Genomic DNA, 72,089 nt, shown 5'->3' with positions numbered 1-72,089 from the left:
TAATGTCTCATAAACTCCATGTTAAATACCTGAATGAGTCAGCAATTTTTTCATCACAAACACAATTCTTAACTCGCTCTTATTATTTGTATTGTACCAATACCACGATTGCACACGGCGTACCTCAATGCCTCGGGTCACTCACGGCGAAAACAAAAATCGCATTCGACTTTTACTTTTTGCGATGCATACGTTCTGTCATTGACAGTCAGTGGGCATTTAACTTTCAATACTGTTTGCGTTTGCATAGACTAGCCCAGGTGAAAATGATACTTTGTTAATGATTCAAGGTCACCTGACCAACTCTCACACACGCGCGCACACACGCACATGCACGCACATGCACACATGTGCACGCACACACACACATTGAAAGTCAATAGAGAAATTCGGGGAAAAACGTAACTCTGTCATTTCTCAACCGTTTCGGACGTGGGGCGGCTCGACAGAACCGGGCCGCCCCCCCTGAGCGAAACCAAATTGACTCCTTAGCATGTTAGCATTAGCATGTTAGCATTAGCATGTTAGCATTAGCATATTAGCATGTTAGCATGTTAGCGTTAGCATGTTAGCATTAGCATGTTAGCATTAGCATGTTAGCATGTTAGCATTATCATATTAGCATGTTAGCATGTTAGCATTAGCATGTTAGCATGTTAGCATTAGCATTTTAGCATGTTAGCATGTTAGCATTAGCATGTTAGCATTAGCATTAGCATGTTAGCATTAGCATGTTAGCATGTTAGCATTAGCATGTTAGCATGTTAGCATTAGCATGAGCATGTTAGCATTGGCATGTTAGCATTAGCATGTTAGCATGTTAGCATTAGCATGTTAGAATTAGCATGTTAGCATTAGCATGTTAGCATATTAACATTAGCATTAGCATGTTAGCATTAGCATGTTAGCATGTTAGCATTAGCATGTTAGCATTAGCATTAGCATGTTAGCATTAGCATGTTAGCATGTTAGCATTAGCATGTTAGCATGTTAGCATTAGCATGAGCATGTTAGCATTAGCATGTTAGCATTAGCATGTTAGCATGTTAGCATTAGCATGTTAGAATTAGCATGTTAGCATTAGCATGTTAGCATATTAACATTAGCATTAGCATGTTAGCATTAGCATGTTAGCATGTTAGCATGTTAGCATTAGCATGTTAGCATGTTAGCATTAGCATGTTAGCATGTTAGCATTAGCATGTTAGCATTAGCATGTTTGCATGTTAGCATTAGCATGTTAGCATGTTAGCATTAGCATGTTAGCATGTTAGCATTAGCATGTTAGCATGTTAGCATTAGCATGTTAGCATTAGCATGTTAGCATTAGCATTAGCATGTTAGCATGAGCATGTTAGCATTAGCATGTTAGCATTAGCATGTTAGCATGTTAGCATTAGCATGTTAGCATGTTAGCATGTTAGCATTAGCATGTTAGCATTAGCATGTTAGCATGTTAGCATTAGCATGTTAGCATGTTAGCATTAGCATGTTAGCATTAGCATGTTAGCATTAACATGTTAGCATTAGCATGTTAGCATGTTAGCATTAGCATGTTAGCATTGGCATGTTAGCATGTTAGCATTAGCATGTTAGCATTAGCATGTTAGCATTAGCATGTTAGCATGTTAGCATTAGCATGTTAGCATGTTCGCATTAGCATGTTAGCATGTTAGCATTAACATGTTAGCATTAGCATATTAGCATGTTAGCATTAGCATATTAGTATTAGCATGATAGCATTAGCATTTTAGCATGTTAGCATTAGCATGTTAGTATTAGCATGTTAGCATGTTAGCATTAGAATGTTGGTGGCAACGTAATGTGCAATAAACTTAGACAAAATACCCCATTGAAAGTCAACCAAATGGACCCTTACAGGGTCTGAGAGGCTAAATGTCATCAAATGGTGGTCAGTGGCTCAAATGCTGCACAGACTTGGCGAGCTGCAGGCACCCAGTCAAATTTCCTGAAATTTGTTTCTAGTTAAGTATGCGTTTTAGATTTCAACCTGTGTTTCTGCCATTGCATGGCAGGCACCCAGAATTAGAGACTTTCCCACCGGGAAGACAATAGGTGATTCCCCCGGGAATTATAGCAGCCCTAATCAAAGAATCACCAAAAATAATGATTTCTATTGGTCTGTCCTTGCATCCTCGCTTATCAATAGCAAGTTTGGACCAGAGGGGATTGTTCTTAATATCAGTGGATGCTGTTGCATTAGAAGGAGTGGAGACAGTTGTAACTGGGGTTTCAGATGGAATATCTTTGTTAGTGGTGACTTCCATAGAGTTAGTGACGTCACGATGCGCCACCGCTGTGACCAACGGATCGTTGGGGGATCCCCCATTGATGTTGTCGGCAGCAGCAACAAGCACGTGAGAATTGTGTGGGATTTCCTTGCCGATGGTGACGTCACGATTGGTCGCAGCTGTGCCCAGCGGCGATCCATTGGGCAGTGGGGGTGGGGGAGAGAGCGGAGGGGAGGTGGACTGCTCGGACAGTTGAGCAGGTGGAGGTGAGGGGGTTCGCCGTCGAGAGCGTTTACTATGGCTGTTTACGGGGGTCGAGGGGCAGGAGCGCTTGTTGGACTTGGATCTATACCGTTGCTGATCGTCGGCTGGTAGGAGAGAGACCATCGACTCCTCGCTAAACGCACGCCCCCACTGCAGACCTAACAACATCACTGTTGTACATTCCGTTTCCTAAACAGGCTTCTCTACCCATTCAGCTATGGCTGTCCCTCTCTAAGGAAGGACAATATAAATCACTAGAACCAGGGATGGGTGTTTTCTGTGTATCTACGATGGTTAAAATGGAGTTTGAAGTTACAATGGGCTTTGCTAAAAAAATTATAAAAAATATCTAAATACTGAATGGAGCAAATTAAAAACTGTCCAAAGTGTTCACAAAAAGCCCGAGTAGACGATAACATTACCCACAATTATTTAGAAAGTGAAATATCCCTTTATGTAAGTAAGTAAACAAAACAGCACATACCTATACGGTACAACTTTACTACAGGTTGCATCTTTGCATCAAACAGTCCACGTCTCTGGTCCACCTCTGGCTGTTCCTCTGACACCGTTGAATGTCTTTTGGAGGCCATCTCTCTAGACACTGTAGACCTCTCCCTGTGGTGCTCTGTGGAAATCACCAGTAAAAACAACTTGTACTTATCATTCAATAAAGGTTTACTGAACAACCAGGAATAGTCTGGTGACCACCGGAGAGACGGGTGACAGCCAGAATGTAGATGGCACTCAGGATCAGTATGGGTTTGGCGCCCCAGCCTGTGTCTTCCGTGAGAAGGAAGCCCAACAACCCCACGGTGAGGCCTTTAGAATGGACATTCAAGCTGCATACGGACGTTTCTACTCTGCCACAATGTTATGCTTCCCACACACGGGCAGATGCAAAAGATATAGATGCTCACAGACAGTGTATTTGTGTAGGCTAGTCGTTAAGCAGAAGGAGGACTTTTGTTAGCAGCTCAACCAAACCAAAACAAACATCCAACATAGATAAAAGTAATTACTCACCTCCATAAGTAATCCCAGTGTTGTTCAAGATGCATGGTTTTCATATTGTAAATAATTATGGTCGCGTGGTTTAGTGACTACCACTATGACTATGAGAGGAGCACGTAACTTTGGGAAAGTGTCATAGTAGCTTGTTTACAACTGACCCGTAGCACTTCTCCTGGCCCGTAGCACTTGCCCTAGCCTAGCCCCTTAGATAGCACTTTATGTAGACTTAGATAGTATTTTAAACAATATTTATAGCTCGTTACGTAGACAGCACTAGAATTGCATTTTATGTAGTCATAGCACTTTATAGTACACATGTATAATATATAATATAGTATAGTATGTATAGTTTACATAGATACTCCACTGTTACGTTCTTAGTTTACGCATGATTCATGATAACTACTTTTTATATATGTGATGTATGCCATGCTTTTGTTATTGCTTAATGTAAGTCTCTCTGGATTAAGAGCGTCTGCTAAATGCCTAAATTGTAAATTGTAATTGTAAATTGAAACGGACTTCCTGTGCACTGACTTCCTCTTCAAAATAAGAGCCACGTGTAATGATTAGTCAACACTAGTTTTACTTCTAAGTCTACTTACAGGACATTAACATCACATTTGAGTTCCTTTTGAATGTCAGATTTCTCTACATAACTGTCTCAGCTGTTGTCTCGCCTTGCATGCCTTTGATCTACCGCGCAGAAAACATTTTGACGACATATGCACACTGGCGCACCGGTTGTGTGCCCCCCTGATTATTAATAGTCTGGGTTCACATAGTCTGATTGACCTTTTAGTCTTGTTAGACTAATACTAATACAAATAAAAAAATGTTTTACCTGAGAGAGTATTGCACCACATCTTCCTACGTAGTAATGTCAAAGTTGACTCACCAGTCTCCTCTTCCTGTTCATCTTTAATCTGTGGAGGTTGTGGTTCCTCCTGGACCAGACTGGATCTCCTCTCCTGTTGTTCCTCTTTAATCTGTGGAGGGTGTGGTTCCTCCAGGACCAGACTGGATCTCCTCTCCTGATGTTGTGGAGGTTGTGGTTCCTCCTGGATCAGACTGGATCTCCTCTCCTCATATTCAGATGAAACCTCTTTACACACAGACAGAAGAAGGAGAGAGAAGGTAGCATCAGCAGAGCAAGTCAAAGTGCTTTTCTCAACTCAAATATGACATTTATTCTCCTATTCATTTTGTCAGATAGCCATCGTTTAAAAAATAAGTTTTATCATCATTAATGTAACCTACACTTGTCTTTTAGAATGAAATACGCCCTTATGAAATGCGCTCTTTCGGTTTGATATTAATTCATTTCTTACAGCTGCAGAGCCCTGCGAGTGACTGTCATAAATGGAAGTCCAGCTGTCATTCCGGACCCCTCGCCATGAGAAAATGTCGTCCGTGTGCACCCCCATGAAAAGATATGAGAGATGTTTGAAAAGATGAGAGATATTTGAATAAATAAGCGTTTTCTGCCAGAACTTTTACATGGATGTGAAACTAGAGGACAATATCTTCTAAAATCTAAAATTATTTATTGGGTGAGTACAAACGGAGCGCAGAGCACATTAATGCAACCCATGTCTCCTTGCTCACTGGGAGCGGAGGCATCCGATCTTTGGCTGTTTATACAGGAATATATGTAATTTATGTATGTTCACAGACATTCTAGGGCTAGTATAACTACTGGTAAATGTAGTTCAGTTCGGCTAGCGTAATGCTACTTGTAGCTAAGTTGGTGTTGTTCAGAGTCTACTAACCTGCAGTGTGTAGATCGATGTCCATATCAAAATCAATGTCCAGCCGTTTGTTTTGTGTCTCCAGCAGAGTTTCTAGTGTCTCCATCTCTCTCTGGAAGAGGTTGACCATGAACTCTCCCACCGCGCTGAGGCGCTCCAACACAAACACTCTGACGCTAAGCTCCACACTACAAACATCAGCAGCGCCACGCTGCTGTTTGTCCACAACAAACAATATCTCCTCTCCCACCGACGCTAGCTGTTCATTTATCTTCAGCCGTACAGACTCCATTTGACGCTTTTCACCTCCTTTGGGAGACATTTCCACCAAGCTTTCTGTTCCTACTGTAATATAGAATGTGTAATAAAGGCAGAAATATCAACAATTCCCGAGAGGCACGACAACATGTTTGTTCAACAACATTACCGTGGAAAACAACTGGCGTGGCCACGTCATGCAAACAAGTACTTCCGACCGGGTCAAAGTTTTCACGCATGCGCAATAAAGAATCCAGGCACTGTTGCCTTAATGCCTTTCGCCCCCTGGTGGTGGACGTGTGTAACTGTCAGATAGATAGATAGATAGATAGATAGATAGATAGATAGATAGATAGATAGATAGATAGATAGATAGATAGTGTTATGACCTGGCTCTTCATGGACCATAACAAAGGAGGAAGACACACAGCTGTTTAAAAGTGCACAAACCAATATAGAGCACCGAGGTCTGACGTCACTTTCAGTAGAGGGCACCAACACACAGGTTCGTGTATTTTTGTATTTGTATTGATATCTCCATAGGGCGATTTTATGTCGCTTCATATAAGAAAAATAAACCAACCACCCCGGCCTTTCTGTCAGGGGAGTGGCTGTGCGTCGTTAATGTCCATTCATATTTGATACAGCCAGTTTCTAGAGAAAATGGAATTAATGTGACCGCAAAAGCCTTGAAACTACATATGAATGCAATGTCGCTGAGCATATACGTCACGCCCAGCTGTCAACATATTGCATTCCTGAGATTCCTCGTTGACATAAGCTCAGCTGGTGGTGACTCGACTCGTACTAACCACGATACATTATATAGCAATAAAATAAAAATAAAAATAAACGTAATTAACGTTCAGTTTCTGTTGTGCGACGGGCTGCGGGCAGAAGCAGCCTACCCGGAAATGTAGTCTCTGGGTTGTTTGGCTCGTTTCTAACGCTTATTTTGTTACTCTTTGGGTATATTTGTACATTTCCACCTTCAGTCGATGCTTCATATCTATATGAGTGAAAAGGCTGGGGTGATCGGTTTCTTTTTCAAACACAGTTCTTATATGAGGCGATCTAAAATCCCCCTATGGAGATTACAATGCTTATAAAAAATACACGAACCTAGGGACTGGTGCCCTCTACTGATAGTAGAGGGCAGTGACGTCAGGACTTCGGTGCTCTATTGATTTACAATATAATAAACGTATGCATCAAACAATACTAAAGTATTAAGTGGCTTGTGTTAATCAGTAGATCAGTAGTGTAAGTGAGTGGATGTGTGGTAAATGTAATGTAGGGTGTTGAACAAATGCTGCTGCTCTCATGGAAGGAGAGAGAGAGAGACCTGGCTCCCAAGAGAAGACAGACTATGCACACACTGCACACAAGTGGGCAGCGGTGGCCGAACGGTTTGCGGAGCGTTCTTGTTATCGGAAGGTCGCCAGTTCGTATCCCCGGACCGGCACGATAAAATTACCACCGCTGAAGTGCCCTTGAGCAAGGCATTGAACCCCTACCATGAAATGTTCTATGAGCAGGGTCTGGCTGTAAACAAGTTCGTCGAGCTTAGTCCATTCACCCTGGGTAAACAAAGAATGGTAAATGGTAAATGGTGCATTTATATAGCGCCTTTATCCAAGGAGCTTTACATAGATTGTGCATTACATTCACCCATTCACACACATTCATACACTGATGGCGGCGGAAACCATGCAAGGTACCAACCAGCACATCAGGAGCAATTAGGGGTTCAGTGTCTTGCTCAAGGACACTTCGACACTAACTCTGGGGGAGCCCGGGTTCGAACTGGCGACCTTGCGGTTACCATCCGGAAACTCTACCCCTGAGCCACTGCCGCCCAGAACTTTGCTTTGCTTTTTACAAAACGAGGTAGAGACTGAGCTACACTTCCTAACCGTCTGTCCACTGTACCAAGATATCAGAGACATGTACTTCCCTGCACGGATTACAATCACCCAAGGAGAGTTTGAAAACCACCAAATGTTTAGGCCTAAACAACATACAAAAAACATTGACATACTGCTGTTAACTTTCAAAAGTATAAAACGTCTCGGATGTATAGGCTAACTATCTCTGACAGAAAATGCACAATATTTTATAGTCTCACAAGATAGTATTACTCAAAGTGTTAATATAACACAGCTCTGTTTACATGTTTATTGTATTGTTTTATCTTGATTGTTTTGTTCCACTTTTGCTTTGGCAATGTAAACGTTTGTGTTTATGTTTTCTCATGCCAATAAAGCTCCTATGAATTGAATTGAATTGAGTTAGGCCGGCCAACTCCCAGCCCTTTATTTATTTATTTATTTGACAGGGACAATGCTCATTAATCAACATTTCAGTTTTCACTTCCATGTAAATGTGCCAGAGTTAGCCATAAGCTAATTTACATCTGTAGTCCCTGAGCAGGCTCTTAAAATGGTAGTAAAACTAAACATACAATGACACATACATTACAATACAATGCAATACAATACAATACAGATAAAATAAAGACATTGGTCCTCATTCACAACGGCGTTTACGCTCATAAAGTGACGTTACGTGAGCGGAACGTGAGCGGACAGGCATTTACGTGGATTCCCACATTACGTGGGAATTCATGAACTTGAACGTGAACTTGACGGTGACGTGGGTTGGTCGGAAATTCCGCTGAAAGCTGCGCCACCTCTCATGGTCGTGTACGGCTTGCGTAGATTTATTAAGAAGGCTTTAGTCTTCATGCTGAATCAATTAAAAGTCCCCAAATCTCAGATAAAATATGTAGGCATGTGTCCCCAACATTGGTCGCACATAAAAAAAATATAGCCTATATAAAAGCCAAGTATCACTTGTATGCCTAAATGCATGCATTCTAGAGGCAGGTTAGCCTAGAGTGCCATACAGAAACTGCCCCTGCAAGCCCGACACCTTTTTTATTTATTTATTAGGATATTTCTAGCATGCGCGATTGCGCTGCTCACTTGACAGCTTTCTACTCGCAGTGCAACGCGCTGTGAGCTTGTAGATCGGCTCTCGCAGTCTCGCGGACTCGCGCTGCATGTTAAAAAACAAACTCACATCTATAATAAGAACATACACTTATCTGCATTCTGCACTGTACGAATCCAACGTTGTTTAGTGTAGTAATGTCTGCAGTATAGGCCTATTTAAATTGTTTCGTTATGGAGCTCCTTTGAGTCAGTCTGACTGTCGTTGCGTGTGTGTGTGTGTGTGTGTGGGGGGGGATTAGCCCTATATAAAAAATAGAAGACCACATTAGCCTATTTGAATGAATGGCATCAGCGTGTTTGAAAGTCGGCCAGTCATATCATAGTTTTAAGCCAGCTCACCTCCACTCGCGCTTGTTCACAAACATGACGGACAGACAGACAAGAAAGGCTGTTGATGATGATTATTATTACCACTGTAACTCGCTGATCAGCATGTTGACAGAGACTCAGCCAATTAAAGTTTCACGTAGGCCTAAATGCATTTGCTTCAAGCACCTATCTGCCTCCATTTGCGTCGTGGTATTAATTTATAATATGTATATTGATCACATGCGGACGCCACACAGAATAGCCAACTCTTACCTGCAGCTGAGGAAACATACAACGTAGTTGGGTCGGATGAAATATAGCCTTAAGTCCAAATCCCACAAGAAAAAAAAGAAAGAAAATATGTCCTGTGTCCATGCATGTCCGGATATATTTGCTTTCCAAATCCGACAGTGCAGGGCAGGGAATCAATCACCGCAGTAGACTAATCAATAGGGCCTTTTATCATTGCCGAGTTTTAATATAGCATTTGGTTGTGTGGTGAACAATACAAATTAACTTCTTTCTCATTATGTGAAAGTAACTGTAACATCAGTTAACTTATTAACGTTCTGACATTTAACAAGGAGTGAAGCAATGCGTGCCAAGTTGGCAAGTTTCGTTTATAATTATATACAAAACTTGCGCTGTTTGCTTGAAGATCTGTCCATGCAGAGACCCGCCTGTCAAAATTAACTGCTCTACAAGCTCATCGCGGCTGTTGTATATAATTTAAAGCCCGGTGCAGGCTATGATGACGTATTTCGATATTTCCTGTTGCCTTATATGGTGTGGGATGGGCGTTCTAACCAGGCGACACCAGGCGAATCGCTTGGGAAAATGCGGAAAGGCTACACTCTGCGATCCGCACAAATGAAGTGATTACACCAGCTTCCCTGGATACGACGGGAGCAAATCGCAGCGTGATCGGACAGAGAAATACGATGATATTTAGTATCTGTTTACGCATACGTTACACTGCGGTGTATTTCTCCTTTGTGAATGAGGACCAGAGTGTATAGTGTGCCAGAACACAGCACCATGCGTTGATGCCATGTGTGCATATGTGCCAGCACCCAACACTATGTCCATATAAAAACACAATACAACAGATATAGAACACACTGGGACCACTGGCCAGGCAATTGATTGGCAATTGCTCAGGACCTGTGGGAAGCAAAGACCTAGGCCTATAGGAATACACACAGGCTCTAGTAGGCCAACTACAGGGGCTGTGACGACAGACAGACAGACAGACAGACAGACAAGCTATTTGCACACTTTTGACAATTTGAATCCATGATGCATTGATATTAAATGGAAAAAGTACTTTGTAATTTCACTAATTTGTCATTAAAAGGAATACTTGAGCATACGTAGGCTAATTGTCCACCACCGATAACTGGACACCAACATCAGGTCTAAAATATAATCTATGTATTAGTACTAATTACCTAGTAATTATTACTGGTGGTTCATCAGCTGGTGGTTCATGAGCTATGCCTGATTTTCAATTGAGTGCTACAGTGCCACCCTTTGTCCAATGGTTGTATACACATTGGGTAACAGGCATATCCGGTATTTCCGGTGTGGCACTTCAGAATAAGGGTTTATCGTTTACATATATACAGACAATAAAGATCACATCTTAACAGACTGTCATCATGGGAATGTGTCGCTGCACTAAGAGGTGTTGGTAGAAAGAGTGAGACCACAGCATATCATGATGGATCAATCCACATCTTTAATGTCAATCCTCCGGCCGGCCGGCCTGCCAGCCAGGAGAAGACCCCCAAAACACTGTATTCTAGGTCCACTGGTGACCGTTAAGAAAAGGCAGGCACGTGCATAGGCTTCAGCCACTGCCCCTTTACCCGTCTATAAAAAACTGCCCTCTTCAGTCCATGAAAGTAGCATTTACTATGGTGAAATAAATGCAAAATGTGGCCGTTTTAAAGATGTTTTGGCCAATCTGCCTAATCTGCTCAGTTCAAAGCTTGTTGAATGTGTGACTTATATAAATACCACGACAAAATGGTTGTGCATCTGTTCCCAACGAGGCAGCCTGCTCATATCTCACCTTTGGAGGAGAGCTGGCTTGCAGAGCATGGCTTAATACTTAGGCTGATCGGCTGTGGTCCTTGGCTCAATAGCCTACAATGAATATTGGATGAATGAATGCCCAGTTTAATGAAAACATTCTCCAGTGATTATGGCATAATCGAATTCGAATATATTTACAAAATGAAAGTAGAAAATCCATGCCTTTCGTTTTATTTCATATGTTTAGATATTTTGCTGTGACAGACAGTTTGAACACCACGCAGCTTTGATTTTATCCTATTATTGAGTGACTATAAGAAAAAGTTTGAACTACTGTATGTGATTTTACTGGTATGACATTGTAACGGTTTGTGTTGGAATGTATTAAGATGATCATTAATTGCCTGTATATATATATATCATTGTATGTATATTTATATATATACCTTTATTGAGAGCACGTGACCTGATACCGGTCACGTGATCATGTGATCTGCATATAAGGAAGTGAAAATAAACACACTGCTCTCTCGGCCATGGACTAAAGAGCAAAGGCATATCTGTTCTCTGTGTCAATTTGTTCATCCTCTGTAGAATGTATTCCGGCTAGCTCAGAACTACTGTTGATTTGACGCTATATGCGCTAGCTTGATTTAACAGGTCATGGAGCCCAGTATTAGAAACAACAGTAGCCAATGGAGCCGAATTCGTTTTGACGGAGATGAAAGGAACTTTGAATTATGGTTGGTAAAATTTCTCGGTTACCTCCGGCTGAAAGGGCTGAAAGACACTATACTGTACGAGCCCGATATCGACAACGAAGAAATACTCGATGCAGATGAGGCCGCAGTAAGAGACGCTGCAGCCGAGGTGAAAGCCGCTGAGGACGCAGAGAAAAATGAAAACGCATAGTGCTCGATGATACAAGTTTGTCGTTGGTTATGCGTGAGGCAGCGGATGACGGAAGAAAGGCGTTACAGATTCTGAAAGATCACTATGCGGGCAAGGGGAAACCGAGGGTGATCAGTTTGTACACAGAGCTGACGTCGCTCCGGAAGACTGCAGATGAAACAATGACAGACTATATTATACGAGCAGAAATAGCTATCACGGCACTGAGGAATGCGGAAGAGACTTTGAGTGATGGCTTGCTAACAGCTATGGTTCTGAAGGGGCTGCCAGAATCGTATAAGCCATTTTCCATCCACATCACACAAAGTGACGACAGGATCACCTTCGCCGACTTTAAGGCCAAACTGAGGAGTTACGAGATCACTGAAAGGTTCAGTAGCAGTTCCGGGGATGACAGCGTGATGAGACTAAGAAGCAAGGACAACGACATGAGACTGTCCTGTTATAATTGCGGCCAGAGGGGGCACAAATCGTTTGAGTGCGGAGATGCTGCTGGTCAGAGAGAACAGAGACAGTGGTGCAGTCTTTGCAGAAGTCCAACACATAACGACACCAACTGTAGACGGAGAAGACGAAAAGACAACGTCAATGTGACGCAGGACGAAGAGGAGCACACGTTCGCCTTCAAGGTGGGCCAGGTGAACCGTGACTCGGACGGCGCCGGGAGACCGAAGCAGAGACTTTGTCGGAGTAATACTCTGAGCAGAGGGCTGATGGTCGACACCGGGGCTACGTCATATATTGTGACCGACGTGAAGAAGTTCCGAAACTTCGATGAGAATTTCGAGCCACGGAGGAATGTTCTGGAGATGGCTGATGGAGTGAGGGCCTCTGGCGTAGCGCTGAAGAGAGGTACTGCAGTGTTTAACCTGAGAGATACCAAGGGTCGAGAAGTGGAAACGATGCTGAAGGGGGCGCTGTATGTTCCATCCTTTCCACAATACATTTTCTCAGTCAACGCAGCAACATCAAATGGAGCCACATTCATCTTCAAAGAGGGACAGAACAAGTTCATCCAGAGAGACGGCACGACATTCGACATTAAGGTACATGACAGGTTGTTTTATGTAAACACCGTTGATGAGAGTATTGATGTTGATGAATGTCATGGGTGCTATGACATCAAGACGTGGCATGAGATTCTGGGACATTGCAACTACGAAGATGTGTTAAAATTGCAGAATGTAACTGATGGTATGGAAATTAAAGGCAAGGTTGATATTTCCAAGTTGTCATGTGATGTGTGTATAGAAGGTAAATTTGCTCAGAGCCGAAATAGAGAACCAGACCAACGAGCTAAAGCAGCACTAGAACTTGTAGGCTACACACTGATTTATCTGGACCAATAAGCCTATCTCACAGAATTTCCCCGCCCCCCTAAATACGCCCCCTTTCGGGGTTAGTGGTGATAGCGTGACGTCACTCCATAGACACTACATGTTAACCGAGGTAATTTAGGAAGTCTACAACTTTTGTTTTCTCAAGGTAAGGTTTGTTCTATCTGTTCGACCTGATTTACCATCTTGTTTGCTTCATAATAATATTGGTCTGTCACATTTTTACATTAGAAAATGTACTTAGATTCTCCAGAGAAAAAAACGTGTAAATGCTCATGTTAAAGACACCACTATTTACCGGAAGTGGGCGTGGAAAGCGGGCTGTGAGATAGGCCTATTGATCCAACGGCTAAAGATGGATTCAAATATGCTTTAGCATTTACTGACGACTATTCAGGAGCTACTTTTGTTTATTTCTTGAAATCTAAGAGTGACACAGTCCAAGCTACAGAGAAGTACATTGCCGATGTTTCACCTTATGGGAAAATTAAGTGTATTCGTTCGGATAATGGTACTGAGTATACTTCTGGTCACTTTCAGGCATTGTTAAGCGGAAAGTCCATTAGATATGAGACCTCAGCTCCATACTCACCCCATCAGAATGGGACAGCTGAAAGAAATTGGCGAACGCTGTTTGAGATGGCCAGATGTATGCTGATTGAGTGCAAATTACCAAGGGAATTGTGGACATATGCGGTAATGACGGCTGCTGTTATTCGAAATAGATGTTTCAATAAGCGTGTAGGACAGACCCCATATTACATGCTGACAGGAAAGAGGCCAAACCTTTCAAGAATGAGAACTTTTGGGTCCCCATGCTATGCATATAAACAAAATAAGAAAAAGTTGGATTCACGATGTGAAAAATGGATATTTGTAGGATATGATAAAAATAGCCCAGCCTATTTAGTGTTTTATCCCGACACTGGGAAGGTAACTAAGCACAGATTGGTAAAGTTCATTCAATGGAATGTCATTGAGATTCAGACCCAAACAGATTGGGATGATGATTGCAGTGGGGGAAGGACTGTAAACCACCTCCCTGAAGATAGGGAAACTAACGAGACACAAGAACAAGAGGTTGTGGTTGAAATGATTGATTTGGCAAATGTTCAGGCAGGTGAAGATGGCCAAACCAGTGAGATACAGGAACAAGAAGCAGGGGAGATGGATGATTTGGTCAGTGCTCAGGCAGGTGACAGTGGCCAGAGTGCAACATATCCCAGAAGAAAAGTGAAACCACCTCAGTATTTAAAGGATTATGAGTGTCAAGTAAAATCTGATGACCTAGATGACATAACCTTTGATTATTGTTATAGAGTCATTTGTGATGTGCCACACACAGTAAAGCAGGCAATGGCATCACCTGACTCTAAGTTATGGGCAAGAGCTATGGATGAGGAAATTGAATCACTAAAGGAAAATGACACGTTTACCCTGACTAAACTGCCAGAAGGCAAATAAGTAGTGGGGGGTAGATGGGTGTATGCTTTAAAAACAAATGCAGATGAATCTAAACAATTCAAGGCACGTTATGTAGCCAAAGGTTTCAATAAAAAACCAGGTGTGGATTATGAAGAGACTTTTTCACCAACGGCAAACCAGACTAGTGTGAGGGTATTGATGCAAAAGGCAGCACAAGAGAATATGATCTTACACCAAATGGACGTCAAAACGGCCTATTTGCATGCACCAATAGATTTTGAGATTTACATGAGACAACCAGAGGGATATGAAGTTACATCTGAGAATGGGGACATGCTGGTGTGTAAACTAAATAAATCTTTGTATGGTTTAAAACAATCAGGGAGAAATTGGAACACGATGTTGCATGATTTTTTAACTAAAAATCAATTTATTCAGAACCCAGTTGATTATTGTGTTTACACAAGGGAAATGAAGGATCAAAAGGTATTAATTTTATTTTGGGTCGATGATATAATAATTGCAGCAAGTGATGACAATGTGATGATTGATGTCAAAGAAATGCTTACAGCAAAATTCAGAATGAAAGACTTAGGCAAATTGAAACATTTCATTGGTATTGATTTTGAACAAGGTAAACATTATGTGACTATGTCACAAAGGAAATATGTTGACAAAATTTTGAGGGTTTCATGTTTGGAGAATAACATACAGTCCAAGGTTTTTTTTTGTGTCTCTTTCAAGGGTTCTTTTTTTTTGTTGTTTCTATGTGTACCAATTCACGATCAAGTGGGGGTGTTGGAATGTATGATCGTTAATTGCCTGTATATATATCACTGTATGTATATTTATATATATACCTTTATTGAGAGCACGTGACCTGATACCGGTCACGTGATCATGTGATTTGTATATAAGGTAGTGAAAATAAACACACTGCTCTCTCAGCCATGGTCTAAGAAGCAAAGGCACATCTGCTCTCTGAGTCTCTTTATTGTCCTCCGTCATGTTTCCGGCTAGCTCTGGGTTGTTGTTTGTTTGACGCTATACGCTAGCTTTGTTTAACCCCCTGGTCACCCCTGTGTTTATAATTACTTTATTGACATAAAAAAGCTTATATTATGATGAGATTTGGTGAAAATGTGTAGAAATACTATACTATAGCAATTATCCATAATTGCAAAAGCTTATCTCAAGCTAAAATGTATGTCAATATATATGACATTTTCTGACAGCAAATGCACGAGTACTCAGACGAAAAACAGTTTAAGTCCAAATTCTATGTTGAGCCCTCCACGAAAATGACCCCTTACCCATTTATATATTATGGATAATTGTTTAATTGTTTTTCCGTCTTTAGTAGGCTACTTTTATTCTTTTGGTTTTGTAAGTTGGATTTCCCAGCTCAGTTGCTAGTGCAACAGATCTGTATAGGGGAGAACGGGGTAAGATGACCCAGCGGGTAAGTTGAAACACCCCCTTTATCTAGAAAACTAGGAAACTGTGTTGCCATGTGACCTTAAATCTATAAGCATCCATAATTTACACCTGGCTGTGAAGTTGGGAAGCACAGGCATGGGGAAAGTAGAAAACATTATTTTACACAAAAACTGTTTTTTTTGTCGGTCAAAATGCTTTTCCACACACATCAGAATGATTAGGGTTTCTCTCCAGTGTGAATTCTCTGGTGGCGTTTAAGGTTTGACATATGAGAGAAGTGTTGTCCACACTGATCACATCCATATGGTTTCTCTCCTGTGTGAATTCTCTGGTGGCTTTTAAGGCTTGCCATTTGAGAGAAGTGTTGTCCACACTGATCACATCCATAGGGTTTCTCTCCAGTGTGAACCTTCTGATGGCTTTTAAGTTTGTCCTTTCGAGCAAATTGTTTTCCACACTGATCACATCCATAGGGTTTCTTCCCAGTGTGAATTCGCTGGTGTATTTTAAGGCTTGCCATTTGAGAGAAGTGGTGTCCACACTGATCGTTTCTCTCCAGTCTGAACTTTCTGGTGTGTTTTAAGGTGTGCCATTTGAGAGAAGTGTTGTCCACACTGATCACATCCATAGGGTTTCTCTCCAGTGTGAATTCTCTGGTGGCTTTTAAGGCTTGCCATTTGAGAGAAGTGGTGTCCACACTGATCACATCCATAGGGTTTCTCTCCAGTGTGAATTCGCTGGTAGCCGATAGCCGATAGGCTTCTTTTGTTTAAAGCGGGAAATTTGGTATAGTCTTTTTTATTGGCCTAAAATATTGTCTATATAGGCTACATACTGTACATACATGAATCCACTTGCTGACCGGCTGTTAGTATTGGGCAATCTTTTTTATAGGGGTTTCTTGTGACCCTACCATCAACATCCTATGGCAGGCAAAAATGTCAAATTTTCCCTTTGCTTTAAGTAGCATGTGACATGTCAAACTAGGGGTTTTCACCAATCAGGCACAAAACCTCACAATTGCTGTATATACATCCAAAGCTGACCACCCAGAGGATTTTGACCTTGGGAAAGCTTAGAGTGTACACGTTCCTCAATAATAGACCAACCCTCTGAAAGCTGCTAGCTCTCTAGGTCCTTGCCCTCCATGCAAGTGCCTTCCTCACTTTAAGATCTTGCTGTTGAATTGACCCATGCTTGCAGGTACTTGAAGTCCTTGACTTCCTTCAAAGCAGTGCCTTCTGTTGTTGTCAGAAGTGGATGTTCCAAAGGGATGTTATAGTTGATAACTTTTCTTGGCATTCAGCCGAAGGCCAACTATGGCACACTCTGCCTCCACTCTGGTCAGGAGCTCCTGAGCTTGTTCCACGTGGTCAGAGAGCAGGTTGATGTCGTCTGCGTAGTCAGGTCTGTCTGACAGTGGGGTGTCTCTCTCATGCTCTCGTCCACTGATAGCCTTCCTTAGTGCGTAGTCCAGGACTATGACTAAGAGGAAGTACCCCAGCCAAGATGTCAAACTCCTCGCTGTTGCCATATGGGGTCAAAACCTTGGCCCTTGTTGCTGTGTACATGGTCTCTATTGCCCAGAGTAAGGTGGGAGGGACACAACAGAGAATGCCTTTGACCTGCACCTGAGAAAAGCTGCTCTAGCACCCATAATGGATAAACGTGCACACATCGCCATGCCAGATAATCCTTCTTTCACAGAGTATGGATGGTCTCTCAGTGATGGCAATGCAGTCCCCCTTGCATACCGAGCCAACCTGACCTATGTCAATGAACAAGGCAATATCCTGCAGCTGTATCAAAGGCTGCCAGAAAAACTGTTCCTGTGCAAAGAAGGTAATTTCATGCTACTTAGGATGCCGTTGCCAAGAACTAGAGACACGATGCAGCGGGATCAGTGACAACAGTGACCGTGAATAGCATCATACCATAGTATCATTGGCTTTAGAATCAGGCAAGACAGCACCATAGAGGTAAACATGGACCTTTTGTAGGCAACCCCAACACTGCTTCACTCAGTTTGTCACTAAGTAGTCTATATTTTGTTCTGTTACAAGCATAACACTGTGTGTGTGTGTGTGTGTGTGTGTGTGTGTGTGTGTGTGTGTGTGTGTGTGTGTGTGTGTGTGTGTGTGTGTGTGTGTGTGTGGGGTGTGTGCCATCTTAAAGTTACATTGTGGGCATTTTCTGATTTTTCTTTTCAATCATCCCCACAACTCTAGATAGAATCAGAGGGAAGATGACAATACCATACATTATGACTGCAGACATATTGTCAATATAGAAATGAAAGCTCAAACTGACCAAATGTGCTCAAATTGCTTAAAAAGCAGACTTTTTGCCATAACGGTCAACTCATTTTTGTGTGGCGTCCATCTTGGAAATATGCAAATTAGGGGTCCAGACACACCCAATCATAAAGGTAAGTATTCCATTGAGTTTCTCATGCTCATAAATTATGAAATTTCTATTCCATCTGGTTCAAAAGTTATTGCCAAAGCTACTGTACTTTCTGATAGGGGCCAATATTGAGGCGGCCATATTGGATTTCCAGCAGCAAGTAGACTGGTTTGTCAATATAGGTTGTGTTCCTACTGGTTCATAGATATTATTTCTGGTGGCCAACCTTTTATAGCAGGGCAAATGAAGAAATCTAAAAAAGGGGGTTACCCAAGGTGGGTATTTTGCATTTTTACATGATATATCATGTACAAATGTGGAATACGAGGCACGGTGGCACAGTTGGTAGTGCTGTCGCCTCACCGCTAGAAGGTCCTGGGTTCGATTCCCGCTCGGGACGCTGTGGGTGCTGGCGGCGTTTCCTCCTCCGCGTCATCAGTGCCCATACCCGAGGCTGGGTTGGCGAAAGGGCCTTTCTGTGTGGAGTTTGCATGTTCTCCCCGTGTCCCCTAGGGTAGGTATAGGCTACCCTCACAAAAAACATGCAGTGATCCTGGTCTCTAAACTGCCTCCCCCTGGCCAGCCGGGGCGCCTGAAGCGAGGGGAAAGGAACTGGTTGGAATAACGTGTTCCTTCCACGCGCTACGTCCAACCACGGAAACTCCCCCCTGTCAGGTGTAAAGGAGCAACTTGGACACTCAGGCATGAAGGAAGCATGAGTTCAAGTCCGTTGCTCTCCCCATGCCCCCCCCATGTATGGGGACTAGGTTGGCGGAGGGTGTGTAGAGCCCAGGATCACATTAGATAATTGACAAAGGGGTGAAAAATGGGTTACAAAATCGTGGGATAAAAAATATTTAAAAAAAAAAAGAAATACCCACCCATATATGCCTCATATGGAATGTAATCAGCTCCATTTGATTCCTTGCCCCCAAAAATGTAGCTTTAACCACTGCAATCTTGATTTTAGGTCATCTAGGAGGCGAGATATTGAGAAATTCGGGTCGGGTCCTCAGGATTAATCAAGGAAACCACTTCTGTCCAGTTGCTCTTGCTGTTCTCAGTTCAGGTTGTTTATTTTATAATCACAGGGGCCAGGCTTTGATACAGAGTGTAGTGTCACAGTGTGCATTCTTGTTGGCTGTTGTAGGTCCTAATAATACTTACACAAGGCTGTAAAGTCAAGAATTCGAAGTATCTGTTGTGTCGCGCTGGAAGGCAATGTTGCCATGTCTGGCTATTACAAGCGACTTGGGCTTGTTTTCATATAAGTAACTTGCAGGGGAGATGTGGTTGACTTGACCAATGGTTCATGTGAAGGGCCCTCAGATTAATATGTTGTTAAAAGGATTGGTGTTGTTGAAACGTTTTCATAAATATTCAAGGCAATTTATGTGACTTATTTTCGTGGACCTGGCCGCTTGTTTCTTTAAACCTGGCAGAAAAATTGTTTCTGCTGTTAAACTATGATTTAATTGGATGATGAGATGAGCTGATTGTGACAATAGGGTCAATATAATTGGAGGAAATAAATAAATGATTAAAACAAATCAGAAAAAAACAGGTCTGATATGGTATGGATGCGTGGATTATAGGCATATACATGGATAAATGGTGGCAGTATAAGTGCATAATAATGATGCTTATCCGACATCTCAGAAATATGGGAAGTGTTAACTTCTAACATTCACAACATTTGTTACATTACAGACACCAATTTGTCATTTTGTAAACAAAAGGCCAGAGCCATGGGCTGTCCTTTTATAAGGAGGGGGAGGGACTAGGACAAGTGGGTGGTCTTAAAGGAGGAGGCGGAGGGACTGGATCAGGTGGGTGGTGCTAAGGTTAAACTCACGCATACCTAATTAACTGGTGGGTGTGTCCACATAAAACCATAATTTTAACAAATACTGTACACTTTTTTTGAAAAAATTATACCTCCTTATAACAATAACACCTGATGATCATGTTTAAGGGTGGAAAAAAATCACGGCACTCCATCTTTAATGTCCTTGTATGAATGAGTCCCTCTCATCTCCATCTTGTTATTCAAGCAGAACCATTAGATAGATTGGACAATCAGGTCCCTATATGAACCTAATTTGCACATGATTGCTCCAAATCTTTCAGCTTTGGTGAAGGAACAGGTGTTTGTGATATTGTGTTAAATAGCACAATAGCATTGAGAATAAAATTAATATTGAGACTTGAGATACTTGAGATTTCTGCCTGCAGCTAAATGTAAGTGGAAAGTGGTTATGCTCTGCAAAGGCAATGCAGCATAACAAAAGGATGACAATAATAAACATGGTAAGGTCAGATGTAATGAATGTAATGAAGCAGAAATACAGAATCTAGATAGAAATATGTAGTGGGAAATCGGCACAATGGCAGCACATTTGGTCTAACCGTGAATGAGAAATAGTACAAAAACAGTATGTTAAGTTTACTTGCAATTAATCAACACATCAACTTGTGGGTTATTATATTACCCTTCTTAAAAAACAATTGCTTAACAAATGCCATAATGCTCATCATGCTACACTTGGTTTGTGGATTTGCTGATGTTTCTCACCCGCTCTAATGAAGCTATATAAAACACTAAACATATTTATATTTCAAATATATGTGCGTTCATGATGTGAATTAATACATCTCTTTCCACACTGACAAGAAGGGAACAAATTCAGTGTGTACAACCTGGAAATTCAAACATTATTTGAATTACAAAATGATTTTCCACATACATCAGTATCATTAGGGTTTCTCCCCAGTGTGAATTATCTGGTGGATTTTAAGACTCTTCATGTGAGAGAAGCATTGTCCACACTGGTCACATCCATAGGGTTTATCTCCAGTGTGAATTCGCTAGTGGCTTTTAAGGCTGTCGATTCGAGAGAAGTGTTGCCCACACTGATCACATCCATAGGGTTTCTCTCCAGTGTGAATTCTCTGGTGTTTTTTAAGGTGTGCCATTTGAGAGAAGTGTTGTCCGCACTGATCACATCCATATGGTTTCTCTCCAGTGTGAATTCTCTGGTGGCTTTTAAGGATGTCCATTCGAGAGAAGTGTTGTCCACACACATCACATCCATAGGGTTTCTCCCCAGTGTGAATTCGCTGGTGTATTTTAAGGTTTGCCATTTGAGAGAAGTGTTGTCCACACTGATCACATCCATAGGGTTTCTCTCCAGTGTGAATTATCAGGTGGCTTTTAAGGTTTTGCCATTTGAGAGAAGTGTTGTCCACACTGATCACATCCATAGGGTTTCTCTCCAGTGTGAATTCGCTGGTGGCTTTTAAGTTTGGACATTGTAGGGAAGCTTTTACCACACTGATCACAGCAGTGGCATTTTTGTTTAGTCAAGCTTTGTTGTTCATTCACCTCTGGTAGAACAGGGAAGCCAAACTGATGATGCAACACTGAATTTGAAACAAAGACAAGGGACATATTGTTTAGAGTTACTTCATTGACTTGCAACTAATTTGACGTTAATGTACATAAATGACAATTTTACCAACCATTTATCATTTGATTTTACAGTTCCACTCGCTATCTCTCCTGGCACTCCCGCATGGCACACATTATATGTAGCCTATACAACAGACTGTTATTGTCTCCCGTTTGTTAGGTGTTCTAGGGTTAGCGTTCTATCGTTAAGAAGGCTAAACCGTTATGAACACATTACATGTATATGAGCATGTTGATTCTAGATGTAATGGATGGTGATTATTTTTGATTAATTCATTCATTGTTTGTGCATTTTAGAAAGAGACATAGAACATTTTGTCTTAGTCTATGCTAATATTATGACATATTACGACATGCTGTATATCCATAAAGATAAGTAACTTACATAGGTCTTGGTGATCATCCTGTTGAGCAAAATTGTTCCTGGGGTTGAGAGAGTTCATCTTCGCCTGAAGTCTGGAGTCCACAGTCAGATCAGATCTGATCTGAAATGAATGATACCCTGGAGGAGTTGTGGAGAACTGACACCTACACACTCTTCTTATACTAGAGAGCCTGAGGTGGATTGGCCAAAGTGGATATGTGGACAATAGAATCCCCTCCACCAATCACAACCTAAAAGGACCCCTGCACTGTTATATGTATACATTATACTAAAATGTTATCTATACCATACAATGTACTTTATATATTTGCCTAAATGCATTGTGAAATGATCACAGTCAGAGTTAGTATGTTATTATTTAAAATATAACAAAATGCCAGGGTGAACAGTAGCCTATTGGATCATGTATCTATCATCAGCTTGACTTAAAATATATATAATTTATATATAAACACCTTCGTACTCTTATTTGTATCTTCTTTGTGTGTTGGGATATCAAATTAACTATCTAAATTCTCCAATTATTTTTTTGAAAACATTGTTTTCACCTGCATTTTTACTACAAACGATGTTCAAGGCCTAACAACAATGTACTCTATTTCCAAATCCTCAAAGTCTCAAAGCCACGTTGTGCTCTATTGTTTTTATTTGATGTCTTAACTTTATTTACAGTGGAATCTGCATATGTGTAGAAACATGTGTCCATGTGTCATTATTCTTATAATAATCATATTATGATTACATGGTTAATTATTAACAACAGAGACACAATAACAGCAACAGCTTTTTTTCTCCAAATGCTAAATAATGAACCAACCCACATTCTTTCCCCTGGTTAAAATGCAAATAGGCAAATGATGATGGCTGGTGCTTAATTCACTATACAATATAATCGCTGCATTCAAATGCAGCGATTAAAATGTTAATGGTCACTGGTTGTCTGGCATTGGACAGATCACCTGTTAATGATCACATTATGGATGAACTGAGACCATTTTACTTTATTTAATGAATCTAAACTATATCCAGTACAAGAACAGACACTGTCAGAGTCAAAGCATATTCTATAGAAAACCTTATGATTATCCTAATTATTTATATAAAATATCTGCAAGGCAGTTCGATGTGCTTTGCACAAATCAGGAAACACAAACATAACATCATAATGATGAACTAAAACAAGTAAAAAGTACAAATACAGTTCAGAAGCGAAAGAAAGAGGAAACCCTCATTCAAGGCAGGGGGAAACAAAACATATTTTATTGTGATAAAAAAACAACAGGGGGGCAGCATATCTGCTGTTTTCTGTAAGTTTGTTCTAGATATGTGGTGCATACAAACTAAATGCTGCTGCTTTATAATAAACTTTTAAAACCTTAAAGGAGTATTTTGCTTAACATCTACCAGACACTCTCCATTGGGACTCGTACTGGATCATTTTATTTAAAAAAGTACATGTTTAAATTCCCACATTTTTAATATATTGGTACTTATCCAGTACATGTTTAAATTCCCACATTTTTAATATATTGGTACTTATCCATTTAGCTTAAACGTCTTACTGTATCATGTGATGTTTACATGTTTGACCTTACATTAGTCAATCAAACAAAATGAGCATGGAGATGTATGACACTGACTCAATTAGAAAATACAAGATGTTAACAAGATGTATTCGCCTTTTGTTTTGTCACAACTTTAAAGCCAGCTAAAGGCCAGTTTGACAGTGTTTCATGTAAATATTCTAGGCATGGTACAATTATGATCTATGCTGTCTCGAACCCCATCAACATAACAGTAGTAAGACCTTGTATTCACTGCTCAGTTTCCTTCGTATCGATTGTTTCCTCCTTTAAATACGTGTTTTTGCCTTCAAGTTTTGCTTTAGTTATAATAGAGTGTAGAGACAGGAAACTGAGACAGAGATCAGGAAGGTATGTGAAAGAAAATTGTAGAAAAAAGGTGGTATGGAGGTAGGTTGAAAAGTGGTCCTTTAAAAGCTAGTGTTGCAGTGTGGCAAAAGTTCTAACTATTCTTCATGTCCTGTGATTTACTTTTGCATTACATTTAAAACCAAACTCTATTAATGTCCTTGTATGAATGAGTCCCTCTCATCTCCCTCTTGTTATTCAAGCAGAACCATTAGATATATTGGGCAATCAGGTCCCTATAGACACCTAATGTGCACATGATTGCTCCAAATCAATTCAGCTTTGGTGAAGGAACAGATGTTTGTGATATTGTGTTAATAAAATAGTATGTGGTTGTTCATAAGAACATTAGTTAGTCTTGCAAAACTGTTGTGCTCCTACATTACAATATTACCTTCCAAATGGTTATTGAAATTAACACACTGTAATCTTATAAACTCAAGCTAAAAACACCTCTCAACTTTGAATGTTTGTCTTTATTTGTGACTGCACAACCATTATTTACATTATTTACAACAGGGACAAAGGAATAAACAAATGTGTCACTATAGTGTAATTGTTAATTATGTAGCCTACTAAGAAAAGTAACACACCATGGCAAAAATTGTGGACAAAATACATATAATCTAAATGTAACCTACAGCAAATCTACAGGTCAAATTATGGAGAAACAATATAATTGAGAATACAATTAATATTGAAACTTGAGACACCTGAGATTTCTGCCTGCAGCTAAATGTAAGTGGTTATGCTCCGCAAAGACAATGCAGCATAAGAAAATGATGACAATAATAAACATGGTAAGGTCAGATGTAATGAATGTAATGAAGCAGAATCTAGATAGAAAGATGTAGGAAATCAGCACAATGGCAGAACACAGTACATTTGGTCTAAGAGGCTACAAGACAAAAGTAGGCTATACTGTTCTTTCCTGTACTTTCTCTGAAAATAATTGACTCAGTGAATGATAAATAGTACATAAACAGTGTGTTAAGTTTACTTGCAATTAATCAACAAATCAACTTGTGGGTTATTATATTACCCTTCTTAATAGACAATTGCTTAAAAAATACCATAATGCTCATCATGCAACACTTGGTTAGTGTTTCTCAGCCGCTCTAATGAAGCATATGTAACGCCAAACTGATTTATATTTCATATATATGTGCGTTCATGGCGTGAATTAACTGACCAGAAGGGAACAGATTAAATTCAGTGTGTACAACCTGGAAATTCTAACATTATTGAATTACAAAATGCTTTTCCACACACATCAGAATTATTAGGGTTTCTCTCCAGTGTGAATTCTCTGGTGGCGTTTAAGGTTTGACATATGAGAGAAGTGTTGTCCACACTGATCACATCCATAGGGTTTCTCTCCTGTGTGAATTCTCTGGTGGCTTTTAAGTCTTGCCATTTGAGAGAAGTGTTGTCCACACTGATCACATCCATATGGTTTCTCTCATGTGTGAATTCTCTGGTGGCTTTTAAGGCTTGCCATTTGAGAGAAGTGTTGTCCACACTGATCACATGCATAGGGTTTCTCTCCAGTGTGAACCTTCTGATGGCTTTTAAGTTTGTCCTTTCGAGCAAATTGTTTTCCACACTGATCACATCCATAGGCTTTCTCTCCAGTGTGAACCTTCTGATGGCTTTTAAGTTTGTCCTTTCGAGCAAATTGTTTTCCACACTGATCACATCCATAGGCTTTCTCTCCAGTGTGAATTCTCTGGTGGCTTTTAAGGATGTCCATTCGAGAGAAGTGTTGTCCACACACATCACATCCATAGGGTTTCTCACCAGTGTGAATTCGCTGGTGTATTTTAAGTTTTTCCATTTGAGAGAAGTGTTGTCCACACTGATCACATCCATAGGGTTTCTCTCCAGTGTGAACTTTCTGGTGTGTTTTAAGGTTTGCCATTTGAGAGAAGTGTTGTCCGCACTGATCACATCCATATGGTTTCTCTCCAGTGTGAATTCTCTGGTGTGTTTTAAGGCTTGACATATGAGAGAAGTGTTGTCCACACACATCACATCCATATTGTTTCTCTCCAGTGTGAATTCTCTGGTGTGTTTTAAGGATGTCCATTCGAGAGAAGTGTTGTCCACACACATCACATCCATAGGGTTTCTCCCCAGTGTGAATTCTCTGGTGTGTTTTAAGGCTTGACATATGAGAGAAGTGTTGTCCACACACATCACATCCATAGGGTTTCTCTCCAGTGTGCATTTTCTGGTGGCTTTTAAGTTTGGTCATTGTAGGGAAGCGTTTACCACACTGATCACAGCAGTGGCATTTTTGTTTAGTCAAGCTTTGTTGTTCATTCACCTCTGGTAGAACAGGCGAGCCAAACTGATGATGCAACACTGAATTGGAAACAGACATTATTTAGAGTTACTTCATTGATTTGCAACTCATTTGACGTTAATGTACATAAATGACAATTTTACCATTTGATTTTACAGTTTCACTCGCTATCTCTCCTGGCACTCCCTCATGGCACAAATGATATGTAGCCTATACAACAGACTGTTATTGTCTCCCGTTTGTTAGGTGTTCTAGGGTTAGCGTTCTATAGTTAAGAAGGCTAAACCGTTATGAACACATTTTGTCTTAGTCTATGCTAATATTATGACATATTACGACATGCTGTATATCCATAAAGTAACTTACAGAGGTCTTGGTAATCATCCTGTTGAGCAGAATTGTTCCTGGGGTTGAGAGAGTTCATCTTCACCTGAAGTCTGGAGTCCACAGTCAGATCTGAAATGAATGATACCCTGGAGGAGTTGTGGAGAACTGACAACTACACACTCTTCTTATACTAGAGAGCCTGAGGTGGATTGGTCAAAGTGGAGAACAATAGAATCCCCTCCACACAACCTAACAGGGGGTGGGGGGCATTAGACCCCTGCACTGTTATATGTATACATTATACTAAAATGTTATCTATACCATACAATGTACTTTATATATTTGCCTAAATGCATTGTGAAATGATCACAGTCAGAGTTAGTATGTTATTATTTAAAATACAACACAAAATGCCAGGGTGAACAGTAGCCTATTGGATCATGTATGTATCATCAGCTTGACTTAAGATATATATAATTTATATATAAACACCTTCTGTACTCTTATTTGTATCTTCTTTGTGTGTTGGGATATCAAATTAACTATCTAAATTATCCAATTATTTTTTTGAAAACATTGTTTTCACCTGCAAGGCCTAACAACAAAGTACTCTATTTCCAAATCCTCAAAGTCTCATAGCCACATTGTGCTCTATTGTTTTTATTTGATTTCTTAACTGTATTTACAGTGGAATCTGCATATGTGTAGAAACATGTGTCCATGTAGTGTAATTATGTATTATCAGGATATTTCATTATTCTTATAATAATCATATTATGATTACATGGTTAATTATTAACAACAGAGACACAATAACAGCAACAGCTTTTTTTCTCCAATGCAAATAGGCAAATGATGGCTGGTGCTTAATTCACTATACAATATAATCGCTGCATTCAAATGCAGCGATTCAAATGTTAATGGTCACTGGTTGTCTGGCATTGGACAGATCACCTGTTAATGATCACATTATGGATGAACTGAGACCATTTCACTTTATTTAATGAATCTAAACTATACCCAGACAATCTTTGTCCTTCCACATGTTGTTTCTTGTGTGATTTCAGTGTGTTTAAAGTTGACTGACCTTCACTGGTCTCCTGCCACTCATCACTGTCTTCAGTGTCAGATACAGAACAGTGTGAAGAGAGGAGCTGGTCGTCACTAGTTGGTTGTGATGTTCCACAGTCCTCTACATCAGCTTGTGTTTTCATGTGTTCAGTTGAGGTGCCGGCTACAGGCTCTGTCTCTCTGTTTTCATCATCATGATCATCTTCACTTTTCACTGCTTGTAATGTCAACGTTGACCCATCAGCCTCCATTGGTCTTTGAAGTAGCTCCTCTTGTTCCTCTTTAATCTGTGGTGGTTGTGGTTCCTCCTGGACCAGACTGGAGCTCCTCTCCTGTTGTTCAGTGACAACTTCCTCTTTACACACAGGGAGGTGCGGGACGGCTAGAAAAAAGACACAAAGAGAGAAAAACATTTAATGTTTGAACTTTTCATTTTTGGAGGAACATCATCACAGATAGTTTTCAGGGCTTGACATTTGAGCCACATTTGGACAAGAACATTTACTCACTTGTCCAAGTAAAGATTAGTCATTCTTGTACTTGTCTTGCATATTTTGTTTGTATTGAATATAATGTTGCATTTGAATAGTTACAATTAAGTAACAAGTGTTCAACAGAAGTTTATGATATATAATCCACCACTCCTGAATGAAGTGCCTGGTGCTGGGAGTCTGAGGTATTCTATTTATAGTGACTCATAGGAATAGACTGTGACAACCGGGTATAGTCTGGTGACCACCGGAGAGACGGGTGCCAGCCGGAATGTAGACGGCACCTGGGTGAGCAGTACGGGTTAGCGCCCCAGCCTGTGTCCTCCGTGAGGAGGAAGCCCAACAAACCTTGGTGAGGCCTTTAGGAGGGCCATTATAATCCATCACTCCTGAATGAAGTGCCTGGTGCTGGGAGTCTGGTGCAACGCACAGGTCCTGGGCCTGGTGAGAGCAGGAGTGGACCTGGCGAGACGTAGGAGGGGCCCGGACAGGAGTCAACCCACAGAGCCTAGTCCTTCCACGCGCCAGAATTTGGATCTCCCAGTCCCGGCAGAGTAGTTCCGGAGCAACGGATTGTATGGCCTTTCTCATTCCCTGATGGACTGATCGAGGGTAGCTACTGGGACATAAGTCGGGATTTGATCAACCCCGGCTGGGTCGCCTGAGTGAGGGGTATGATGATGGTAGACCCGAAACCCTGTTGACCTCAGGATACATCACTGAGGATACGTCCCAGGTGCATCCATGCGATGTATTTTTAGTTATATGACAAAATAACACTACACAAAAAAAAAAAAGATAACTGAAAAACATAATTGGCACAAACTAAAACAGGTTGTTGGAAGTTTCAACAAACATGTCATACATATCATAGTGTGTAGCGGTGACTCCAGGTCTCAATCTTTAGTTGATGCATGATTTGTGTAGCCTGACGCCCTGAGATGCTGAAATTAATATTATGCCAGTTGTGTTGAACAGTGGAATGTCATGAAGCAAGAGTTCAACCAATGCAACCCCCCCATGCGTCGCCACGCTAAAATCGATATGCACACAGAAATGGATATAAATGCGTTGGCTCCCCATATACTACAAACACGCACGCACCACTGACAGCATGTGTAGGGTGGCTGTCTTTTACTTTTGATGAAATCATGTTCTACCTACTGATACGTGTCATTACAAATGAGTGAGCATGTCTGTCAAGATGAGAGAAAATCAACATCATTTTTCGACCGCAGTCGAGATCGTGGATTTCACAATATCACGCTAGACTTTCCGGTCCTTCATTGCCATCCCCAGTTCCTGCTTACTGATGCCTGTGTCCCTAGCGAACGACAGTTTTATATCTCTGGTCTGCTTTGAGGCAGGACTCCAGAGAAGAAGGGAAGATATAACCTCATTGTCAGCTCTGTAGCAGTGGCCGGCAAACTGTGTTCTTCTGGATCGGACTAGTGAAGAAACACGGGGAAGGTTGCCGTATATTAGATTAGTCGATGGGTGGCTCTTCCAAGACAGATTTTGCGCTCTCATTAGAAGGCGGGTGTAAGTGCCATCCAACCGTTTCTCTAGTTTCTTTGAACGTGTCCATGTGTTACATACTCGAGGATTGTATATTTATATGTATTATATATGATACCGTGACTATATTTCTATATATTGTATATTATACAAGGGGTATTTATATATATATATATATATTATGTTATACGGTGATTATATTGATACATATAGATATTATAGTATACAGTGATGTTGCATAGTATGGAGTGCTGATTGCAGTTCTCAGTCACAGGTCTGGCTGGTGCTCGGAGGCGGAGACCTACCTTCCACCTGCCCACCTCATCAACGGGAGCCTATCATCATCAGAAGGCCAGCCAGAGGAAGACTACTTAAGAGCAGCTGTGATGCCAGCTCGTTGGCAGTGTGACTCAGTCTGTGATGTTGAGAGCACGCTGTCCAGGGAGCTGTGAAACTACACATTGTATAAACATACACCAGGGTCTCCAGTGTGGAGCACCCCGAGTGTTTATCCGTCTGACCTGTCTCGCTGTGGTAACGTTACAAGGAATTATACTTTTGTTGTTCTAAGTGGAAAGGTATGATTTGGAGTGTGGCAGCTTGGTTTTTGTAACAGTTCGTATTTGGTTAGCATTAGAAAGAGTAGAGAGTCTATATAGTTTGATAATTTGTAACCCTTCTTTTTCTTTTGTTGGTTAGGATTAGCTAGAGGGTTCTGTTTGCGTTAGGATAGGTATAGTCTGTTTTGTTGGTTTCTTTGGTTTGCCCCACACAGCCTTTTGGTTTCATTATATAAATTAAATAGTACTTAAGTTCAACCTTGTAACTCGACTTAGTTCGAGAGGGCTCAGCCCCAAACTTTAAGTTGGTTGGAAACCCAGAAAATACCGTTATTAGTCGCTTACAGGTTGTCTAGACAGGGGGTTATCGATATATATATGTGCCCGTATTATATATATATCCTAGCTATACTATTGTACACATTGTATATTATACCACCTGTCTATTGCATAAAAAACCTTATTGAAATGGTGTAAATAAAAACAAATTCACTTGCCAGCCTTGTTGCGTCCTTTAAGTACCCCTAGATATATGAAGGAAACGTAACACCATGTCTCGGAGCCATAGAGTAGAATCGGCTCAACGGTCGTCCTAAATATTTTTACTTAACATCTTACTAAGCTGGGATGACCAGATCTTATGCATGTCATTGCAGGCTGACCAGGCCATACCCTTCCTAGTTTGAAAGATATATATGAACCCAAATACTTGTAGTCATCAACCTGTTTCAGAGGAGTGTTGTTAAGTGTTTGTATAATGTGGTTATTGTTGGATTTGCATACATTTACGTATTCAGTTTTCGTCTCGTTGAGATAAAGACCAACACAGTTGGAGGCCTGCTCAAGAGACTGAAGGAGAGCCTGAGCTCTTGATTGACTGATTGACTCCAATGATTGACTGATAAGCGCGATGTCATCAGCGAAGTCAGTGTCATTATTCTCATTTATCTTAGCTCACCAACAACCCTGTGCACCAGCTTTTCTCTTGAAGTTTAAACAAACTATTTTTAATCTTTCTTTCCCCTTTTCCTTCTTGTTTAAATTTTCCTTGCAATGTGGTTTTGATTTAAGCGGAGCTACAGTTGTGTGTCTGATAGATTGGGATCTATGCACCCTTGCTTTATTCGCATGCCTTTACCGAATAAGCAACGGCACGCGCAATCCCAATTTTTATCAGCCAAACAACGCATGTGGATAATTCTCTTCGGCTCATGCCCCAGGGGAATTATTTCACGATGCGCCCGTTTGCTGTGTTTATTGTTATGTGAAAAACCTGACGGCTATGAATTCATTGTGACTTGGATTTGATAAAATAAATATCGCATATGCTCGCACAATCTAAATACAGGTTTGGAACTCATCGTGGGCGGCTGTGGTTCAGGAGGTAGAGCAGGTCATCCAATGATCCCTGGGTCGGCGGTTCGAATCCCGGCTCCTCCTGTCCACATGTTGAAGTGTCCTTGGGCAAGACACTGAACCCTGCATTGCCTCCAATGAGTTGGTTGGTGTGAGCTCGCCACCATTGGTGTCTGAATGTGGGAAGTGAGGACCCTGGCGTCGACTGTTCGCCGCTTCACCTCCCAATGTATGAATGAATTGTAAAGTGCTTTGACCACTTGGAAAAGTACTATGAAAATGCAATTCATTATAAAAATGCAATTCATTATTTGATTTATCGTGTGTATTTGGTTTCATATACAAGAGGGGTTTTTCAAAGCATTTATTCACTATGTTAAAGAAGTCGCGTCAGAAAACTTGACGTTTTATCTTATCGAGGAGCTAGTATTGTATACCATTGATTTGATCAATTTTGAAGTAATGATATACAAAATTAGGACCTAATTTCCCGTAAGGAACTTGACTACCTTGACTACATTTGTATGAATGCAATAATATCAAACAATTACAATTTCTCAAAAAATACCATTTATATTAGGACTCCCACCCGTGGGTCCTGGGACCCACTGCAGACCTAACAACATCACTGTGGTACATTCTGTTTCCTAGACGGGCTCTCTACCCATTCAGCTATGGCTGTCCCTCTCTAAGGAAGGACAATATCAGTCACTAGAACCAGGGATGGGTGTTTTCTGTGTATCTACGATGGTTAAAATGGAGTTTGAAGTTACAATGGGCTTGTCTGATAAAAATGAATATAAAATATCTTATACTGAATTGAGCAAATTCAAAACTGTCCAAAGTGTTCACAAAAAGCCTGAATAGACGATAACATTACCCACAATTATTTTGAAAGTGAAATATCCCTTTATGTAAGTAACAAAACAGCACATACCTATACGGTACAACTTTACTAAAGGTTGCATCTTCGCATCAAACAGTCCACGTCTCTGGTCCACCTCTGGCTGTTCCTCTGACACTGTTGAATGTCTTTTGGAGGCCATCTCTCTAGATACTGTAGACCTCTCCCTGTGGTGCTCTGTGGAAATCACCAGTAGAAACAACTTGTACTTATCATTCAAAAAGGGTTTACTGAACAACCAGGAATAATCTGGTGACCACCGGAGAGACGGGTGATAGCCGGAATGTGGACGGCACCCGGGAGCAGTATGGGTTGGCGCCCCAGCCTGTGTCTTCCGTGAGGAGGAAGCCCAACAACCCCACGGTGAGGCCTTTAGGAGGGCCATTCAAGCTGCAAGCGGAGCCTACAGCACCACCGTTGCCCAGGTGGAGCCTGCAGCACCACCGTTGCCCATGTGGACTCTGCAGTACCACCGTTGCCCAGGTGGAGCCTGCAGCACCACCGTTGCCCAGGTGGAGCCTACAGAACCACCGTTGCCCAGGTGGAGCCTACAGAACCACCGTTGCCCAGGTGGAGCCTGCAGCACCACCGTTGCCCAGGTGGAGCCTGCAGTACCACCGTTGCCCAGGTGGAGCCTGCAGTACCACCGTTGCCCATGTGGACTATGCAGCACCACCGTTGCCCAGGTGGAGCCTGCAGCACCACCATTGCCCAGGTGGAGCCTGCGGCACCACGTTTGCCCAGGTGGAGCCTACAGAACCACCGTTGCCCAGGTGGAGCCTACAGAACCATTGTGGCTCAAGAATCCACCACTGTGTCTGGTGCTGATTGATGATTAGAACCTTCCTGGACAGATCACTTAACCCTTTGAGTGGTCCAGTGGTGCACGTACCATGTCTCGTGCTTTAAATGGTCTCACGCACACACAAGTTATTTCTTCTTTCTTTTTTCCTCACCATTTATGCCAAAAATCTTACATGATCTATACATGATTATGGGTTCAAACTTATACTTTAAGTATAAAACTATACTTTTGTAGCAGCACGAGCGGAAACAACATGCTGTGTGTCTGTCTGTCTGTCTTTTGGGGGACCATGAGTTACCAAATTATATATTTATCGTTACAGTTGCTGAATGACCTTTTAGTCTTGTTAGAATAACACTAATATAATTACATTACATACATTTGTTTTACCTGAGAGAGTCTTGCACCACATATTCCTACGTAGTAATGTCAAAGTTGACTCACCAGTCTCATCTTCCTGTTCATCTTTAATCTGTGGAGGTTGTGGTTCCTCCTGGACCAGACTGGATCTCCTCTCCTGTTGTTCCTCTTTAATCTGTGGAGGGTGTGGTTCCTCCTGGACCAGACTGGAACTCCTCTCCTGTTGTTCTTCTTTAATCTGTGGAGGGTGTGGTTCCTCCTGGACCAGACTGGATCTCCTCTCTTCATATTCAGATGAAACCTCTTTACACACAGACAGAAGGAGGAGAGCGAAGGTAGCATCAGCAGAGCAACTCAAAGTGCTTTTGTCAACTCAAAGATGACATTTATTCTCCTATTTGTTTTGTCAGGATAACCATCGTTTTAAAAATGTCTCGAGTCTCTTCACAATGCCTCACAGAGCAAGGCGTTGTGAGTAGAGCCCGACATCGGTCTCACCGATGTAGCCGCCATTTGTGGCACCGATGCCGACATTATTTCACCGATGTGTTTTTCATTAATGTAAACTACACTTGTCTTTTAGAATGTAATACGCGCTCTTTCGGTTTGATATTAATTCATTTCTTACAGCTGCAGAGAATGGATTTAAAAAGGCACTCTGCACGCCGTGCCTCCGACTCTGGAGCCTAGGCTGCAGCAGAAAACCCTGCCCTGCGAGTGACTGTCATAAAGGCAAGTCCAGCTGTCATTCCGGACCCCTCGCCCTTAGAACTTTTACGTGAAACTACACATATTGTCCGGAGCGTGGAGCACATTTATGTCTCCTTGCTCACTGGGAGCGGAGGCATCCGATGTATGGCTGTGTATACAGGAATATATGTAATTTATGTATGATCACAGACATTCTAGGGCTAGTATAACTATAGCCATGGTTCACATGACGCTCGTACTTCACGAGCGTCATGGCTTAACTTCCGCCTGTTTTACACGATCGCTACATTTACAGAGCAAACGTGTACATAAACATTCAGATTTCAAATATAAAGTACTCACATGTGCCACGGGTGTTAGAAATGTACTGGTACAGCGATTAGCATTGCTGCATCCCGCGTTGTGTAATAAAAGGTATTTTTATCCAAGCTGGGTTTTTTTGCCATTGGCTTTCAACTACGCGCCCCTATCGGTCGGGAGGAGTGTGGCACTGGGTGTGTTCGATATAGGCACGCTGACCGCTCTGCCAATACAGATAAATAGGCGAGTGTGTTCCCGGTGTGCAACTGTGAATGGAACACGTGGAAGGAACACGTTATTCCAACCAGTTCCTTACCCCTCCATCAGGCGCCCCGGCTGGCCAGGGGGAGGCAGTTTAGAGACCAGGATTACTGCATGTTTTTGTGAGGGTACCTACCCTAGGAGACACAGGGAGAACATGCAAGGGAGAACATGCAAACTCCACACAGAAAGGCCCTTTCGCAAACCCCGCCTCGGGTATGGGCACTGATGACGCGGAGGGGGAAACACGCCGCCAGCACCCACAGCGCCCCTAGCGGGAATCGAACCCAGGACCTTCTAGCTGTGAGGCGACAGCACTACCAACTGTGCCACCGTGCCCCTAATACCAGCAAATTTCTAACACCTGTGGCACATGTGGTGAGGACTTTGTTTGAAATCTGAATGTTTATGTACACGTTTTCCATGTAAATGTAGCGATTGCGTAAAACTGGCTTCAGTTGTGTCATGACATGTGTTGGCGCCATTTTTGTTTTATTTATTTGTTCACTTCTTTCATAATGTTTATTTTCATATATATCAAATATTGTTTTGGAAAAGATAGTTATAATTTGGATTAATAGAAGCCTCCACCTCTAATTAGAAACTTAGTATGTCATGTCTATTTAGTGAGCCCCTTTGCACTTCCTTTATAATTTCTCCCCTTCAAAGTAAAAGCTCCTCTGCAGTGAGTCTGGAAAAGTGAATTGTAACTTGTATTTTATTTTGAAAGGCTCAGTGGGAGAGGAAGTGGGGTAGCCTGTTTAAGGTCTCTTGACATGCCTTGTGAGAACAATGGAAAATGTTTGGTGAGGCTGGCATACAGTTTTTGACCTTATTTCATACCTACTTACTAGCATACGAATTATTATTATTATTTTGGAGCTATTCATTTGACCTTTTCAGTTTGATTATTCAAGTGGACTTTTGTGTAACATAATAGGCCTACATATTTTTTCGTTGAATTACAATTCCTCTTTGCACCTTTTTTCTGTTGGATATGGAGTATGAACAACATGTTTCAGGGCTAGTATAACTACTGGTAAATGTAGTTCAGTTCAGCTAGCTTAATGCTACTTGTAGCTAAGCTGGTGTTGTTCAGAGTCTACTAACCTGCAGTGTGTAGATCGATGTCCATAACAAAATCAATGTCCAACCGTTTGTTTTGTGTCTCCAGCAGAGTTTCTAGTGTCTCCATCTCTCTCTGGAAGAGGTTGACCATGAACTCTCCCACCGCGCTGAGGCGCTCCAACACAAACACTCTGACGCTAAGCTCCACACTACAAACATCAGCAGCGCCACGCTGCTGTTTGTCCACAACAAACAATATCTCCTCTCCCACCGACGCTAGCTGTTCATTTATCTTCAGCCGTACAGACTCCATTTGACGCTTTTCACCTTTGGGAGACATTTCCACCAAGCTTTCCGTTCCTACTGTAATATAGAATGTGTAATAAAGGCACAAACATCAACAATTCCCGAGAGGCACGACAACAACATTACCGTGGATAACTAGCGTGGCCACGTGATGCAAACAAGTACTTCCGACCGGGTCAAAGTTTTCACGCATGCACAATAAAGAATCCAGGCACTGTTGCCTTAATGCATTTCGCCCCCTGGTGGTGGAGGTGTGTAACTGTCACAGATAGATAGATAGATACAGTAGATAGATAGATAGATAGATAGATAGATAGATAGATAGATAGATAGATAGATAGATAGATAGATAGATAGATAGATAGATAGATTGATTGATTGTTGGAGCCAAAATGCTTTTTGTTTATTTTGTTTTATTTATTTAAATGAACTAATGACCAAATGATGTGTCCTTCTTATATAATGACGTCATGGCAATCAGTCAGTCAGAATGGTGGGTGGTTGTCATGGAAACCCTTATTACCGGTCACTGTGATGGCACTCAGGTGTGACAGGGGAAGACGACACAGTTTTCGACCGTGCGTGGTCGATGGTTCAGTTTGTTGTTTATTTGAAAGTTTACACAGTTTATTTAAGTTTGAATACTACTGCTGCAAATGTGGATTTAAATGGATTGACATATCCGGCGTGAGCGAGGACCCTCGCCTCGGCTCGGAGGCACCGCGAGGACACGCGTACGGACCAGCAGCCAGCCGGCCCGCCCGCCTCGCAGCGCTCGGACCAGCAGCCAGCCAGCCCGGCGGCACCGCGACGGTTTGGACCAGCACTGCAGCGCAGCCACTGCCCGCCAGAACATCCCGGTGAGCGGACAGCCGCGCTGCCAGCCCTCCTCGCAGCGCTTGGAGCAGCACAACTCCCCGGTGCTTGATCGTGGCATTGGGGCGCCTAGCCCAGTTTGAATTGGGCCGGTCCTCTGTGCACAGAAAGGTAACGTAGCGCGCTACCAGCTGGTTAACCTATATGGCCATATAAAAAAAACGTGTGCACACAAAAGGTACTTTGAGAAAGAGAGAAGAACAAAACAAAAGCGATTGGTGAAATCCAATGCATTGGTGGTTTTATGGTTTTCAACTCCTTTTTTTATAAGGTCTTAAGGTTTTAATGTGATGGTTGTTACTGTGATGAATAACTGTGGGTTTTTACTGTGAAATAACAAGGTACTGTTTTTATATTTTGACACTGTTGGTTTAATTGCAATAATGGATTCAGATAATGGTGTTCTGGGTCCAACTGAGCCAAACGTGGCACAAGAGCCCCCAGTGGCTGAAGCGCACGTTACGTGCTCAAATGGTGATGCAATGGTTGAACCATCAGAGGGTGAAAAACAGTCCACAGAGGCTGAAACACAGTCCAATGTGACCACCACAGGTCAAGGTGCTCACAGTGAAATTGAATCACAGGTTGAACCACAGGTTGAATCACAGGTTACCACAAAACGCAAGGTGAAATTAACACCAAAGGCCTTAGCTGAGAAAATTGACTCACTACAAAAGGAGAGAAAATCTAAATTAAACAAGGCATCCAACTTGCAGAAAACTATTGGAGAATTAATGCAAAGTGGAGGAGGATGCAAACAGGAAGTGCAAAATGTATTCATGAAATATCTCAACCTCTGCAAGGACGCAAGAGAGGCACAAAATGCACTCTTGCCATTAATCCCTCCTGAAGAAAATGAGAAACATGACATATGGTGCAAGGCCAAAATGATCAATGTCCATGACTTTATTGAGGAGGTGAATGACTGGACAAATACACAAACTGTGCAAAGTGATGATGATGTTGAAATCAATCCCAATGACAGCATTTCAAATGTTGAAAGCACAAAATCCACTCATAAAAGTCACACCAGGTCTGGAACAAGCAGGTCCAGCACCTCATCGGCTTGCAAGCAGGCAGAGGCAGAGAGAGCTGCACTTGCCATACATGCTGCAGCATTAAAATAAAAGCATGCCATTGAGGAAGAAATGCTGCAAAGGGAAATGTTACAAAAAAGAGAAATGCTAAGAAAGAAGAAGGAAAGACTGGAACTGGAGGCACAACTGGCAGCTGCTAATGCCAAAAGAGCAGTGCTACAATCCCCCATTCACCAAACCCCTTCACAGGCACCATCTGATGGAATGGACTCATACTTAGGAAATAGGAAAGGGGCAAAGCCAAAATAACCTTCAGTCACATTCAATCCCCATGCCAGAGAATATGAACCAGCTACACAACAACCACTCATACAACAGCAGCAAGCACTCAGTTCACAACCCCCACAGCAGAAAGCACTCATTCAAACACAACCACCACTATCTGTACCTTTGAATGCAGCACAGTACAAGAGCCACACTACTCACCTGAACACTCCAATGACACAGACTGTCTTTTCTCCTCAACCCAATGAAACCTCAACTGTATGCAACTTGCTGCAAAAACAAAATTACATTACGGCAATGCTAATGGAACAGCAAACCTCTCACTTACTGCCACCCAGAGAGATTCCATGTTTTGACGGGGATCCTCTACGATACAGAACCTTTGTCAGGGCCTTTGTACACTGCGTGGAGAGAAACACAAGCAACAAAGGTGATTGTCTGTACTACTTGGAAAGGTACACCAAGGGTCAGCCCAACGAGCTTGTACGCAGCTGTCAACACATGGAGCCAGACAGAGGCTATGACATGGCAAAATACCTCCTTGAGCAACACTTCGGAGATGAGTACAAGATCACGGCAGCATACATGGAGAAGGTACTCAACTGGCCGCTGTTGAAATCTGAAGATCTGAAATCCCTTTAAGCGTATTCACTCTTCCTTCGCAAGTGTTGTAATGCCATGGAGACGGTACAGTATATGAGGGAACTTGACATGCCGGCCAACATGAAAACGGTGATTTCAAAGCTTCCTTACAAGCTAAGAGAGATTTGGAGAGTCTCTGCGTGTGGGATAATGGAAAGACACTATCGCAGATATTGTGACTTTCATTGAGCGCCAGGTTAAAATTGTGTCTGACCCAGTCTTTGGAGACATTCAGAATCCCACACAGATGGAGGAGAAGTCACACAGGGACAAGGTTACCTTTATAAAGCAAAAAGGAATCTGTTTTGGCTGCCTTCATGTTGGACATTTAAGCAAATTTTGTGTTGACCGTTTGATTTGCAAGGTGTGCAACAAAAAACATCCCAGTCTTCTTCATATTGAATTTGATCAAAAGGAGAGAGCAAGCAACACATACACAAAACAGCCAAAGAAACAATCAGTGAGCAATGCACAGGTCTCTTTGCAAACTTGTGGACAAACGGGGGCCGGTGACAGCAATGGCGTTCTGTCAATCTTACCTGTGCAGGTGAAGTCCAGCAAGGGACACAAAATAATTGAAACGTATGCATTCCTTGACCCCGGCAGTACCGACACCTTTTGTTCAGAGGCCCTGATGAAAAGGTTGAATCTAAATGGACGGAAAGCCAAAATCGGCTTACTAACCATGGGCCCAAAGGCAATTGTCTCCAGCTATATGCTGACTGGCCTGGAAATCTCAAGCCTCACTGGAGAACAGTTCTATGACCTGCCCAAGGTTTACACTCAAATGCCTGTAACCACCAGTAACATCATTAAAGAAGAGGAGCTGGCTAAGTGGCCATATTTGAATGGGGTTGTTCTTCCACGCATTCAAGCCAATGTTGAGCTTTTGATAGGTACCAATGCCTCTAAACTGCTTGAACCGTGGGAAGTTGTGAACAGTCGTGGCAATGGGCCATATGCCATTCAGACCCTATTGGGGTGGGTCATTAATGGTCCCCTTTCCGGCTACAGTGAGCAGAGCTAGAGTGTTACTGTTAACAGGACCTCCATAACACATCTGGAGGAGTTGTTGCACAATCAGTACAACCATGATTTTAATGAGAAGTCATTAGAAGACAAAGAAGAAATGTCAAGGGATGATATGAAGTTCATGGAAATTATGGCTGATTCCTGCAAGCTTCAAGATGGACATTACACCTTGGATCTCCCCTTTAAGAAGAAAGACATCTCTCTACCCAACAATCAGTGTGTTGCTAGGCAACGCATACTTGGATTGAAGAGGAGGTTTGGGAGAGATGAAAAGTTCCACAGAGAGTACACCAACTTTCTGGATGATGTAATCAGCAAAGGATATGCTGAACTTGTACCTGAACATGAAGTGGAACGTTCAGATGGAAAAGTGTGGTACATTCCACACCATGGAGTGTATCATCCCAAGAAAAGAACTCTGCGTGTGGTATTTGACTGTGGAGCAGAGTACAGAGGAAAATCTCTCAACAAGGAGCTTCTACAAGGCCCATACCTCACCAGCACTCTGTTAGGAGTCCTCACACGATTCCGGCAAGAGCCTGTAATGTGTTCCAATGACTCTCAATGACCACACACGTGTACAAGTAGTAGTAGTAGTTTACTGTACGCTTTAGGCAGGTAACAAGTAGTAACAACAACAGCAGTAGCATGTACCGGTAGATATATATATCACGACAGGTCCTGTACGATCTGCTTTACGGCAGTGTCGTAGCGTTCCCTTAAAGGTGCAGCAGCATACATATATTCCATATGACATCTCCCCTTTTCAACTTGTTTTCTCTTGTAAACAAAACAAAATTATAAATGCAGTTAGGACTTCTCACTTTTCAACTGAACAAACAAAAACAGCATAGCATCAACAATGAACAAAATATCACGTTTCACATTTCTCTTTTCTTTTCTCTTGTTTTTCCTTTTTTTTCACAATCAGCAAAACATTGCATGAACAGAACAATAACCTGTAGCTTTAATGACTGATGTTAAAGCAATGTTCCATCAAGTCAATGTGGCACAGAAGGATAGAGATTTTCTTCGGTTCTTGTGGTGGCCTGGCGGCGACGTATCCCAAGAACTAGTAGATTATAGAATGACTGTGCATCTGTTCGGGGCAGTGTCTTCTCCTAGCTGTGCTTGCTATGCACTCAGAAAGACAGCAGAAGACAACCACAACAGTTTCCCTGCTGATGTAATTGACACGGTCAAAAGAAACTTCTACATGGACGACTGTCTTAAGAGCTTGCCATCAGAGGAGGAGGCGGTTCAAATGGTCAAGGATTTGACAGATGTGTGTCAAAAAGGAGGCTTCCATTTGACAAAATGGATTAGCAACGATCGTGGAGTGCTGCTATCCATTCCAGAGGAAGAATGATCCAAGAATCTGAATTAATTGGATTTAGACCGAGACCAGCTGCCAGTCAAGAGAGCCCTTGGACTTCAGTGGTGTGTCGAGACAGACACTTTCAAGTTCAAGTTGGCACTCAAAGAACAGCCTCATACTCGACGTGGGATATTATCCATGGTCCGCTCTATCTACGACCCGTTGGGTTTTCTTGCCCCACTCACTCTTCCAGCCAAGCTCATACTGCAAGATATGTGTAGGAGGAACTATGGATGGGACGATGAGATTCACCCAATTCTCCAACAGCAGTGGACAAAGTGGTTGGGAGAACTGGAAAGAGTGAGGGCATTTAAAGTTGAAAGGTGCCTCAAACCGGCAGATTTTGGAGAGTCCACCCGTGGGCAGTTACATCACTTCGCTGATGCCAGTGAAAGTGGATATGGCAATGTGACCTATCTGAAGATATGGAACAACAGCAACAGGTCTCATGTCTCTTTCATGCTTGGCAAAGCCAGAGTGGCCCCACTAAAACATGTCACCATTCCACGATTAGAACTCACTGCAGCTGTTCTTTCCATTCGTATCGACACTATGCTCAGAGCAGAAATGCAGCGTTGCCTTGAGAAATCCTGTTTCCGGACTGCCAGCACTTCAGTCCTAAAATACATCAGAAATGAAAACAAGAGATTTCACACTTTTGTGGCAAACAGGATTTCTGCCATCCGAAGAACATCAGATGTCACACAGTGGAGGTACATTCATACCACCCAGAATCCTGCAGACAAAGCCTCAAGAGGAGTCAAGGTGGATGAATTGCTGAACAACAGAAGGTGGATTGAAGGCCCTGAGTTTCTATGGAAACCAGAGGATGAGTGGCCAGATGTAGATGGTACCTTGGAGTGTAACATTGCTGCTGATGACCCTGAGGTCAAGAAGGATCTCACCAGCAACGCAGTAATAATCGATACACCAAGTGCCACACACCAACTGATCACCTACTTTTCTGACTGGAAAAGGTTGAAGAGGTCAGTTGCTCTGATCCTGAAATTCAGGAAGACTCTATTAGACATGAGTCGAAAAAGAAACCAGCTGAGACAGGAAAATGTGGAAAAGGCTGAACAGGAAATGAGAAGCTTTAGAGCTGCATTGGGAAGCCAACATTTAAACACCAGATGACCTTTCCACAGCTGAATCGGCCATCATACGCTTCACTCAGCAGCGAAGGTTCCCAGATGAACTTGCTGTGTTGACATCTGGATCGGGTGAAGTGAAGAAAGACAGTCCCATCTACAAACTGGACCCCATTCTGGAGGATGGTTTGCTTAGAGTTGGAGGGAGGCTGAGTAGGGCAGCAATGCCTGAGGAATCCAAACATCCTGTTATCCTCACAAAAGACCTCCATGTATCTACTCTCATACTGAAGTACATACATGAACAAGTGGGCCATGGCGGAAGGAACCATGTTCTCTCCAGATTGCGGAGAAAATATTGGATCACTAGTGCCAATGCAGCTACAAGAAAGGTCCTGTCTGACTGTGTGTTCTGCAGATGCCATAGAGGAAAGTTGGGTGAGCAGAAGATGTCAGACTTGCCCTTAGAGCGCATCGTTGCTGATCTTCCTCCATTTACCAACGTTGGAGTTGACTACTTTGGCCCAATTGAGATCAAGAGGGGGCGTTCGTTTGAAAAACGCTATGGCTCCATTTTCACCTGTATGGTATGTAGAGCAGTCCATTTGGAAGTTGCTTACTCATTGGATACAGATTCCTGTATAAATGCCATACGTAGGTTTGTTTGCAGAAGAGGACCAATCTCTCATTTACGGTCTGACAATGGAACCAATTTTGTTGGTGCCAACAGAGAGTTAAAGGAATCGCTGGCTGCTTTAAATCAAAGCAAAATTCAGTCTGCATTCCTGGAGGAAGGAATTCAGTGGAGCTTCAACCCACCAACAGTATCTCACCATGGAGGTGCATGGGAGCACATCATACGGATGATTCGACAAATACTAACATCAGTTCTACACCAGCAAACCTTGAATGACGAGGGATTTCAAACGGTGCTATGTGAAGTCGAAGCCATTCTTAATGATCGCCCCATAACAAAGTTGTCTGGAGATCCTAATGACTTGGAAGCTCTCACTCCCAACCACATTTTCACCATGAAAAGGATGCCAATTCTTCCACCAGGATTGTTTGAGAAGTCTGACCTCTACCTCAAAAGGAAATGGAGACAGGTTCAGTACATCTCTGACCTTTTCTGGAAGCACTGGCTCAGGGAGTATTTACCCTTGCTACAAGAGCGACAGAGGTGGAGCAAGGAGAGGAGAAGTCTTGTACCTGGAGACATAGTGCTGATCGCGGACGCGACAGCTCCACGTGGTTCCTGGCTGCTGGGAAGAGTCTTGGAGACATATCCTGACAGGAAAGGATTAGTGCGTTCTGCACGGGTCAAAACCAAAACCAGCACACTGGACAGACCAGTAACCAAGCTTTGCTTGATCCACGAAGCAGACACTTAAACCTCTAAGAGAGGATTGGTTTTGAGTTTTGTATGAATTATTGGCTCCATTTTGTATTTATTTGAATTGAATTGCTCACGGCCTCCTGCCATTCCCAATTAGGGGCCGGTGTGTTGGAACCAAAATGCTTTTTGTTTATTTTGTTTTATTTATTTAAATGAACTAATGACCAAATGATGTTTCCTTCTTATATGACGTCATGGCAATCAGTCAGTCAGAATGGTGGGTGGTTGTCATGGAAACCCTTATTACCGGTCACTGTGATGGCACTCAGGTGCGACAGGGGAAGACGACACAGTTTTCGACCGTGCATGGTCGATGGTTCAGTTTGTTGTTTATTTGAAAGTTTACACAGTTTATTTAAGTTTGAATACTACTGCTGCGAATGTGGATTTGCTCAATAAATGGATTGACATATCCAAAAGAGATTCAACGACTGGATAATGAATTAATCACTGCACGCGTCAAACTACAGTTCAACCCAGTTGCCCTGCTGTTTAGCCTAAAAGTACAGGCTTCACATAGATAGATAGATAGATAGATAGATAGATAGATAGATAGATAGATAGATAGATAAGCTATTTGCACACTTTTGACAATTTGAATCCATGATGCATTGATATTAAAAGGAAAAAGTACTTTGTAATTTCACTAATTTGTCATTAAAAGGAATACTTGAGCATACGTACGCTACTTTGTCCACCACCGATAACTGGACACCAATATCAGGGAGTCTAAATTATTATCTATGTATTAGTACTAATTACCTAGTAATTATTACTGGTGGTTAATCAGCTGGTGGTTCATGAGCTATGCCTGATTTTCAATCGAGTGCTACAGTGCCACCCTTTATCCAATGGTTGTGGGCTTTGTGTCTAAGCAGGGTGACATAGCCCTCTAACATATTTCCACATTTCGTGAAAAACAACTGCATGGTTTGGCCTGGAGCGCTGACATAAGACAATATGTATAATTCAAAATAGTGGGTGATCTAATGCTGCATTCACATGGAATCAGGCAAGCGGTAGACGGCAAACGGCAAAACCTGCTGGACGGCACGGTAAAAAGATTAAATATTTTAACATTGATGCCGTCTGCCAGTCTGCCGTGCCGTCCTGTTCCGTTTACCGTCCTGCTCCCTTCCACTAAAATGTTTGCCTGATCTACTGCTTGCCTGATTCCATGTGAATGCAGCATTAGCCAGGGTCAGAGGTCAAAAGTCAGAACACGAAAGTTGTTCGACATGAGGAGACGCATATGTCTATCCAAGTTTTATTGTTGACGGTCAAACGGAGCTATACCTGTTCAAATTTTGCATTTGAGTGCTATTGATTGAGTGCTATAGCGCCACCCTTTGGCCAATGGCCATGGGCTTTGCATTCTCACCGTTTAGCATACCCCTCTACCATATTGCCAAGTTTCACGAAAACCGACTGCACGGTTAAGCCAGAAATGCAATTTTGTTTTAACACTTTGATTGCTACAGAATCTCCCCAGGCCTATTTTGATGTTGCTACCGTTTAACATTGCACAAAGGCCTTGTTCGGGGGCCCACAGCAAAATGTTCTCTTATAGCGAGAATCACACGCATACATCAAAAGAAAGCTGAACTTGTCCACTTCAATTTAAAAAATACATTTTGATTGTACCATGTTCCATTCTGGAGATATTGACCTTTTTGCAACACCTGCATTTGCCTGGAAGTGGTTATCTTGAACAGCGAGCAGAGTTATGGATGGTTTAAAGTCAGAGACATTGACAGGCAGATATAAAATTGAACCCAATAAATATCCTATACATCCTATACACCGAATGAAAGCCCTGAATGTGTACTTTTACGAGGAAAACAGTACACATTGATCCCATCTACAGTTAGACAGTAATTGGTTATTGAATGCAGCTTGTGCCCACCAGATAACTTCAGAGAAGACATGGACGTGAACTCCTCAATATTCACAAAATAAGGCCTATAGCGACATATAAATACTATATACCGTATGAAACAGAAGACTCTCTGCTTGCACGGTGCAACTGTAGAGAACAGTTGCACCGCTCACTTCACAGGGGTGTGATTTTTATTATTACAGTAGAAGTTTACAGACCAAACTGTAAATAAAAGGTTTCCATGACTTTCTGTCTCAGTCCGTATATAGCGAGCTGTAGTGAATAAGTAGAGAACAGAGTTGCACCGCTCACTTCACAGGGGTGTGATTTGTATTATTACAGTAGACGTTTACAGACCAAACTGTAAATAAAAGGTTTACTGACTTTCTGCCTCAGTCCGTATATAGCGAGCTGTATTGAATAAGCAGAGAACAGAATATGGGACAGAGTTGCACCACTCACTTCACAGGGGTGTGATCTTTATTATTACTACAGTAGAAGTTTTTTTCTTATGAAAGCAGAGAGTCTTCTGTTTCATACGGTATATAGTATTTATATGTCGCAATAGGCCTTATTTTGTGAATCTTGAGTTTGGGTCTATGTCTTCTCTGCAGTTATATCTGGTGGGCGCAATGTGCATCCAGTAACCAATTTATGACAAACTGTACATGGGATCAATGTTTACTCTTTTCCTCGTAAAAGTACACATTCAGGGCTTTCATTCGGTGTATAGGATGTATAGCATATTTATTGTGTTTATTTTTATATCTGCCTGTCAATGTCTGACTATAAACCTTCATAACTCTGCTTTCTTAGATGAGGATGATGATGATGATGATCGCCTCGCCTCGCCTAATCTATCTCACTGCTTTCATTGTCTTGATCGCAGTAACATTGGGGGGGGGTCATGGGCACATTGGGCAGCAAAAGTCTTGATCCGTACGGCTATAAAAAGTCCCATTCCACCGTTCGGTTCAGAACTATAGTATAACGGTGAGACGCGTTGTCATCATCAGTTGATTTTGTTTTTCAAGCTAGTATAGGGGAACATGCCTGGGCATGCAGCTTGGGAGCGATGGAAGAAAAAAAAAGCTTCACCGGGAGTGTCCAGAGAGGTGCTAAGCCCGGCTGTGATGTCGACGACAAGGAAAAAATGACTTCCTCAGATCACAACACCACGGTTTAGGACGCGGAAAAGTTCGTTATACATTACACCCGGGTCGATTACGTCCCCGACGCGTTCATTGCGGTCTTATCACTACAATTATAATGAATAAAAAAGCGTTACAATCACACGTCCGAGTGATCTCCGATTATGACGGCTCTGCATGGCAATACGTGATCCACCAACGGAACACTGTCTGTTGTCGTGGCGGCCCCTCGATACTGTGGTTCGTTTGTTAGTTCGTAGTATTGTAGGCTCGGGGATCGTTTGGTCGCTACAGTATGAAGAAGGAAACATGCATCTGTCCATGTGTGTTGCAGACGTTATGCAATGCCGATCCGGTGCATATGTGTTTATGCAGCGTTCCGTTCATCATGTTTTTTTCCGAGAGACAGAGCCCCCCATCTCGCAAGATCCTCCTCCTGGAGAAACAGGAGGGGAGGGGGGAATCAAGTATTATAGTGTTGGGTGAAATGTCCGAGGTGGAGGGAAGCCTGGTGAGGCGAGGTTAGGTGAAATTTGATTCTTCTCCGACTAGATTATGGGAGCGTCCATTTTACCCTGGCTTCTACACGTAAAGCGGCCCGCCCTCCTGTTTTCAGGAGGGGAGGGGGCTTTTTTTTTTTTTTGATCACGTGAGCGGGACTAAGCAGCAATGACAGGGGGATGGTTCTTCATTGTCCGGGTGGGTAAAAAGATGAATGAAAGTATTCTATAAAAAAGTGATTAAAACGTATGGATACGTGGTTAGCACCGGACGTTTGATTAATTAATAACGTACGGATACGTTGTTCGCGTTCGCTGTGTTAAGGGGCCAGGCACTTCGGGCGCGGCCCCTTAACCCTTAGACAGATTACTACTGGAAAACACGTGGAGTTATGCATTAGTTCTGTCTGACTTGTACGTGATTTTCCGTAGTTCTCTTTTTTTATTAATACCAATTGATTAATTCGGTCCGCACCTCTGTATAGAGTATTGAGCATAAATATCAACTACATTTCCCAGAAAACCCGTGTCACGTGACACACGTGTACGCTTTGCCATTGGAAGCTGATCCCACACCCCAGTAAACAGTGGGGGCGGAGGGAGTTTTCATAGTTTTCAGTGTTCAGCCCGTTTGACGTCTCGCCCGAGCGATTTTCTATCAGAAAAAGTTGAAAGCAGTAATATTTATTTGAGCGAGTTTTGTGGTAGTAGTATTGATCCATACGCGTCCCAGTCGCCTTCTCCAGTCCCCACCGGTGGCTGGGCTTAGAACCGGAGCGGGGACCGGCCACTACCACTCATTGTCTCCTCATCGTCGTCCGATGAGCTATACCGGGAAACCATTGAAAGAAGACGATCAACCCGGAATGTTTTGAGGTAATCTTATTATAGAAAATGCCCTTCTATAGTGATCAGAAATCATGGACAAAATAAATCTACAAGCTCACAACGCGTCGCGCATAACCACGCGTTGCTTCAGTAAACGATGCATGTTTGTTCTCCGTATTTGTAGACAGTAAATAAAAGGAGCGAACATTACTCTTCAGATCAGATCGCCTAGTATATGGCACGCTACAATATAAAATAATTGTACTGCCATGCGTGTATGGCTGCATGCCTGCTACGATACATTTGTACTGCACCGACCGACACTAACCCCCCCTCCAGCCATTAGCCAGCACCTTTTACTGTCTACAAAGACGGAGAACAAACATGATGATCTACAATTTTACAATTTACAATTTAGGCATTTAGCAGACGCTCTTAATCCAGGCTCAAACAGGTCACATGCGCGACGCGTTGTGAGCTTGTAGATTTCTTTTGTCCATGAGTTATATGAGCTTGCATGATAATCGCATTCATTGTATTGTATACAATCATGCTTTTACATTGTTTAGTGTGTCACCGTGTGATGATGATGATGACTATGATGTCAGATAGCCTACGTCCCCCCCCCCCGGCCAATAGCCAGTACCATTTCTGCAGTGTTTGCTAGCAACTAGCCAACAGCCAGTGGAATGTGGCGACGCGATGGTGCTGGATATTATACCCGCGAGCACTCATTGGTGTCATTCTAACGTCGCCTATTATTTTATCGTGATACTAGCAGCCAGCTCTACAAGCTCAAACAGGTCACATGCGTGACGCGTTGTGAGCTTGTAGATTTATTTTGTCCATGAGTTATATGAGCTTGCATGATAATCGCATTCATTGTATTGTATACAATCACACCCGTGTGAACTGAGTGGTGTAAGGTCTGTATGACGTAATGAAATCATGTCTGACGTAATGAAATCACACCCGGGTGAACAGGGTGAACATAGCAACCATGCTCATTTTTTCTGCACAAACAAAGCCAGTTGTAGGAATCACACCCGGGTGAACAGGGTGAACATAGCAACCATGCTCATTTTTTCTGCACAAAAAAGCCAGTTGTAGGAGTGGTTTACACCACTCAACAGTGTTTGCTAGCAACTAGCCAACAGCCAGTGGAATGTGGCGACGCGATGGTGCTGGATATTATACCTGCGAGCACTCATTGGTGTCATTCTAACGTCGCCTATTATTTTATCGTGATACTAGCAGCCAGCTACAAACACCATGTAATAGTAGCGTGCACTGACAAAAGGCTAAATGTTTATTTTTTATATATTTAGAACTGACATCAGATGAGGAGGAGGATGATGATGAAGACGAAGAGTCAAGACTGCGATGGAGTTCTCCGACACTGAACCGGATTCATTCATTTCAGGGGGGCAGTTTTTTTTTAAATTATTATTATTTAGCCTACACACACACACACACACACCGTCAAGAACAACTGGAATGCAGTGGTTTGGGGACACTGGGGAGTTTGGGGACAACTGTTTTGTATGTAGGCCTATTTATTTTCTGTAATATTTATTATAATTTTATTATGTTAGTAGTCGTAAAAAATAAAAGACGCTTTTACAATGAGTTAGACCTGTCATGGCTATTTTGTTCACTATTGTGAGGTTTATTGTATATGACTAAGCGAGTTTCAACTGTGATTTACTCAGTAACGGTAGATGGTAATAACTCAATTTATTTTTTATAATACAGTATACATTCAAGTCTATATTTTGATACATTTCATGGGCACCAAGTCATATCAAAACAATGTCCTTGGATGTGTTTTTTATCAAAACTGTGTTTCTTCATAATAGGTTTTTGAGATACATGCATGAATAGACAAGGTACTGGTAAGACTATGTAAACATGGTATATATCAAAATGTGCGTTAGAATGAGTTTATACGATGTTCCAATTCAGAGATATGGGGACTTTTAGCTGGATAGGTCAGATTGATCATGACTGACCATGCTATTTATAGATGGCAAAATATCTACAGTGGTACATGTGAGAAACTTTTTATTTTATTTTAATTGAACTAGACAACTCACCCTTTACAATGAGATATTGCATGGCTATGTACGCCCAGCAGAAAAAAAGTTATTTAGAAAATAAAACTTCAACCGGGCATAACTTTTTTTGTTGTCCTAGAAACACTACCCAGTGTAAATGCAGGCTCTTTTAAATGGCTTCCAACACAAAAACTAAACATTTTATCAACTCAGTTCATTTTTTTCCTGGAAGCAGACAAGTCAAGCTTTCTCTGAAGGTCTTTCGTTGTCACACATTCACAACAGAGAATTTTCAATAAATCATTCAAAAACGGCATTATGCCATAGAGAAGTCTACCTACTATATAGAAATCCTTGAAACGCTCAAAGAGTTAAAAACAGACAACTACAATAAGGGACCATAGGCCATTTAGCTTGGCCCCTTAATAACTGAACTGGAGACACCCCCAAAAAAAATCATATAAATATATATATTTAAAATGGGGCACCCGCCCCCGCCCCCACCCTGCCAAGCAGTAGGATTTGAGTCATTACATCTTGTTTGACACTGTTCCATATTGTGAAAATTAATTTCTAATCCTTTCTTAGATAGGTGACGATTTGGCCAATTTTGAATATTGTATATTTTCTGTAACATTTTAAATTTTTTGAATTACATTTGACGCAGTGATGGTCTCATAATATAATTTTTTCTTGTTTTTAGTTTTTCTTTTGGAGGTTACAAAAATACCAGATAGGCTACTCTGTATAGACTGTGTTAGCAGAGCTGCCATTACAGCGATAAGGAAGAGTCTAGATAGCCTGGAGCTAGTCGGACTAAACAAACATAACGGAGGAAAAGAATGAGGACTCAGCACTTACATTCAGCTCGTGACCATAATAACTTGAACATCTTTATTAGCAGCGTCATTATAAACACATTGGGTAACAGGCATATCCGGTAAAAAGGGTTTATCATTTATATATATACAGACAATAAAGATCACATCTTAACACATTTTGTGCTTGGGTATTACCGCACGTGCATAGCCCAAGACGTCTGTGGACGTCTTTGAAAAAAAACAAATATATATATACATATATATATTTTTTTTTAATTAAAAAAAATCTAAAAAATCTAAACAATGATTTTTAATTTTTTTTAATACGTGGTGCCAAAGTTTGTGTTTTCGCCATTGAGTATGCATTTGGCGTTTAAATTAAATAACTCAGAAACTATAAAACATTTCAAAGTAAAAAGTTCCAGCATGTGTCTCCACAGTCAGCTGAATTATATAAAATGTGAATGGATTTTCTAGGTGAAAGTGATTTTTGGGCAGTTTTGCGTGGGCTCTCTTAACAGACTGTCATCATGGGAATGTGTCGCCGCACTAAGAGGTGTTGGTAGAAAGAGTGAGACCACAGCATATCATGATGGATCAATCCACATATTTAATGTCAATCCTCCGGCCGGCCGGCCTGCCAGCCAGGAGAAGACCCCCAAAACACTGTATTCTAGGTCCACTAGTGACCGTTAAGAAAAGGCAGACACGTGCATAGGCTTCAGCCCGTCTGTAAAAAACTGCCCTCTCCAGTCCATGAAAGTAGCATTTACTATGGTGAAAGAAATGCAACATGTGGCCGTTTTAAAGATGTTTTGGCCAATCTGCCCAATCTGCTCAGTAAAGCTTGTTGAATGTGACTTATATAAATACCACGACAAAATGGTCGTGCATCTGTTCCCAATGAGGCAGCCTGCTCATATCTCATCCTTTGGAGGAGAGCTGGCTTGCAGAGCATGGCTTAAAACTTAGGCTGATCGGCTGTGGGGCCAATAGGGCTATACTGTAGGCTACTGTATATTGATCACAACATGAACGCCAGACATGCATGCCTCGGTAACTCCAAATGTCCCGTGAATCATTTAATATTTCATGACGACATATCATATCATCACAAGAACTCATCAGTGGACTTACCATCTGAAAAATAAATTATAGCTGTGTTGTGTGTCCAGATTTGATCCATTTCCCCAGTCATTCCGACATACGACAGTGATATGATATTAATCAAATAATAATCATAAGCTCTGATGAAAGATATCAAGACCCGGCCCACAACAGCCCTGCAATCAGGCTCAGCCCTGTTGGCACAACAGGTTGTGTGTCGGTCTGGCGAGTGGGAGACTGGGGTTCAATCCCCGCTACCTGCGAAACACTACATCTGCAAAGGAGAATGAGTGAGCAATTGTTCAATATAAATGGCTTTTATAATATTCTTGCCAAGTTGTATTAGCCTTTAGTCTTGAGGTCAAACTTAAATCAATTAACTTCTTTCTCATTATACGTGAGAAAAGGATATCCTACAGATTGCTACTTTATTAACAAGTGGATCCATCGTATAGGGGCTTGCTTGCCAAAATAAGCTGATCTACAAGTGTAACGCGGTGCACAACAGACACGCTGTTATCTTGTAGATCTGTCCATTTGAAACATGTTAGTAACGTGTTCCGATAGCGACCATAAACATCATCACGTTAGATTAAACGGGCGTGTATGTTCTACGCGAGGCAGAACCTACAAGGTGGAAACGCTTGGTAAAGAGGGAGTCCGCTGACTGTCAGGTTCATGAGCTATACCTTTTTTATATTGGAATTGTCACTTGAGTGCTATAGCGCCACCCTTTGGCCAATGGTTGTGGGCCTCACCGTTTAAAGTAGCATAGCCCTCTACCATATTGCCAAGTTTTGCAAAAAACGACTGCACAGTTAAGCCAGAACAGCAAGTTTTGGCAGCCTCGGCCGATCTGCGTTGCTGTACGAACAATAAGGGATCTTTACCCCATCGGACTTGACCCCAAATAATTATAACAATAATAATAACAACAAATAATAATAATGGATGTAATTAAAATAATAATAATAATAATAATAATATTAATACCTTGAGTATAGGTAGTACAGGTTAAAGAAAAAAATAAAATAAAAATGAGAAACTGTAGCAGTTGTAGGCAGTTTGCAGAATATGAAAGAACCTTCATTCCAACAGACGCAAACTAGTTATTTATTTAGTCAACCAATGTTAGTACTTTTAACATTGGTTCAATATTTATAAAACACAGACACATTTAACCACTTTCACTTTCCAAATCCTGAAAAAAAAGAAAACAGAAAGAAACAAAATACTGAAGAAACAAATCAAATGTGCAGGAAAATGTGTTAACATAGCATCACACTTGGTTTATGAATCTACAAGCTGACAATGAACATGCTAGTATGTGTGGGATACACCCACAACAAATGTGACAAATCTCTGCCAATGCCAAACTTTCTGTTGCCATTGAATTGTTTTGAGTTTCCAAACGTATAAAGGTATAACGTCTGAAACATCCAACGGTATAATTAAACAGTGTTACCATAGAGAAATAATCTACCAAAGACAAAAACTTTCTCTGCCATGTTTATATAGGTTTTACATACAAAAAGATAACAAGAAACTAAATTGTGGTGGTCTTTAAATTCGGATGGTGACAAATAATAACAATAACAATAAACTAAAAATAATTGGGCCAAACAAATTAGAAGAAAAAAAGGGGAGAGTAACACTTTGAGTTTTTCTTATTTCTAATGATTTGTCCGGATCAACATTTTTTGTCATTGTCATGATTTGTCACAATCTGAGTTGGCTTTTTCTGAGGCTTAAAAGGTCTTTAAATAAATATGTATTGATATGTCTATGGGGAAATGAATCGGAACTTCTCTTCTGGTGCCGTCTTCGTTCTGAAAGGGGCGGGACTTTGACAATCTATTGTCAGATTATGTGATTCCACTGCTTTAGTATCTATCATCTGTCATTGTCATCCTGGAATAGAATGAATGATGTTATATCATGTGTCAACTCAAATGGGTTCATGGGGAAAATGTGCATTTATTACTATTACAACTAACCACTTCTTCCCTGTATGATTCCTCCTCATTATCCTCAGATGCATTTTGACCCAAGCATTTGGCACCAACTGCAACTAAAGGGTTTCCTCCCTGTATGAGTCCTCATGTGTCTATGGGCTTTCCCCTTTCATGAGTCCTCATGTGTCTTTTTAGATGACCACTCGTAGCAAAGCCTTTACCACACACGTTACAAGTAAAGGGCTTTTCCCCTGTATGAGTCATCATGTGTGTTTTTAGATCACCACTCTGAATAAAGCCTTTACCACACACGTTACAAGTAAAGGGCTTTTCACCTGTATGAGTCCTCATGTGTCTTTTTAGATGACCACTCCTAGCAAAGCCTTTACCACACACGTTACAAGTGAAGGGCTTTTCCCCTGTATGAGTCCTCATGTGTGTTTTTAGAAGACCACTCATAGCAAAGCCTTTACCACACATGTTACAAGTAAAGGGCCTTTCCCCTGTATGAGTCCTCATGTGTGATTTTAGATCACAACTCTGAATAAAGACTTTACCACACACATTACAATTAAAGGGCTTTTCCCCTGTATGAGTCCTCATGTGTGTTTTTAGATTAACACCCTGAGCAAAGCCTTTATCACACACGTTACAAGTAAAGGGCTTTTCCCCTGTATGAGTCCTCATGTGTGTTTTTAGACTACCGATGTGAAGACAGCCTTTACCACACACATTACAAGTAACGGGCTTTTCCCCTGTATGAGTCATCATGTGCATTTTTAGATGACCACCCTGAGCAAAGCCTTTATCACACACGTTACAAGTAAAGGGCTTTTCACCTGTATGAGTCCTCATGTGTATTTTTAGATCACCACTCTGAATAAAGCCTTTACCACAAACTGTACAAGTGAAGGGCTTTTCCCCTGTATGAATCATTGAGTGCTTAGTCAGATTTGCCTTAAGATTAAAACATTTGCCACAGTCTGTACAACTAAAGTGTTTCTTCCCTGTGTGGCTCCTCATGGAGTGAATATGTTTTGATGATTTTAAGTCCTTGGACAGCATGCTGCTCAAAGACAATCTTTGTCCTTCCACATGTTGTGTCTTGTGTGACTTCAGTGTGTTTAAAGTTGACTGACCTTCACTGGGCGCCTGCCACTCATCACTGTCTTCAGTGTCAGATACAGAACAGTGTGAAGAGAGGAGCTGGTTGTCACTAGTTGGTTGTGATGGTCCACAGTACTCTACATCAGCTTGTGTTTTCATGTGTTCGGTTGAGGTGCCGGCTACAGGCTCTGTCTCTCTGTTTTCATCATCATGATCATCTTCACTTTTCACTGCTAGTAATGTCAACGTTGACCCATCAGCCTCCATTGGTCTTTGAAGTAGCTCCTCTTGTTCCTCTTTAATCTGTGGTGGTTGTGGTTCCTCCTGGACCAGACTGGAGCTCCTCTCCGGTTGTTCAGTGAAAACCTCTTTACACACAGGGAGGTGCGGGACGGCTAGAAAAAAGACACAAAGAGAGAAAAACATTTAATGTTTGCATTTTGGAGGAACATCATCTTCTCCATTTCTAATCAAAGACAGTTTTCAGGGCTTGCCATTACATTTTTGAGCCACTTCTGGACAAGAACATTTACTTACTTGTCCAAGTAAAGATTTTAGAAGACATATTTTGTTTGTATTGATTATAATGTTGCATTTGAATAGTTACAAATAAGTAACAAGTGTTCAACAGAAGGTTATGACAAAATGACACTACAAGAAAAAAAGAAAAGAAAACTGAAACAATTGACACAAACTCAAACTGGTTGTTGGAAGAACATGTTCCAATACAATTTTTTAGTGTGTCATACATATAGTGTGGAGTGGTGACTCCAGGTCTCAATCTTGAATTGATGCAGGATTTGTATAAATGCAATAATATCAAACAATTACAATTTCTAAAAAATATATATATACATTTTTTACTAGGACTCCCACCCGTGGGTCCTGGGACCCACTGCAGACCTAACAACATCACTGTGGTACATTGTTTCCTAGACGGGCTCTCTACCCATTCAGCTATGGCTGTCCCCCTCTAAGCCTTAGAGTCTAAGGAAGGACAATATCATTCACTAGAACCAGGGATGGGTGTTTTCTGTGTATCTACGATGGTTAAAATGGAGTTTGAAGTTACAATTGGCTTGTCTGATAAAAATAAATATAGTAGACGATAACATTACCCACAATTATTTTGAAAGTGAAATATCCCTTTATGTAAGTAAGTAAACAAAACAGCACATACCTATACGGTACAACTTTACTAAAGGTTGCATCTTCGCATCAAACAGTCCACGTCTCTGGTCCACCTCTGGCTGTTCCTCTGACAATGTTGAATGTCTTTTGGAGGCCATATCTCTAGATACTGTAGACCTCTCCCTGTGATGCTCTGTGGAAATCACCAGTAGAAACAACTTGTACTTATCATTCAAAAAGGGTTTACTGAACAACCAGGAATAATCTGGTGACCACCGGAGAGACGGGTGATAGCCGGAAGGTGGACGGCACCCGGGAGCAGTATGGGTTGGCGCCCCAGCCTGTGTCTTCCGTGAGGAGGAAGCCCAACAACCCCACGGTGAGGCCTTTAGGAGGGCCATTCAAGCTGCAAGCGGAGCCTGCAGCACCACCGTTGCCCATGTGGACTCTGCAGTACCACCGTTGCCCAGGTTGGAGCCTACAGAACCACCGTTGCCCAGGTGGAGCCTACAGAACCACCGTTGCCCAGGTGGAGCCTGCAGAACGACCGTTGCCCAGGTGGAGCCTGCAGCACCACGTTTTCCCAGGTGGAGCCTGCAGCACCACCGTTGCCCAGGTGGAGCCTGCAGAACCACCGTTGCCCAGGTGGAGCCTGCAGAACCACCGTTGCCCAGGTGGAGCCTGCAGCACCACGTTTTCCCAGGTGGAGCCTGCAGCACCACCGTTGCCCAGGTGGACTCTGCACTCTGCAGTACCACCGCTGCCCAGGTGGAGCCTGCAGAACCACCGTTGCCCAGGTGGAGCCTGCAGCACCACGTTTTCCCAGGTGGAGCCTACAGAACCACCGTTGCCCAGGTGGAGCCTACAGAACCACCGTTTCCCAGGTGGAGCCTACAGAACCATTGTGGCTCAAGAATCCACCACTGTGTCTGGTGCTGATTGATGATTAGAACCTTCCTGGACAGATCCTGAGTGGTCCAGTGGTGCACGTACCATGTCTCGTGCTTTAAATGGTCTCACGCACACACAAGTTATTTCTTCTTTCTTTTTTCCTCACCATTTATGCCAAAAATCTTACATGATCTATACATGATTATGGGTTCAAACTTATACTTTAAGTATAAAACTATACTTTTGTAGCAGCACGAGCGGAAACAACATGCTGTGTGTCTGTCTGTCTTTTGGGGGGCCATGAGTTACCAAATTATATCTTTATCGTTACAGTTGCTGAATGACCCTTTAGGGGTGCAGGTCTTTACTCCGACCCGCCAAAATTCCGACGGGCAACAGTCCGACATTTGTCGGACTATCGCCCGAAATATGAGCTTTTACCACCAACGGTCCGACATGGCATTATACAGACAATAGTTCCGGCAATGGTCCGAAAACCGTTGTTTAGACCAGGCAATGGTCCGACACTAGAGACTTTGGCTTGGGGAGAGAGAGGGGGGTGCGTGCGTGCGTGCGTGCGTGCGTGCGTGCGTGCGTGCGTGCGTGCGTGCGTGCGCGCGTGCGTTTGGCAGCCCTTGGGCATGCAAATTGATTCCGTTTGTTAATTGTCCCCCGCACCCCCCCCACCTAATTGATTCCGTTTGTTAATTGTCCCCCGCACCCCCCCCCCACCTAATTGATTCCGTTTGTTAATTGTCCCCCGCACCGTTTGTTAATTGTCCCCCGCACACCCCCCCCACCTAATTGATTCTGTTTGTTAATTGTCCCCCGCACCCCCCCCACCTAATTGATTCAGTTTGTTAATTGTACCCCGCACCGTTTGTTAATTGTCCCCCGCACCGTTTGTTAATTGTCCCCCGCACACCCCCCCCACCTAATTGATTCCGTTTGTTAATTGTCCCCCGCACCCCCCCCCACCTAATTGATTCCGTTTGTTAATTGTCCCCCGCACCGTTTGTTAATTGTCCCCCGCACCGTTTGTTAATTGTCCTCCGCACACCCCCCCACCTAATTGATTTAGTTTGTTAATTGTCCCCCGCACCCCCCCCCCACCTAATTGATTCCGTTTGTTAATTGTCCCCCGCACCGTTTGTTAATTGTCCCCCGCACACCCCCCCCACCTAATTGATTCCGTTTGTTAATTGTCCCCCGCACCCCCCCCCCACCTAATTGATTCCGTTTGTTAATTGTCCCCCGCACCGTTTGTTAATTGTCCCCCGCACACCCCCCCCACCTAATTGATTCCGTTTGTTAATTGTCCCCCGCACCCCCCCCCACCTAATTGATTCCGTTTGTTACAAACGCACGCACGCACGCACGCACGCACGCACGCACGCACGCCCCTCTCTCTCCCCAAGCCAAAGTCTCTCGCACGCACGCACGCACGCACGCACCCCCCTCTCTCTCCCCAAGCCGCACGCACGCACGCACGCACGCACGCACGCACGCACGCACGCACGCACGCACGCACGCACGCACCCCCCTCTCTCTCCCCAAGCCAAAGTCTCTAGTGTCGGACCATTGCCTGGTCTAAACAACGGTTTTCGGATGATTGTCTGTATAATGCCATGTCGGACCGTTGGCGGTAAAAGCCCATATTTCGGGCGATAGTCCGACAAAATCGGACCATTGCCCGTCGGATTTGTGGCGGGTCGGAGAAGCGTACGGATCCCCCCTTGGGTCTTGTTATAAATAACACTAATATAATTACATTACATACATTTGTTTTACCTGAGAGAGTCTTGCACCACATATTCCTACGTAGTAATGTAAAAGTTGACTCACCAGTCTCATCTTCCTGTTCATCTTTAATCTGTGGAGGTTGTGGTTCCTCCTGGACCAGACTGGATCTCCTCTCCTGTTGTTCCTCTTTAATCTGTGGAGGGTGTGGTTCCTCCTGGACCAGACTGGAACTCCTCTCCTGTTGTTCCTCTTTAATCTGTGGAGGGTGTGGTTCCTCCAGGAACAGACTGGAACTCCTCTCCTGTTGTTCCTCTTGAATCTGTGGAGGGTGTGGTTCCTCCTGGACCAGACTGGATCTCCTCTCCTGATGTTGTGGAGGTTGTGGTTCCTCCTGGACCAGACTGGATCTCCTCTCCTCATATTCAGATGAAACCTCTTTACACACACAGACAGAAGGAGGAGAGCGAAGGTAGCATCAGCAGAGCAACTCAAAGTGCTTTTGTCAACTCAAAGATGACATTTATTCTCCTATTTGTTTTGTCAGGATAACCATCGTTTTAAAAATGTCTCGAGTCTCTTCACAATGCCTCACAGAGCAAGGCGTTGTGAGTAGAGCCCGACATTGGTCTCACCGATGTATCCGTCATTTGTGGCACCGATGCCGACATTATTTCACCGATGTGTTTTTCATTAATGTAACCTACACTTGTCTTTTAGAATGTAATACGCGCTCTTTCGGTTTGATATTAATTAATTTCTTACAGCTGCAGAGAATGGATTTAAAAAGGCACTCTGCACGCCGTGCCTCCGACTCTGGAGCTGCAGCAGAAAACCCTGCCCTGCGAGTGACTCTCATAAAGGGAAGTCCAGCTGTCATTCCGGACCCCTCGCCCTTAGAACTTTTACATAGTTGTGAAACTAGAGGACAATATCTCACTCCGGAGCGTGGAGCACATTTATGCCGCCCATGTCTCCTTGCTCACTGGGAGCGGAGGCATCCGATCTATGGCTGTGTATACAGGAATATATGTAATTTATGTATGATCACAGACATTCTAGGGCTAGTATAACTATAGACATGGTTCACATGACGTTCGTACTTCACAAGCGTCATGGCTTAACTTCCGCCTGTTTTACACGATCGCTACATTTACAGAGCAAACGTGTACATAAAATTCAGATTTCAAATTTAAAGTAATCACCATGTGTGCCAGTAATTCTTATTTTTTATCCGAGCTGTTTTTTTTGCCATTGGCTTTCAACTAGGGGCGACTGTGGCTCAGGAGGTAGAGCAGGTCGTCCAATGATCCATGGGTCGGCGGTTCGAATCCCGGCTCCTCCTGTCTACATGTCGAAGTGTCCTTGGGCAAGACACTGAACCCCAAATTGCTCCCGATGTGCTGGTTGGTACCTTGCATGGCTTCCGCCGCAATCGGTGTATGAATGGGTGAATGTAATGCACAATCTATGTAAAGCGCCTTGGATAAAGGCGCTATATAAATGCACCATTTACCATTAAACTACGCGCCCGTATAGGTCGGGAGGAGTGTGGCACTGGGTGTGTTCGATATAGGCACGCTGACTGCACTGCCAATACAGACAAATAGGCGAGTGCACTCCCGGTGTGCAACTGTGAATTTCCTAAACGAACCCTGTTTGAGAAAAGTAGTCGGTGCTCGGATAAAAATGCTTTTTATTAAACAACGTGGGATGTAGCAATGCTAATCGCTGTAACAGCACATTTCTAACACCCGTGGCACATGTGGTGAGGACTTTATATTTGAAATCTGAATGTTTATGTAGGCCTACACGTTTTCCATGTAAATGTAGCGATCGCGTAAAACTGGCTTCAGTTGCGTCATGACATGTGTCCTTTATAATTTCTCCCCTTCAAAGTAAAAGCTCCTCTGCGGTGATTCTGGAACAGTGAATTGTAACTTGCATTTTATTTTGAAAGGCTCAGTGGGAGAGGAAGTGGGGTAGCCTGTTTAAGGTCTCTTGACATGCCTTTTAAGAACAATGTAAAATGTTTGGTGAGGCTGGGAAGGCATACTGTTTTTGACCTCATACTTACCCTACTTACTAGCATACTTATATGCACCCCAGGGCCCTCACTATGTGGAGTTAGAGGTTTGGATCCTCAAATGCCTCTACAACATGTTTCAGGGCTAGTATAACTATAGCTCTGGTCCATAGCTCTAATGCATTGCATTTACAGTGCTCCCACTAAGGAAAGTAGGCTTTCTAATGACACAACCCGCCTTTGTATTGGTGAGTTGCAAAAACGTTATTTTTATTTACGCTAAAGACGAGAGGCTGGTCTGCATTCATGCGAGCGGCGGAAGTCGAGAGTAAGGCCCTTTCCAATTCCCCCCTTCTCCATGGCCCTTAGCCCTTCCCCTTGCTGATGCGCGTTCACGTGAGGAGGAAGGGTTATCTCAATTCTCTTTGGAGCGAGGGGTAGGGCCGAGGGCAAGGGATTGGATCCCCTTCAAACGAAGGGGATTCGCGACCAGACTTAAAACGGAGGGACATCACAGAGGGCGGAAGGCGGACGAGGTAAGACGCCTTTTCCGTCCTTTATTATGGAACTTATGGAAGAATATGATATATTATTTGAATGTGTTAACAATCTGCATCGCCAAAAATATCGCAATCTCTAGCAAAGGTTAACGTTACCTCACTTGAACTAACGATATGCTACAGCGTTGCATTCATACAACGTTACGGTAACGTTACCCATTCATTTCGCATCGGCGCTTTATTATTTTTTATTTACCGCCGGTGCCCCGGTGGAACAACTCGGATGCAAACTACTATCTTAACTAGCAGGCATCAGTCCGACCCCCCAGACCCCGATATGTCAACATTCTGCAGTTTTGGAGCTCTTAAAAGCTGTGATGAAATAGCCTACTGTACCTACATAACGCTGTTGCTGCATAACGTTGGCTACTCGCTGCAGTGATAGCTGGTATGGTTTTATCATGACCAATGTTATGCTAATCCCCACAAGTTGCAAAAGTTACATAACTAATTAGCAATGGTGTTGTTCCCCCCCCCCCCAGGCAAACCAGCTATGGAACCGACTGCAAGCTGCTGTACAGCCTGTACATTGGATGGATGGAGATGAATCACGATTGTCCTAAATGTTGTTGAATTTAAACATTATCATTCATATTATGTAGCATACCACGACTTCCATGATAGAAAATGACTCTGTTCTTAATAATATTAAAAACAATGAAGACAGTGACCACAGGCCCTTCTATCTATACTGTAAATTGTTTTTCCTTTTTCTAACCCTGTAGGCTATGATATATAACTGTACCCATTCTATACAAACTGTTGATACAATAATCAATGAATCAGGTACAACTGTTGAGCAGGTGTCAGAATGAGCTATATCTAGCTGAATTACATTCTGGTGGGCTACCAAGATGAGACAAAATTACAATATTGTAGGAGTGCCGGCGTAGGCAGAGAAGAGGAGATATTTCTCAGATTGGAAAAGCCAACGATGGTGGCACTCCGTTTAATCAGAAAAGAAGAGAGAGAGACAACACTTGTCGCAGAGGTAAATACGTCAACACCTCAGAGGTGTGTTTCTGGACTTAAAGGTAACACACTGCATTGCATTATAATGAGGAACAATCATATTAAACGTGGGCAACAACGCAGTGAATTATTAATGTCATATACAACTGTTCTGTGTGTGCCTAGTCACCACACACGTCCCCCCAGAATTCACAAGAACTGGCCCAGTGAAACGACCAGGGACCCGAATGACCCGCCCAAAGCTATTCCGAAGCTCCTGGGCAGGCAAAGGAGGTCGCAGCGGGAGAGTGACAGATGGGTGCTGACGGCGAGTAGGTACCGGGCGGCAGTGTGGGAGATCCAAAGGGGGCCGGACCTGTTCCAAGGGAGCCCCACCCGGGGGACGACCACGACGCGGTGGCTGCGCCACTTCGACCGGGCGGCTCAAATCCAGGTGGGCCGGCTTCAGTCGGTCCACTGAGACGCGATCCAACCTGCCCCCAATATCAACAACAAACGTCTTGTCGCCAGCCTCCACCACCCGGTAGGGACCATCGTAAGGTGGTTGCAGGGGTCCCCGATGGGCATCGTGGCGGATAAACACATACCCCGCCGCTCGCAGGTCGGGCGGGATGTGCACCTGGGGCAGGCAGTGGTGCGAGGTCGGGACTGGCAGGAAAGTCTTAGCAGCATCCCACCAAGAGGTCCCACCAGGTCAACATTGACATGGTCAAAACACCGTTCAGGAACTGTGTAGGGCCCCAACGGGGCCTTAACATGACGATGGATCTTTGCACGTTGGCATGCCACGCAGGTTCTGACCCATTCGCGAACGTCCTTCTTCATGCCATGCCAGACAAACTTTGCCACCACAAGACGTTGTGACGGCTTACTGCCGGGGTGCGAGAGCCCATGTATGGCGTCAAAAACATTCCGTCTCCAGACCTGCGGCACCACAGGACGTGGCAGCACCAGAGACACGTCGCACAGTAGTGTTGTGCCGTCATCGCCAAAAGGTACGTCCGCCAACTTCAGGCCAGTGACTGCTGTTCTGTAAGCCTGAATGTCGGGGTCTGAGGCCTGGTCCACAGCCATCTGGGTATAATCGATCCCGAGGTGCACCGCGCCAATGACCACGCGAGAGAGGCAGTCAGCCACGGGATTGTCCTTGCCTGCCACGTGTTGGATGTCCGTGGTGAATTCAGAGATGAACGCCAGGTGGCGCTGCTGCCTGGCCGACCATGGTTCCGACACCTTGGCCATGGCGAAAGTCAGAGGCTTGTGGTCCACAAAGGCAGTGAATGGGCGAGCTTCCAGCAGGAAACGGAAGTGGCGAACTGCTAAATACAGGGCGAGGAGCTCACGGTCAAAAGTGCTATATTTCTGCTCGCTGGAACGAAGTTGGCGGCTGAAAAAAGCGAGCGGTTGTCAAACACCCTTGACCAACTGCTGGAGAACAGCACCAACAGCATAGTCCGACGCGTCCGTGGTGAGAGCAACAGGAGCCCCTGGCACTGGGTGAGCCAGCATAGTCGCTCCTGCGAGGGCATGTTTTGTCGCTGAGAAAGCCACCAACATGTCCGTGGACCAAGAAATGGCGTGCCTAGGAGAGTTCTTCCCTTTGAGAGCACTGTATAGGGACCGCATAAGGTTGGCAGCCCGAGGCACGAAACGGTGGTAAAAGTTTACCATGCCACAGAACTCCTGTAGAGCCCTGACCGTGAGAGGCCGTGGGAGCTTCAGCACTGCCTCCACCTTTGAGGGCAGTGGGATTGCTCCGGCTGTAGTGATGTGGTGGCCCAGGAAATCCATAGAAGACACTCCAAACTGGCACTTCGCTGGGTTGATGATCAAGCCGTGCTGCCTGAGACGACTGAAGAGAAGCCGTAGGTGCGACAGATGCTCTGCTTTCGACGTGCTGGCCAGACAAATGTCATCGAGGTAGACAAAAACAAATGACAAGTCGCGCAGAACCGTGTCCATCAAACGCTGAAAGGTTTGGGCAGCATTTTTGAGTCCGAATGGCATCCTGAGAAACTCAAAAAGCCCAAACGGGGTGATTACCGCTGTTTTGGGAATGTCCTGAGGATGCACGGGCACCTGGTGATAGCCGCGGACGAGGTCCACTTTTGAAAAAAATAGTTGCACCCGCCAGGTGGGCCGAAAAGTCATGGATGTGTGGAATAGGGTAATGGTCAGGCGTAGTGGCAGCATTAAGGCGCCGGTAGTCACCACACGGGCGCCAACCACCATTGGACTTGGGCACTAGGTGAAGGGGGGAGGCCCAGGGCCTGTTTGACCGACGCACGATGCCAAGGCGCTCCATTGCATCGAACTCCGTCCTAGCGATAGCGAGCCTGTGTGGGTCAAGATGACGGGCCTTGGCGTGCACAGGTGGGCCTTCGGTGGAGATGTAATGCAACACGCCATGTTTGGTGGAGGTAGATGAAAAAGTAGGCGTGGTTATGTCTGAGAACTCCCCGAGGAGGTGAGAAAAGTCATCAGCAGGCGAGAGTGCACTGGACAGCTTTGTCGGGGCAGTGTCACTGTGCTCACAAGGAAATGAGCTGAACGTTTCAGCATGGACGAGGCGTCGGTTCCTCACATCAACCAGAAGTTTATTGGCAAAAAAGAAATCAGCGCCCAAGAGGGGGGTGGAGACTTCCACCGACACAAAATCCCAGGTGAAACGCTGACCAGCAAAACACACCGTCACAGTGCGTGTGCCAAAGGTGTGGATTGTGCTGCCATTGGCTGCCACAAGGGGGGGGCCGCGTGGCCCTATGCGAATGTCTGTGGCCGAAGCTGGCAAAGTACTCATGTGGGCGCCTGTATCACAAAGAAAACGACGACCGGAGATGGAGTCAGTGATAAACAGCAAGCCGCTGGTACGGCCGTCACCCACGGCTGCTAATAGGTGGCGGCCGGTGCGTTTCCCGACGCACTGAATGTACAGGGAGGAAGGCATTTCTTGGCTTTATTGCCAAACTTGGCATGGTAGAAACATAATCCTCCTGGCTGCTTTGCACGTCGGGGCATAGTGTTAGTGGCAGAGATGGAGTATGGCTGATACATATGGTCATCACTGCTGGAGACACTGGAGGCAGTAGTGGGCGTGGCCGCAAAACATTTCTTCCCAGCCGAGAAAAATGTATCTGCCTCTCTGGCCAGCAGACGAAAATCAGTAATAGCAGAATTTGCAAGTGCCAAACGAACCTGGTCTGGAAGCTGCTGCAGGAAGAGTTCCTTGAAAAGAAAACAAGGCTGATGGTCTCCCAGTAGAGCCAGCATGTGATCCATCAGCTCAGACGGCTTGCTGTCGCCGAGGCCGGGAAGCGAGAGGAGTTGGCGCGCACGCTCGGATTCATTAAGTCCAAAAGTATTCAGTAAATGCGCCTTCAAAGTCCCGTATTTGTTCCTCGTCGGAGGACGTTCTAGTAGACTCACCACTCTCCCCGCAGTCGCGCTGGTAAGAGATGCCACCACATGATAAAATTTCGTTTCATCCCCTGTGATGTCTTTGATGGCGAATTGAGCCTCCGCCTGTGCGAACCACGCGCTTGCATTTCGTTCCCAAAATTCGGGCAATTTCAGTGAAGCTGACATGTTCAGTAAACTCTGGAAACGTCCAAGAGTATCGGGGTCACCAATGTAGGAGTGCCGGCGTAGGCAGAAAAGAGAAGGAGATATTTCTCAGATTGGAAAAGCCAACGATGGTGGCACTCCGTTTAATCAGAAAAGAAGAGAGAGAGACAACACTTGTCGCAGAGGTAAATATGTCAACACCTCGGAGGTGTGTTTCTGGACTTAAAGGTAACACACTGCATTGCATTATAATGAGGAACAATCATATTAAACGTGGGCAACAACGCAGTGAATTATTAATGTCATATACAACTGTTCTGTGTGTGCCTAGTCACCACAATATATTTATTTCATCATCATCTCTTCTCCCAAAATAGCCGATCTACAGCTTATAGCAGTGGTTTCCAAAGTGGGTTATGGGGACCCCCAGGGGTCCTTGAGAGAGTTCCAGGGGGTCCCCAGCTAAATGATAGTTTGGAACCAAATGGACCCATAAGGGTCCATTTGTACACTCTGAGTTAATTAACATTGATTTCACAATATAAATTGGGGGTCCCAGAGACAGAAATGCCATCAAATGGGGGTCCATGGACTAATGCATGTCACACAGGCGGTCCGTGACACTGCTAGATTCGTAAAAATCTATGGGGTCCCTGGCATATCTCTTCAAATGGGGGTCTGCGGGCTAATTGTCAATTTGCGGGTCCTTGACATGAAAAGGTTTGGGGACCACTAGCCTGTAGTGAGCTTGCAGATCAGCTATTTTCTGAGAACAGGTTGTATATCAATATATCAATATCTACAAGGGACGTTCAATATTTAGGGACGTTCCAATTCCTAGGGTGATGATTTATCTCCCTACCCCTTGACACTCATTATGTAGGGGAAAGGGGAAGGGGCAAGGGCTGAGGGGTAGGGGCAAGGGATGAGGGGTAGGGTTAAAAAAGGAATTGGGAAACATAGCTCGAAATGCAACGCATTAGAGCTATGGACCAGAGCTAGTATAACTATAGCCCTGAAACATGACTGCCATGATAATCATCATGACAGTCATGACGCAACTGCAGCCTGTTTTACGCGATCGCTACATTTACAGTCCAAACGTGTATATAAACATTCCGTTTTCAAATATAAAGTACTCACAATTTGTCCCACGGGTGTTAGAGATTTGTTGGTACAGCGATTAGCATTGCTGCATCCCGCGTTGTTTAATAAAAAGCATTTTTATCCGTGTTTTTTTTTTGCCATTGGCTTTCAACTACGCGCCCCTATCGGTCGGGAGGAGTGTGGCAGTCTGAAACACTGGGTGTGTTCGATATAGGCACGCTGACAGCACTGCCAATACAGACTAATAGGCGAGTGCGCTCCCGGTGTGCAACTTTGTATTTCCCAAACGAACCCCGTTTGAGAAAAGTAGCCGGGGAGCTCGGATAAAAATGCTTTTTATTAAACAACGCGGGATGCAGCAATGCTAATCGCTGTACCAGCAAATTTCTAACACCCGTGGGACAAATTGTGAGTACTTTATATTTGAAAACGGAATGTTTATATACACGTTTGGACTGTAAATGTAGCGATCGCGTAAAACAGGCTGCAGTTGCGTCATGACTGTCATGATGATTATCATGGCAGTCATGTTTCAGGGCTAGTATAACTACTGGTAAATGTAGTTCCGTCCAGCTAGCTTGATGCTACTTGTTGTAGCTAAGCTGGTGTTGTTGTCTACTAACCTGTAGTGTGTAGATCGATGTCCATATCAAAATCAATGTCCAGGAGTTTGTTTTGTTTCTCCAGCAGAGTTTCTAGTGTCTCCATCTCTCTCTGGAAGAGGTTGACCATGAACTCTCCCACCGCGCTGAGGCGCTCCAACACAAACACTCTGACGCTAAGCTCCACACTACAAACATCAGCAGCACCACGCTGCTGTTTGTCCACAACAAACAATATCTCCTCTCCCACCGACGCTAGCTGTTCATTTATCTTCAGCCGTACAGACTCCATTTGACGCTTTTCACCTCCTTTAGGAGACATTTCCACCAAGCTTTCTGTTCCTACTGTAATATAGAATGTGTAATAAAGGCACAAACATCAACAATTCCCGAGAGGCACGACAACATGTTTGACTTGTTCAACAAACAACGCCATCACCGTAATGGAAAACTAGACGCAGCTACGTGACGTGGTGCAAACCCATATACTCTATGGTGCAAACAAGCACTGGGTCAAAGGTTTTCCACGCATGCGCAACAAAATAAACCAGGCACTGTTGCCTAAATGCCTTTCGCCTCCTGTTGGTGGGGGTGTGTAACTGTCACTGAATCATAGATAGATAGATAGATAGATAGATAGATAGATAGATAGATAGATAGATAGATAGATAGATAGATAGATGCATGCGTTTTGCAACTGCCTTCGAATCTTCAAATAGACGATCTACAACCTCGTGTTGCGGTGTGACACGCTTTGAGCTTGTAGATCTGCTTTTTGCACTTTTGACAATTTGAATCCATGATGCATTGATATTAAAAGGAAACAGTACTTAATATTTTAACATTGATGCCGTCTGCCGTTACCGTCGCCGGATCTGGCTGCCAGGCTGCCGTGCCGTCCTGTTCCGTTTACCGTCCTGCTCCCGTCCACTAAAATGACTTCCAGTTTGCCATCTACTGCTTGCCTGATTCCATGTGAATGTAGCATTAGCCAGGGTCAGAGGTCAAAAGTCAGAACACAAAAGTTGTTCGACATCAGGAGACGCATATGTCTATCGAAGTTTTATTGTTGGCTCGGTCAAACGGTTCATGAGCTATGCCTGTTCAAAGTTAGCATTTTCGATTGAGTGCTATAGCGCCACCCTTTGGCCAATGGCCGTGGGCTTTGCGTTCTCACCGTTTGGCATACCATATTGCCAAGTTTAACAAAACCCGACTGCACGGTTAAGCCAGAAATGCAATTTTGTTTTTAAGGGGCCAGGCACTTTGGGCGCGGCCCCTTAAAGACAGACAACTACAATAAGGGACCATAGGCCATTTAGCTTGGCCCCTTAATAACTGAACTGGAGAGAGACACCCCCAAAAAATCATGTTTGAACTAGGGACCCCCCCCCCCAAAATAATATATTACATGACATGACATTACATGACATTATCAAAATGATTATTATCTTCTATATGATATCTTCTCCACATGAAAATGTGTGAAATTAAATAGTATTTTTGTTCTTACTTTCTTTCTTTCTTTATTTTCAGGCTGGCATTGTGAGAGAAAGTCCACCGGACAAGTTGGTCATGGCATCGGAGCCAGAAGCAGCCCTCATCTGGTGTAGGCAGCTGCCCTCAGATGGTTTTGTTGATGACAACACGACAAGTAGTACCCTACTACTGGAACAACCTGGAACACAATACATTGTTGTCTGTTTTGGAGGTATGTTGTGCTATATTTTATTCATGCAGACTTATTCAATGACTCATATATACTGTGTGTGTGTGTGTGTGTGTGTGTGTGTGTGTGTGTGTGTGTGTGTGTGTGTGTGTGTGTGTGTGTGTGTGTGTGTGTGTGTGCGTGCGTGCATGCAAGCTGTACACATTCACTGTATTTACAGTATACTGCTAAATCCTTATCTTTAAATGTATGCAACGTCACTACATTTTTACTCTGTTTCATATTTTAATGCCTAACATTGTTGTCTTGCAGATGGTACCATTGACATCACGGTATATGAAGTATGTGTTGGAGGAGTCCTGAAAATGCTGCACAAGGCCTCTGCTAATGGTATGGGAGAGGAGCAGGTTGCAAAAAACTTTAAAAGTTGCCTAACGTTTGGGGCATGGTTTTGATGGTTTTGTTGATGACAACACGACAAGTAGTACCCTACTACTGGAACAACCTGGAACACAATACATTGTTGTCTGTTTTGGAGGTATGTTGTGCTATATTTTATTCATGCAGACTTATTCAATGACTCATATATACTGTGTGTGTGTGTGTGTGTGTGTGTGTGTGTGTGTGTGTGTGTGTGTGTGTGTGTGTGTGTGTGTGTGTGTGTGTGTGTGTGGATGCAAGCTGTACACATTCACTGTATTTACAGTATACTGCTAAATCCTTATCTTTAAATGTATGCAACGTCACTACATTTTTACTCTGTTTCATATTTTAATGCCTAACATTGTTGTCTTGCAGATGGTACCATTGACATCACGGTATATGAAGTATGTGTTGGAGGAGTCCTGAAAATGCTGCACAAGGCCTCTGCTAATGGTATGGGAGAGGAGCAGGTTGCAAAAAACTTTAAAAGTTGCCTAAAGTAAATATTCTCTTGTGATCTCTGGAATGAGTATGAACGTTGGTATGTAAAGTATGAAAGTAGAGCTCTAAAGAAACTCAACATGATCGATGACTTCTTAGTCTTTAAGGATGTGGATGATGATATAGAGATCCGCTGTCCTTACAACTTAGCTTACCTAGCTCATAAGAAGCAACCAATAGAGAAGTACTTCAAGAATGTGCAAGGTGTCAGCTGGGACGATGGGGTGATCACAATCTCAAGAGCAAAGAAGAGATATTTCTTCAATGAAAGTCTGAGTGGCATCACTAAAGGTCTCAAAGAAATCTTTAAAAAGGATCTCAGCATTGACTACCTCTTGTTAGTGGGGAATTTTGCCTCAAGTGAGATTCTACGCAAACACATTACAGAGCAGTTTGGTGCTCAGTGCAAAGTTATTTGCCCATGGTTGCCCCAGCAGGCTGTTTTGAAGGGAGCTGCCATGCTTGGAAGAACCCCTGACTCCCTGAGGTAATAGCATCACGGCAAAGTGTTGCCACCAAAATGTGGAAGGCCCTACCAACAGTCATTTGCCACCAATATGTGGAACGTCCTACCAACAGTCTTTTGCCACCAACATGTGGAATTCCCTACCAACAGTCTTTTGCCACCAACATTTGGAACGCCATACCGATACCAACAGTCACAAGTAAGACGCGCGAACGCGTTTTTTTTTTGTTCTTTTTTTTGTTTGTTTTAAGTTAAGTTTTTCTTTTAAGTTTTTTCTATTTAAGTTTTCTTTTTAAGTTTTTTTGAAGTTAAGTTTTTTTTTAAGTTAAGTTGTTTGTGTGTGTGTGTGTGTATGTGCGTGTGTGCGTGCACGTGTGTTTGCAATAACAACAATTAGAATAAATTACGTACTTTTTTAAGGTTTTTTTTAGTTCTTCTTTTAGTATTTTTTTAAGAATTTTTTTTAAGTTAAGTTTTTTTTTAAGTTAAGTTGTTTGTGTGTGTGTGTGTGTGTGTGTGTGCGTGTGTGCGTGCACGTGTGTTCTTGTGATACAGCTGCGCCCTCTGGTGGCGGGCAGGTGGTGTTACAGCGTGACACACACACACACACAGACAGACATGATCTGCTGGGTCTCATAGTAAATGCTCACTGCGTTCGCAATCACTGCGTTCGCAATTAAGACATGCAAATCCCTTGACTCCTTCAAAACCGCTCTCAAAGGGCACCTACGGACGA

General features: G+C 43.0%; 2 protein-coding genes across 2 annotated transcripts; both read right to left on the bottom strand.

Annotated features, from left to right (window-relative positions):
- Window positions 1-17,295: 17,295 nt before the first annotated feature.
- On the bottom strand, window positions 17,296-37,496 carry LOC306919241 (uncharacterized protein; the record flags this gene model as incomplete). The annotated part of the gene is made up of 7 exons (XM_079532060.1): window positions 17,296-17,504; window positions 21,756-21,848; window positions 26,888-26,977; window positions 27,936-28,301; window positions 32,782-32,925; window positions 33,998-34,088; window positions 37,302-37,496. The coding sequence occupies 7 exons, from the start codon at window positions 37,494-37,496 to the stop codon at window positions 17,296-17,298; spliced, it is 1,188 nt and encodes a 395-aa protein (XP_079388186.1).
- A 4,869-nt stretch (window positions 37,497-42,365) lies between these two features.
- LOC306919240 (uncharacterized protein) lies at window positions 42,366-68,616 on the bottom strand (the record flags this gene model as incomplete). The annotated part of the gene is made up of 6 exons (XM_079532059.1): window positions 42,366-42,427; window positions 44,110-44,211; window positions 55,734-56,096; window positions 56,882-57,025; window positions 59,569-59,901; window positions 68,316-68,616. 6 exons carry the CDS (start codon window positions 68,614-68,616, stop codon window positions 42,366-42,368), a joined length of 1,305 nt encoding a protein of 434 aa, XP_079388185.1.
- Window positions 68,617-72,089: the final 3,473 nt, after the last annotated feature.

This window comes from Electrona antarctica, assembly GCF_951216825.1.
Source record: "Electrona antarctica genome assembly, contig: scaffold_25, whole genome shotgun sequence".
In the NCBI taxonomy this organism is placed as follows: Eukaryota; Metazoa; Chordata; class Actinopteri; order Myctophiformes; family Myctophidae; genus Electrona; species Electrona antarctica.
Note: the sequence above shows the minus strand (reverse complement) of the source record. Positions and strands in the feature narration are given on the sequence as shown.